The sequence below is a fragment of the Andrographis paniculata genome, unplaced genomic scaffold (genome assembly GCF_009805555.1).
Source record: "Andrographis paniculata isolate CXL003 unplaced genomic scaffold, ASM980555v1 Contig64END, whole genome shotgun sequence".
NCBI lineage: Eukaryota > Viridiplantae > Streptophyta > Magnoliopsida > Lamiales > Acanthaceae > Andrographis > Andrographis paniculata.
Window position 1 is genome coordinate 2,661,610 of NW_026137600.1, and position 72,089 is coordinate 2,733,698.

Genomic DNA, 72,089 nt, shown 5'->3' on the forward strand with positions numbered 1-72,089 from the left:
CACACCATGCGCGGTTACGCGCGATCACGCACGGACCACGCACGGCCAAAGGATAAAAATAACGACTTTTGCAAACATGGGTATAAATACTAAACAAAATTGATAATGAAGTATACGTGTGAGATATATTTTGCAATTTTCCCGATAACATTGCATATACACATTGTTTACATATTATATAATTAGTTTAAAATTTGGTGAGAAATGAGCAATTTTAGTACAGATAATATATGTTAATTTATAGATGAAATAAAAAATGGTGTTTTGGGTAACAACAAATATGATAAGTATATTTATAATTTTTTTAAGGAAATGATTGTTAAACACTAAATTTTGAACTATAGTAATATATATATATATATATAAGGATAAAAAATTGTCATTTTAAAAACAAAAGAATTAAAATTGACATAAATATGACTAAAAGGGATTAAAATCGTCATTTAATAATATAAAGACCGTTAGAAAACAATCTAAAACCGTATTGAATAGAAATCAAATCTTCACCCAACAAATTTACAAATCTAACTAGAATCAACAACAAACAAAACGATTCTGTGAATTTTCACATCACATACCTCAAATAAAATAAATTCTATTACAAATAAGGCTCAAGTCCTTAAAAAACCCAACAAAAACCGGTGACTATGCCAAGAAACAAGAAAGCGAATATAAATCAGGCAGCCTACGACTCACACTTACTATAAATCCAAAACAATCACCATGAGACAGAGAAAGAACACACAAACTGTTTTGTTACGCACAAAAAATAATAATAATAGTAATAATGACAGTAGGATTCTGGATGGGTTTGAATATACGCCAAACGGCCCAGAAAGTCGGGCGAAGAAGGATGACAGACGCGGAGGTCGGTTGAAAGAGGAAGTCTGGAGACGAAGGAAAGAGTATGCACTCAGTTCGGGTTACACTCAGGTCGGGCGCGAAGGATGGCAGACGCGGAGGTCGGTTGAAAGAGGAAGTCTGGAGACGAAGGAAAGAGTATGCACTCAGTTCGGGTTACACTCAGGTCGGGCGCGACAAGGTCGGGCGAAGAAGGAAAAGATATGTATTCAGGTCGGGCGAAACAAAGTCAGAAATATGTACACCCAGGTCGGGTGACGCATAGGTCGGGCGAAAGAATGACGGAGGTCGGTTGATACGGAGTTAGGACTAAGTGAGGTCGGGCGAAGAAGAAGGTCGGCTGATGCAGGAGGTCGGGCGAAGTCAGAAAATTGTGCACCCAGATTGGGTGACTAATAGGTCGGGCGAAGGACGAAGTCGGGCAAAAGAAATATGGCAGTGGACTGCAGGTCGGGGTAAGAGGCAGTTCTGAGTTCTGTAACTGGTGGGAACGGTTGGTGAAACGGTGGAGACGCGTGTCAATTAATGGGCGGTTAAGAGCAGTTGCTGTAACCAACCAGGCGACGGTTTTGAAACGTTTTCTTCAAAGAATATTTAAGGATTCGGATCATCATTTGGCAAGGCATCTTCAATCAACTTCAACAAAGCAAAGTCAGATTTGGGGATCACCACTTTAAATTTCAGTCTTTTATTTTCCAGTTTATTTTCTGTACCCTACAGTGTTTAGAAATTCCTAATCTCAGGCACTAATTAATCAAATTCGGAGATTTTTCTCATTTTCTCATTTTACTTTTTGTTTGTTGAAAAAATACATCAACATGTTTATTAACGATCGTTTGCGTATCAAAATATATAAATTACTGTTAATTAAAATAAATTAGCATCTCATTCTGTTGAATTTAGCATTAACGTGTTCATATGAAGCATTTTATACTATATTATACAACTCGATATAAAACTCTTCACTCTCTAAAATGTGTGATAGTATGTTAATATTCAACATACATCATATTGTTTGATGTTTTTAACATCTAATATAAATATAATACATTGATTGACATACAATAAAATTAACAAAATTTTACAATTTCTATTGTAAGTATGTATATAATAGAAATTTGTTATTAGGATTAAGATGCATAAAAAATTCAGCATTCATGGTTGTATAAAAATACTCAAATTATTAAAATATTTTAGCATTTCGTTCAGTTGAATTTAGCATTTGTGTTTCATGAGAGACCATTTTATATTAGGGTAAACTGTTTGTTAGTCTCGTAACTGGACTTCTTTATCATTTTAGTCCTGTAACTGGAGGTTGTCTTAAAATAGTCCCGTAAGTAAAAATTTTTCTCAATTTAGTCTTCAATGCCTATGTGGCATCTGGGTGGCATGCTGATTGACACATGTCGGCCAGATCAGCGCCACGAGGTTGACACGTGTCTTGCCACGTGTATAATTTTTATTTTTTTAATAAAAACTAATTAAAATTAAAATTAAATATATAAAATATATAAAAAATAAAATATTAAAATATTAAAAAAAATAAATTAAAAAATTAAAATTAAAAATTACAAATTATCCACATGTCCGTCAGATAGCGCCACGTGGCCGCTACGTGAAAAATTTATATTTTTCATATTAAAAATAAAAAAATAAAATATAAAAAATATATTAGAACATATACTAATATTATAAATTATTAAAAGTCACATAGTGCTGATTTGACGGACATAGATAATTTTATTTTTTATTTTATTTTATTTTATTTTTATTTTTAATTTTATTTTTATATTTTTATATTTTATTTTTATTTTTATTTTATAATTGTAATTTTTTATATTGGAAAAAAAATAAAAATAAAAATAATTCACGTGGCGGACACATATCAGCCACGTGGCACTGAGCTGGCTGACACGTGTCTGTTAGTCTTCCACGCAGATGCCACCTAGGCATTGAGAACTAAATTGAGAAAAATTTTCACTTGCGGGACTATTTTAAAACAGCTTCCAGTTACGGGACTAAAATGATAAATGAGCTCAGTTACGGAACTAAAAAATCAGTTTACCCTTTATATCATATATACAACCCCGATACAAAAATCAATATTTTTTAAAATGTGTGACAATATTTTATTATTGAATTGACAACATATTGTTTTACATTTTTGCATCTAATGTAAACATGATCTTTGATTGGTATACAATGAAATTAACAAAACCAAATGATGCTTGCAATTTCTATTGTAAATATGCACATACTAGGAGTTTGTAGTTAAATTTAAGATGAAAAAAAAATAAAAAATTGAGCATTCATTATTATATAAAAACATTCATATTATTATTAATTAAAATAAATCATCATTTTATTTCATTGATTTCACCATTTAGATGTGCATGAGAGATCATTTTATACTCTATTATTCAACACGGCATCAATTGTTGACACAAGCTTTTCCACTACTCTTCCGATCACTATCGCTGCCACCTTCCGCTCAATCCTCCCATACTACTAGAGTGACAAACTGTCATCCACCATCACGTCGCTCAACACCAACGTTCTTTCTTCCATCACCAGTGACTTTCTACCAATCGACCGTGACTCACATACTCTCCCGGAGAATGGAGATCACTACCAAGATAACAACAGCAGCGGTGGGGACAATAGCAATGGTGGGAACAATAACAAAAAAGGCGCTGAAAATAATTGCGCTAAAAAAAAAAAAAAATCTAAATAGGATAAAAATAAATTAAATAAAAAGACAATTAGTTAATAGTTTTTAGTTGTTAACTAATTCAATTAGCTGTTAATTTTTAGTTGATTCAGTTATCTTGTTTGACTAACTGATTCAATCAGCGGTTGGTTTTAAATGTATTGATAAAAACAACTGTTGGATATAATAGTTGTTCATAGGTAAAATGACAATCGATAACATTTTATATTGTATTTTAAAGTATTCAATTGTATTATTTTGAATTTCAAATTTTTGATAATTTTTATTATTGGTTATCAAAAATTATGAAAGTGTAATAAATATATTTATTTTACTATTTTAAGTTATTTTGTGTGAAAGAAAAAAATATTAAAAAATATAATAGTTTTTTTTAGGTAATGAAAATACTATAAATATATCTGTGTATTTTAATTATGTTTAATTATTTAATTATTTATTTATTATTTTATACATTTTAAATCTATTTTTATTTTTTAATATAAAATTTATATTAATATATTAGTATATATAAATAAATTAATACTTCTTAGTCTCACGTAATTTGTATACTCTTTTTATTTTTATATGTCCCAACGTAATGTGTCCAATCTCTAATTTGAAAATTATAAATTATACACTTTTCATACATTTTAAAATTCATTAAATTAGTAATTTTTTTATTTAAATAACTATTTAATCCATTTTATTTTAATATAATTATTGTTATTAAATTATAATTATTTTTACTAATATACTCCTAATTTTTTTACTAATTATATAAACTCTATGTCTAAGCTAAAGGGAACTCGGAGGGAGTAATATTTATATTTTTATTTAATTTAATAAATTAATATATTTTACAAATAAAATAAATACTATATAAAATAATTAGTAATTTTAAGGTAAACGTTTTTTTTTTTTTTAATTCCGTAATTGGAATTCTTTATCATTTTAGTCGTGTAATTGGAGGAGGTCTTAAAATAATTCCGTAAGTGAAAATTTTTTTCAATTTACTTCTGAACGCTTATGTGGTACCTACGTGGCATGTTGACGGACATATGTTGGCAAAGTAAGCGCCATGTGGATAATTTTTTATTTTTTTAAATAAAAAAAATTAAAAATTAAAACTTAAACATATAAAAATTGAATTAAATTAAAATTTTAAATTAAAAAAAAAGATAAAAAATAAAAAATAAAAATTATTCACGTATCCAGGCGGGTCAACGCTACGTGGCCAATACATTGATAATTTTGTTTTTATATTGAAAAATAAAATATAAAAGGGTAGACTGTTTTTTTAGTCCCGTAACTGGACCCCCTTGTCATTTTAGTCCTGTAAGTGGAGCCTGTCGCAAACTAATCCCATAAGTGAAATTTTTTCGCTATTTTAGTCATCCGGCGTCGGAGACGCCTGCGTGGCTCGCCGGAGGCCACGTGTCCGCCAAGTCAGCGACACCTGGCGGACACGTTGATTTTATTTTTAATTTTAATTTTAATTTTTAAATTTATTATTAATTTATTTTTAATTTTATTTGCTTTTTTTTTAAATTTTTTTATTTGGTCCAATCAAAAAAAATTAAAAAAATTAAAAAAAAATAAAATAAAATCCACGTGTCCGCCAGGTGTCACTGACTTGGCGGGACACATGGCGGCTGGCGAGCCACGCGGGCGTCTCCAGCGCCGGAGGACTAAAACAACGAAAATTTTCCACTTATGGGACAAGTTTGCGAGAGGCTCCACTTACAGGACTAAAATGATACGGGAGTCTAGTTACGAGACTAAAAAACAGTTTCCCAATATAAAATATGCATAATATAATTAAAAAATATACCAATATATAAATTACTAAAGACTATGTGGCGCTGACTTCACAGATATATGATTAATTTTTATTTTATTTATTTTAATTTTTAATTTTAATTTAATTTTAATTTTTTAACTTTTATACTTTTATATTTTATTTTTATTTTTTATATATGTATTTGTTTATATTTAAAAAAAAAATCTATGTGGCGGACACATGGCGCTAACTTGATCGACACGTGTCCGCCAACATGTCACGCAAGTGTCACATAGACATTGAGGACTAAATTGTAAAAAAATTTCACTTAAGGGACTATTTAAGACAACCTCCCGTTACGAGATTAAAATGATAAAATGGTCTAATTACGAAATTAAAAAATCAGTTTACCATAATTTTTATTACTTGAAATTTAAAAAATAAAATCATAATTTATTATAAATATAAAAATATTAAAATAATAAATAAAAATATGTGTAAAAATAATTATTTAATATTAAAGGGCAAATATGAAATAAAGATAATTAAAATGAAAACACTGTTATTGAGCATTGTGTAGAATAGTTTTTCAGAAATTAACTTTTAGAGTTCACTAAAAAATATATCAAATTACTCACAGAAATTATTTACAAAATTATTTCAGAATTACTCACGAAAATAATTTTGTAAGTAATTAGAAACGGAATTACTTACCGAATTCCTCACATAAGTAGTTAAGGATGGAATTACAAACCAAGCTCATTCTGTCTGTAATACATACGAAATTGGCCATGGAATTATTCACGATATTAAATTATGTGAGTAATTATAAAATTAAAATCTTACCTAGATTTGTCCAAACGGTTCAAACTGCCGCTTATGGTTTATCAAATTGTCAAACCGAAATTGAACTTTCCGAATGACAATTTTTTTGTTATAATTTGACGATTTCGATTACGGTTTATAAACCGTCGGTTACGATTTGAACCAATTTAAATATATATATTTGTTGATGCAATTTTTCAACAAAAATAAAGTAAAATTCAAAGATATAGAAAATATCCTTAAACTTGATTAATTAGTGCCTGAGATTAGGAATCCCTAAACACTGTATGGTACAGAAAATAAACTGGAAAATAAAAGACTGAAATTTAAAGTGGTGATCCCCAAATCTGACTTTGCTTTGTTGAAGTTGATTGAAGATGCCTTGCCAAATGATGATCCAAATCCTTAAATATTCTTTGAAGAAAACTGTTTGAACCGCCGTCTGGTCGGTTACACCAACCGCTGTCAACCGACCATCAAATTCTCCTCAATTGACACGTGTTACAACTTCCTTCAACCTCCCCAAACCTCTCACGCCTTAAACCGTCCCAGAGATGCCATTCGCCCGACCTCACTTGGTCCGAACTTCGTATCACGTCCTGACCTCAATGCCCGACCTGCTTCTTCGCCCGACATCATTTGGGCCGACCTCCGCATCAGCCGCCCTCCGTCTTTGACCGACTTTAATTGGTCCGACCATGGACCAACCAAATGTGGTCCCGACCACGGACCAACCGACCGGCTCTATTTGCCTTATCCCTTCGCGTTTGCCCGACTTCGTCTTTCACCCGATCTACGGTTTACCCGATTTGGGTACACCTTTTTTCAGACTCCGCCCGACCTTTCTTCCTTCCCGATCCTTGCATCTGTCCGATTGCACCCGACTTCTGGGTCATTTAACTTATATCCAGACCCGTCCAGAATCCCACTGCCATTATTTATTATTATTATTTTTTGTGCTTAACAATAAGCCTCCTCCTCAAGACTCCTAAACATCACTTTCAGTGATGTTTTAGAAGTTTGCAGGTCAGCATCTGAGGCTACGTCAGCCTCAGATCCGACCTCCATCTTCTGAGGCTACGTTGGACCCGACCTCCATTTATCGCGGACTGGTGGTGGTCTGCACATTGATCGATCTTGCACTAACATTGCTTCAGCATCTCCCCCCTGACGGAAGTCATGATTATTTTCTGTAAAAAAGGATTCTAACCTTCTTGCCGTGGATGCTAAACTGGCCAGATCTTGAAAGTCGTGGGCTGTCAGGGCCTCGCGAAGTCTGGTATGCATGTTCCTGACCACCAAATTGGTCATTTCGCTTTCATTGATCATCGTAGGACATCGTCCCTTCATCAATCGCATCCTCTCTATGAATTGGTAGCCGGTCTCTTCCGGCATCTGCGTGATCTCCAGAAGGTCTATCAGTGAGACTGTCGGCAGAGGATTAAAGAACCTTGCATGAAAATCTGCCTCTAAATCTTCCCAAGTTTGCAACTGTCCAGGCGGCAGACTGGCATACCAAGAAAAAGCTGTTCTTGTGAGCGACAACCCAAACAATTGTAACTTGTGAAACGGATTGTTGCCTACTTCTCCCAATTGAGCCGTGAAGCGACCCACATGCTCAATGGTAGAGGCTCCGTCTTCTCCCGAAAAAGAATAGAAGTCTGGTGGCCTATAATTTCTCGGGAGAGGATGATCGTTAATGATCCTTTCTGGAAATGGCCTCTGGTAAACCGGCCTGTTCACCCTTTGCGGATTCATTCCGAAATGCTCCCGCAGAACTTGAGCAATATCCTCCGGATCTACTCTGGGTGGAATATGGTCGAACACTGGAATGTGATCGTGAGTCTGACCTCCCAATCTTTCTTCTCTGGAGAAGGCTGGTTCGGCTAGGATGGGATTATGAGTCTGTTCTCCCAACCTCTCTTCCCTAGAGAAGGCTGGTTCGGTTGGAATAGGATTATGAGTCTGTCCTCCTAATCTCTCATTCGGCTGGGTATTATCAACCCTCGGTCCCAAAGGAACATTATCTGGGAAAGTTAGAGGAATCTTCCCCATATCTGTTCGGTTGAAAGTTGTAACGCTTGGAAACGTACTGTCAACGTACGTTGGCCCTGCAAACGTTGATCCTGGAAAAATCGCCTGAAAACGAGCAGGTGACACGGCTGGAAGCATGTTTGGATACAGGGTGAATCTGGAGAATGCCTGATCCACCATGTTCTGTATTAGATTTTGTTGTTCACGCAACATGTTCTGCATAACCAAAGTTTGCTGGTTGTTCATTTGTTGAACATAAGACAACCAATCGGTAGGTGGTGGGGGAATCTCCCCTGGATTTGGCATGACTGGTGGTGAAACATTCTCTCCCACCGGTGCTGATGATGATTGAGGTTGTGTGCCTGCCATATTGATTTTTCTGATGATTCGGCCAGACCTCAGTTGTATGACATTTTGTCTTGATGTAGGATCAGCAATCTTGCCTTTCTCCCACTGTGGTCGCCAATTTGTTGATGCAATTTTTCAACAAAAATAAAGTAAAATTCAAAGATATAGAAAATATCCTTAAACTTGATTAATTAGTGCCTGAGATTAGGAATCCCTAAACACTGTATGGTACAGAAAATAAACTGGAAAATAAAAGACTGAAATTTAAAGTGGTGATCCCCAAATCTGACTTTGCTTTTTTTAAGTTGATTGAAGATGCCTTGCCAAATGATGATCCAAATCCTTAAATATTCTTTGAAGAAAACGGTTTGAACCGCCGTCTGGTCGGTTACAGCAACCGCTGTCAACCGACCATCAAATTCTCCTCAATTGACACGTGTTACAACTTCCTTCAACCTCCCCAAACCTCTCACGCCTTAAACCGTCCCAGAGATGCCATTCGCCCGACCTCACTTGGTCCGAACTTCGTATCACGTCCTGACCTCAATGCCCGACCTGCTTCTTCGCCCGACATCATTTGGGCCGACCTCCGCATCAGCCGCCCTCCGTCTTTGACCGACTTTAATTGGTCCGACCATGGACCAACCAAATGTGGTCCCGACCACGGACCAACCGACCGGCTCTATTTGCCTTATCCCTTCGCGTCTGCCCGACTTCGTCTTTCACCCGATCTACGGTTTACCCGATTTGGGTACACCTTTTTTCAGACTCCGCCCGACCTTTCTTTCTTCCCGATCCTTGCATCTGTCCGATTGTACCCGACTTCTGGGTCATTTAACTTATATCCAGACCCGTCCAGAATCCCACTGCCATTATTTATTATTATTATTTTTTGTGCTTAACAATATTTATTTTTTCCAAATTTAATATTTTTTTAAAAAATAAGGGTAAAAAGTTTTTTTAGTCTCGTAATTAGACCATTTATCATTTTAGTCCCGTAACTTGAGGCTGTATTAAAATAGTCCCGTAAGTGAAAAATTTCTCATTTAGTCCTCAATGTGTATGTGACATTTGTGTGGTAGGCTGGCGGACACGTGTCGGTCAGATCAGCGCCACGTGGCTGACACGTGTCCGCCACATGGACAATTTTTATTTTTTAAAATTCTATGTTTTTTAATTAAAAATAATGATAAAATTAAATATATAAAAAAAATTAAAAAATATAAAAAATAATATATAAAAATTAAAGTTAAAAAAAATTAAAATTATCCACATATCCGTCAAATCAGCGTCACGTGGCAGCTATGTAGATAATTTATATTTTTATATTAATAATAAAATATAAAATATAAAAAATATACTAATATAATTATTAAGGTTACGTGGCGCTAATTTGAAGGACATATGAATATTTTTATTTTTTATTTTATATATTTTAAATTTTAAAATTTAATTTTATTTCTATATTTTTTATTTTTATATTTGTAATTCTTTTATAATTAAAAAAATAAAAATAAAAATAATCAACGTGGCATATACGTGTTAGCCACATAGCGTTGATTTGACCAACACGTGTCCGTTAGCATGCCACGTAGGTGTGACATAGGCATTGAAGACTAAGTTGTAAAATTTTTCACTTAGGAACTATTTTAAGACAACATACGAACTAAAAAATTTAGTTAATCCTAAAAATAATTAATTTCAATTTAGTTTTTCTAGATATATATTTATTATTTATTTATTGTGTAAAAATTATTAAATAATAGTAGTTAATTAAATTATTACTATATAAAAAATAATTAAAATAAAAAATTTAAGTTACAAATTAATTATAAAAAAAATATTAGTAATAATATAATTCAAATTAAATATATTTATTTAATAAAAATTTAGAAAATGTTATACACATCACGTCGACGTAAACATCATGTGGATGCTTTATATACTATATACGTAGTATGCGCGTCCATAAGTTGTGGTAAATTATCAACCACAAATATCATTTATTACTATGCCATAAATACTCAATTCAATGGAATGAAACAGAGAAGTATTATTCCACCCAAACTCATTTCTCTTCTTTCTCTCTCTCAGTTTATCTATATCCATACATACATATATATATACTCGCACACACACACACGTCATTCACACACACTACTATCACCAATATATATATATATAATCATTACCTCAAGATATATTGTATCTATAATACACACTATATATATACTATAATACTTACCAAATATAATATTTATTATATAACACGTTATCAGCACGAGGCTCTTGTCCATTTTTATTTTTGGTAAGTTTTATTTTTATACTATCTATATTATTTATTTTATAAACTATGGAAAATCTTGCAAAATTTTCTTTTAAACCTCTGTCTCTCACCGGCAATAATTTTCTGACTTGGTCCCTGGATGTAGAAATGCATCTGGTTTCTATGGGCCTTGTTCATACAATTGCCAGTGAAAATACGGCTACAAGCCAAGATCGGGCTAAGGCTATTATTTTCATCCGTCATCATTTGGACATTCCTTTACAGTCTGAATATTTGACGGTGAAAGATCCACTGGATTTGTGGAATGAATTAAGGGAGAGATTTGGGCACTTGAAATATATCACTCTCCCGAAAGCCCGACATGATTGGCTTAACCTGCGGTTGCAGGATTTTAAAACTGTTACAGAGTACAACTCTGCTATCCATCAGATTACATCTCAGTTGAAACTCTGCGGAGAAATTGTTACTGAGAATGATAAATTGGAGAAGACTCTCTCTACCTTTCATGCTTCTAATGTTGTGCTGCAACAGCAGTATCGCGAGAAAATTTTTCAAAAGTACTCACAGCTCATTGCATGTCTTTTATTAACTGAGCAAAATAATGAGTTATTGATGAAAAATCATCAGTCCCGGCCCACTGGTTCCAGTCCGTTCCCTGAAGCGAACGTGACATTTTATGAACGAGGCCGAGGACGTGGTAGAGGCCGTGGACATGGTCGCGGTCGTGAGAGTCAACGCGGTCGATATACCCCTTACAATCGCCGCAGTTTTGACGTTAACAGGATGCAGAGTAAACCCCAATATGGGGATATAGCCGAAAAGGCTAAACAGGGAAAGAGGCAAATCGGCATTTGTAATCGGTGTGGCATTGAAGGCCATTGGGCCAATACCTGCAGAACAGCCAAACACCTAGCCGATCTTTATCAAGCCTCACTGCAGAAAAAGGGGAAGGAGGTCGAGACTAATCACGTTGATAATGATGACGACCCCGATGATGATCTTCTGGATTACGATACAACGCATCTTGATATAGCGGATTTTGTCGTAGATCCAGCAAACCCCCAGTGACAGACATATTATGTCATTTTACATTATGTTTTGTAATATTTAAATTATCGCATATTACCTTTTTGTAATGTATTTTGTAATATTTATATTTGCCTTTATTAATACTGCGTTTATTTATATTTGAAGGTTAAATAGATGTCAAACAAAATGATGCAAATATGTGTTTCATTGACAGTGCAACGACACATACTATATTGAAACACAAAAAATATTTCTCCCATTTGAAAAGGGAAAAGATGAATGTCAATACAATAAGTGGCAGTGCCAAATTAATTGAAGGCTCTGGAGAAGCCATTATATTTCTCCCCGCGGGGACGAAAATTGTGATACAGTATGCACTGTTGGCCACTAAAGCTCGAAGAAATTTACTGAGCTTTCATGACATTCGGAAAAATGGTTATCACATTGAAACTATGAGTGATACCGATGGTAAATTTTTATTGATCACCAATATCATTGATAAAAGAAAATGCATCATTGAGATATTGCCCTCACTCTCTACTGGCTTATATTATGCCAGATTAGGTGTTGTTGAAACACACCTCAAGGTAGATCAAAAGATTACCGATTTTCAAATATGGCATGATCGCCTTGGGCATCCTGGCAGTATAATGATGAGGCGAATAATTGAGAATTCGCATGACCATTCATTAAAAGGTCAAAAAGTGTTAAACTCAAATGAGTTAACCTGTATTGCCTGCACTCAGGGAAAATTGATAAACAGGCCATCGCCAGCTAAAGTAGGTATTGAATCACCTACATTTTTGGAAAGAATACACGGGGATATCTGTGGACCAATAGACCCACCGTGTGGGCCATTTAAATATTTTATGGTGCTTATTGATGCATCTACAAGATGGTCCCATGTCTGTTTATTATCTACTCGCAATATGGCATTTGCGAGATTGCTTGCCCAAATTATTAAATTACGGGCACAATTCCCCGATAATCCAATTAAGACTATACGTCTGGATAATGCTGGTGAATATACATCGAATGCATTTGATGATTATTGCATGTCGATTGGAATTAATGTAGAGCACCCAGTTGCTCATGTTCATACACAAAATGGTCTGGCAGAATCACTTATTAAAAGATTGCAATTGATTTCTAGACCATTACTGATGAGGTCTATGTTGCCCGTTTCAGCTTGGGGGCATGCAATCTTACATGCAGGAACACTCATAAGAATGAGGCCGACAAGTTATCATAGCTACTCCCCGATGCAATTAGTATTTGGTCACGAACCAAATATATCTCATCTACGTATTTTTGGGTGTGCTGTTTATGTTCCTATTCCACCCCCCAAACGTACAAAAATGGGTCATCAACGTAGATTGGACATTTATGTCGGATATGAATCGCCGTCAATTATAAAATATCTTGAACCTATGACGGGTGATTTATTCACTGCAAGATTTGCAGATTGTCATTTTGACGAATCATATTTTCCGACATTAGGGGGAGACATAAATGAACCAAAAAGGGATATTAATTGGAAAATCCCATTGAATTTTTGTGATCCTCATACAAAGCAGTGTGAACTAGAAGTTCAACGCATTATACATTTGCAAAATATTGCAAATCAGTTACCGGATGCTTTCAATGACTCGAGCAAAGTCACTCGATCATATATCCAAGCTGCTAATGCTCCGGCTAAATTAATTGTCCCTGATGGACAAATTGGAAGTGCTAATGAATCAGCGACACGCTTGAAGCGTGGTAGACCACTCGGTTCCAAAGACAAACATCCTCGAAAGAAAAGAGGAATTAATGATGATAATCATGAAAATATCAGGAATGACATTGATAAACCTCAAACTAATGAGGAAGTCAACCCTGAAATAATTGCTCAAGAAGAGCACGATCTTGAAGAACATGATGAGATTATTGAAAACTCAATTAACTATGTTACTTCAAGAAAATATTGGAACCGCAAAGAGGCAATTATTGATAATGCCTTCGCATACAATTTAGCACTTGATATAATGGAAGAAAACGAGGATCCAGAGCCAAAATCGGTTCATGAATGTCGGCAAAGAAACGACTGGCCAAAATGGGAACATGCGATTCAATCAAAGCTTGACTCATTAAACAAAAGGGAGGTCTTCGGACCAATTGTTCAAACACCGGATGGTATAAAACCAGTTGGATACAAATGGGTGTTTGTACGAAAAAGAAATGAGCATAATGAAATTGTGAGATATAAAGCCCGTCTTGTAGCTCAGGGATTCTCACAAAGATCTGGAGTAGATTTTGATGAAACATACTCTCCGGTTGTTGATGGAATAACATTTAGATACCTTGTGAGCCTAGCAGTGCGAGAAAAGCTCGACATGCGTCTTTTAGACGTAGTTACTGCATATCTTTATGGCTCATTGGATACTGATATTTATATGAAAGTTCCTGAGGGATTCAATATGCCTGAAGCATACAAATTAAACCCAAGGGAATCATATTCCATCAAATTGAAAAAGTCATTGTATGGACTTAAACAATCAGGGCGAATGTGGTATAACCGTCTTAGTGAATGTTTAACAAAAGAAGGTTATACTAATGATCCAATATGCCCATGCGTCTTTATAAAGAAAAATGGATCAAATTTTGTCATAATTGCTATATATATTGATGATCTCAATTTAATTGGAACTCCTGAAGAGATCCAAACTGCAGTTGAATATCTAAAGAAAGAATTTGAGATCAAAGATTTTGGAAAGACAAAATATTGTCTGGGATTACAAGTGGATCATGTTAATAATGAGATATTTATTCATCAATACACATATACCCAAAAGGTATTAAAACAATTTTACATGGATAAATCTCACTCTCTGAGTACACCAATGGTGGTCAGATCCCTTGATCCCAGTAAAGATCCATTTAGGCCAAGAGAAGAAAATGAAGAAATACTTGGCCCCGATGTACCATATCTCAGCGCTATTGGCGCATTAATGTACCTCGCAAATTGCACCAGGCCAGATATATTTTTTTCAGTAAATCTACCGGCCAGGTTTAGCGCATCCCCCACAAAGCGCCATTGGAATGGTATCAAGCACATTTTTCGTTATCTTCAGGGGACTCATGACCTCGGTCTATTTTATTCGAGTGAATCTCGAAATGAATTGATTGGTTATGCTGATGCTAGTTATCTGTCTGATCCACACAAAGCAAAATCTCAAACTGGCTATTTATTTACTTGTGGTGGAACCGCAATCTCTTGGAGATCTACTAAACAGACAATAACAACAACTTCTTCAAACCATGCTGAGGTTTTAACAATTCACGAAGCCAGTCGTGAATGTGTTTGGTTGAGGTCTATGACTCACCATATTCAGAAAAATTGTGGCTTGATTACCGATAATATATTACCTCCTACAATATTATTTGAAGATAATGCAGCTTGTATAGCTCAATTAAAGGGAGGGTATATTAAAGGCGATCGGACAAAGCACCTATCTCCGAAATTCTTTTTCACTCACGATCTTCAGAAAAGTGGTGAAATTAATGTGCAACAAATTCGATCGTCTGAAAATTTTGCAGATTTGTTTACGAAGGCGCTACCAACTGCAACATTCAACAAACTTGTGCAAGGAATTGGAATGCGTCGAATGAAAGACATCAAATAAAGTCCAAAACAGGGGGAGCGCATTAATACAAGAATGATGTACTCTTTTTCCTTCACTATGATTTTTTTCCACAGGATTTTTTCATAGTAAGGTTTTAACGAGGCACATTCTTTGTATAAAAGCATCCAAAGGGAAGCGTTATACACATCACGTCGACGTAAACATCATGTGGATGCTTTATATACTATATACGTAGTATGCGCGTCCATAAGTTGTGGTAAATTATCAACCACAAATATCATTTATTACTATGCCATAAATACTCAATTCAATGGAATGAAACAGAGAAGTATTATTCCACCCAAACTCATTTCTCTTCTTTCTCTCTCTCAGTTTATCTATATCCATACATACATATATATATACTCGCACACACACACACGTCATTCACACACACTACTATCACCAATATATATATATATAATCATTACCTCAAGATATATTGTATCTATAATACACACTATATATATACTATAATACTTACCAAATATAATATTTATTATATAACAGAAAATATTTTCTAAAAAATTAATACAATGAACGTTTTTGCCTAATCAATTATTTAATAATTAGACATTCACAGGCGCGGCCCGCACTGTCTTCTTCCTCGATTTCGAGCTTTTTAAAAAAATGGCCTAAGTCAAAGTACGATTTAAAAATCTAGCCCTCAAAAGAGTTTTCAAAACTATTATATTTATAAATTATAGGAGTTTTCAAAACTACTATATGCAAAATAATAGAAGTTTTGAAAACACTTGAAATACTAAATATAGAGATTTTCGAAAGTTTTATTTTTTCTTCCCACTACCTCGTACCGTCACATTGAATGTCATCAATATAGGAGAATTATAAGATTTCTCAAAACTCCTGTAATTGGTAATTTAGAAGTTTTAAAAACCTTTTCATATAAAATACTGATAAGAATCCTTATATATTTTGATTATAGAAGTTTTGATAACTTTTATACTTTTTAGTTTTAACTTTTAAACTACCATATTCCAAATTTTGTGTATGGTGTATTCGTTTTTAAAGCAAATTTTCTCTTCAAATATCCAATTTCCAAGTATTATTTTTTTTGGCTAAATTATTTTATAATTTTTATACAATATTTTGTTTTATATTGTATATAAAATAAACAATTAATACCAAAATAAACAATATATAAAATTAATATTATAAAAATTCACATAAATGCATTATACATTTAAATAATACAATAAATATAAACTTAGAAATTATACCAAAATAAACAATAAGATATTACAAAATACAATGTACAAATACTAAACAACTAACTTATTAAAACTAACGCCAAAATAAATATCATATAAAAATAATATTGTAATCAAACAAAAAATATACATTATATAAGAAAAATAGCTTACTAACAATATAAAACAAAATATTGTATAAAGATTATATAATAATTTAGTCAAAAAAATAATACCCTCATGTATGATTTTTTGAAAAGAAAATCCATTTAAGAAATGAAAGACATGCCACGTATAAATATTTGAAATACAACAAAATTATTTAAGAAAGTTTAAAGGGTAAATTATACTACATAAAACCCCATTGTGTTTTAGTTAAAATGCATAAAACACGCCGGAGGTGTTTTATTTATTGCGTGAAACTTCCTTGTGTTAATGTAAAATTTGCACGAAACATCATTTTCGTCCAAAATTGATATTTGATTGTAAATATGAACCCAATAATGCAAGTTTTATACAAATAAAAACGATAAAATATCTTAAATATTTTTTTGAATAAAATAAATATATAAATAATTTATTAATCCTCCATTTTATAGTTTTTTGGAGACATTGTTATCTGATCTTTAAAAGATTATAAAAATAAATAATTGATCAATTATTTATTTATTTATTTTATTCAAAAAAATTTATTTAAGATATTTTAGGTATTTTATTTGTATAAAACTAATTTAGGTCTTTATTTTATTTAGAACTAAACATCAGCTTTGGGTAAGGAGGGTGTTTTGTACAAATTTTAAATTAATCCAAGGAGATATCACGCAATAAATAAAATACAAGTGTGCATTTTTACTAAAAACATAATAGAGTGTAATATAATTTACCTAAGGCGAAATTGAAATTAAAAGTGTAGGAGTTCTCAAAACTCGTATAATTAAAAATATAAGTGTTTTTAAAACTACTTTAAATAAAAAAATTTCTATTACCATATGATATATTTTAAAAACTCATATATTTAATATTTTAAGTGTTTTCAAAACTCTTATATTTTTATATTTAAGAATGTTGAAAACTCTTACATTTTATAAATATAGGAGTTTTCAAAACTCTTTTTCTAGATTTTTAAAACAATGTTTGATTTGGATTATTTTTTAAAAAAACCCCTCGATTTCCTTCTTCCCCAATTTTCCCACCCTGCTGCTCCATTGCCGTTCCCACTCTCCATCCATCAGGATTCAGGTTAGCATATGTTTTTTCAAAATAAAAAAAAAGTGAAAATACAAAACCGCCGGTTCGGTACCTTCGGAAGAAAGAGAAACAGAAATCGAACCGTGAGAAACCGGTTTCAATTTTGGTTCCACCGCCGGTTCGAAACCGATAGAGCAAGTCTGCCGTTCTCATTCTTACTTCGAACTATACCGCTCTCACGCGAGACTGCCGCGCTTGATTTTGGGCATTTGATAGCGACGGTGAAGACAACGACGGCAGCAGTCTTCGGTGGCGGTGGCGCCTAGATTCTGTCTCGAAGCACCAGCTGTGACTGATGAGTGAAACATATGTACATAATATTTTTTCAACCTGGTGATTGTGAGCATCCACTTTTTTGTTTAATTTCGATTACCAGAGAATTCTGCATCGCAGTTTCGGATTTTTCAATTTTGGGGAGAAAGCAATGCGATATGCTTGTCTTATTGCAATCTAATTGATATAGTTTCTAGGATTTATGCAGGTTTCTGTCTCTGTTTTATTTGTTGAGGATGCATTTGATCTTTGTTTATGTTCGAATGTTTTGTTGTGAGTTCATTTTGTCAATGAAAATATGTTTCTACTACAAATAGATCTTACATGTTTCTTCAATCTGATTCTATTGAGTCATTACAACGCTTGCAAGAAATTATGGACATTTGGGTTATTTTGTGTAGTGAATTAGAATTAGATTAGTTGTTCTTAGTAATTTGCTCACCTTCACTGTGAAAGCTTAATAAACTGCTATGGTGTGCATTGTTTGATTACTTATGTGAGTTATGTTAATTTCATTTTTACTGTGCAATGAATTTTGTGACCAATTTAGACACTAATTCATTGGTTCATTGACCGTGTAGCTCAACTTGTGAAGCTTTTGTTCGAACTGCTTTCTTATATTTGGCAATAAAGTTGTGTGTAAGCTTCAAAATGTCAGGTTTGTAGCCTCTTGATCTTTCAATGAAATATCATAAGTTGCATAACCAAATATTTAAAAACAGAGCATAATAAATTTTCAAAGGTTTTACATTGCTTGTTGTCCAGCATTCCCATCTATAAACTGAGTCATCTTCATTGAGCCCTCTTTTTAACTTATAAGGTAGAGTAGGTTGTCATTTGCTTTAATATCACTCTTATAAAAGAGATAATAACATAGCTTGGTTGAGTTTCTTGAAATTTTATTACATAAGCAAAAGAGAGAAGACAATTGAGTTGAATAGAAAAGATAATGATGATTCATTTGTATGTGCTTCTATTTGAGAAATGTTGTAGGAATCACGTGGATGTTTGTGTGTGCGCGTGTCTGTGAAGCATTGCACTTTACTATTATTTTAAATTTTTTAGCTAAAATGATAGTTCAATAGAGCATGTTTCAAGTTCAAATCCTCACCATCATTGGCATCGGCCATCTATAGAAAAAGCATAAATAACTTTGTTTGCTCATAATGGCTGCATTGGAATATTATACAAGTATATATGTTAGCTCATAAATAACTTTCATTCATAATCTACATACACACCCATATATATATATATGTATATTAATTTAACTGTTTAGGTGGGATCTATGTTTGAACATGAAATCAGAGCAGTAGACCTAATGCTCAAGTTCCATCATTGCATGTATAAACATAAGTATTTCATCAGTTATGAAAATAACGACTGTGGGGTGCGTGCTGAATGATTTCATATGCAAATACCTATGTAATGCCATGCAGATCTACTTTCCTATAAAAGAATGATACATTCTATTTGTAGTTTTTAGTCACGTGGAAGATACATTGTATTGAAGAAAACTATGGATTCATGATTGTGCTTGATAAAGAATAGTTTAAAAATTAACTTTAGTATTCTGTTAGCATATATATGATTGATAAACTGTGAGGAAAAACAAAATGGAAACTAATTTGAAATTTTTTATATTAAGGAAGAATGACAACATATTTTACCAGTGAATATTGTAGAAGCATTTAAACCTTGATACTACATAATGCATTTCTTGAATCAGTTTACACCTATATGAAATGTACTCCATCTGCTTGCTTATGTTTTTATGAAATAAGTATGTTGGGTCGATCCCTGCCATTCAAGTGCCACCATCATGTTGACTGAGAAATGTATGTAATTCCTTGCGATAATCTTATGAAAGATGAGTTTGTGAGCCAAAGGACTATGTCATTGACTTACCCTCAAATTTAATGTGAAAGTCTACTAGTATGTTTGTGGATTAATCATGACATAGTTCACTTTTACATGATTTACAAGGCAATCTAAGTTTTGGGTATTCTATGGAGGATCTGAATTGTTTCTTTGTCTTATTTATATTTATTGCATATTCTTATGAGCCATTTCATCTTTAATGTATTGCTTATCTATTACAGCAACCAATGAAGATTACTCATATTTTACTTTAAAATTATTGATGTTGTATTGGAATGCTTTTTTGTGTGAATATTAGCTTTACCTTCTTTTATGTAGGTTGAGACTGCAGCAGGTTCTGCACCCTACTAGTGGCATCTCCCCTAAATTTTCTGGGGAAAAAAAATCATTTTGGAGAGTTCCCTCCACTGCCTCATCGGTGGAATTTGCTATTTTCCTTGGTGACACTTCTGATGTTTCAGGTGTTGCCCTGCTGGTTAGTCCACGTGGGTATTCAGCCTCTGATGCCTCCTATTGTAAGTGTGCTCCCAACTACCTCTTAACTATTTATTGATTAGATTTGCAATTGATTTTATTTTATTTTATTTTATTATTATTATTATTATTATTATTATTATTATTATTATTATTATTATTATTTTCTTAATGTCAACATTGGTACATCATGGAAACAAATTGTCTCTCCTCCAAACCAAATGGGGTTCCTTCCTTCCTTGCTTGCTTCCTTTCCAAAAATGGTAAATAAATAAAGACTGTTTGTTTATTTGGTAGCAGCAGATAGACTCTTGAGTTAGTTAGGAGTGGCAGAAACTCAAACACTTTGTCCTATGTTACCAAACTGTCTGGCAACACCAAATACGAGTTACTTAGACAAGAGTCCTCTGTCCAGACCCTGATCTGGTAACCTTATGCAATCTTCTAGTCTTAATGATGTGATTAGCTAGAGTATCTATTTCTATGTGGCACTGGCAGACAATTATAGAAGACGCTAGATCTTATATTTTTGTTCACCCAAACGTAACAAAACATACCATTAGAGAACAAAATCATAAGTTGCAGAACCATATATTTAAAAACCAAGCATAATAAACAACATCATGTGGTTTTCAAAGGTTTTCCATTGCTTGTTGTCCTGCATTCCCATCTATAAACTCCTAGTCATCTTCATTGTGCCCTCTTTTTAGCTAATTAGGTAAATTAGGTTGCCATCTCTTATTGTTTTAATGGTTCATAAGTTATATACTAATTTGATGGTTGGAAGTTGCATATTCTTATAAGCCATTTCATCTTTTATGTATTGTTCATCTATTACATCTGTTATATATATATATATATATATGTACAGTGGTTCATTTAACTAACCCTATTTTTTAAACTAGATGTCTAGATATCCTTTCCTTAAGAATTCCATCTTTTATATTGGGATGAATGCCTTGCCTTATCTATAGATTTGATATTTCTTATTAAAACTTCCAAAAGTATGCTTTGGTGATTTCCTGTGTTTTATGTATTCAAGGCTCTTCCAAAAGTACTAGCTGAATTTTCCAACTTTTTGATGCACAATTGGTTTTGTTATGGTGCATCTTTGGACAACTAAATCTTCTTCTTCAGAAATTTCACCTTTTAAGATTCCCATTGCAACCTCATTCTCCTCCACCATCTGTTGTATCACCCGCTTTACGGGTCTGGCTCCAAAGTTAGGGTCGAAGCCCAATGTGGCCAGCAGTTCAATGGATTCCTCCGTGTAGTGAAAGTTTATGTTCTTCTGTTTCAGTCTGTCTTTTACTCAATGTAGCTGTATATATAATAAAATGATGGAAAAAAAATATCAGTGTAAAAGCATATTAACCAAATCACAAACAAACAATAAAGAAAAACAAAGGAGCATCAGAGTGTGACAGCTCTGGTTCCCCACATATAATGCCAAAACTCATACACATAACGACGTTCAAGTAGCTAGTCGTCACCTTGATTAATTACATTAAACGACTAACTAAGTAACGATCAAATGAGTTTTAATTAACCATGGCATATCCTAGTCCAAAAAATTCACATCTTCTGTAAAACTGAAAAACATACACGTAAAATAGTCATCCAAAAACCACCCACCCCAATTATACTATTGAATTAGCTTTTCCTAGGAAGTTTGTGAATACCTCTCCTTCTGTCCTTGACAAGAATGATATGCAACTTATCAAAAAAGTAATTGAATAGTAGGAATTAAGATTAAATGAAGTTTTATTTTTCTTACCTGAATTTCAACAATTTTCTTGATTTGTTTGGAGTCCAGAGGCTGGAAAACAATAGCAGTTTTCCTTCCCAATTATAACAGGGTTGTTCTTTGTCCTACGGGATAAAATTTGAATGCATCGCCTTATTTCAACATCACGTCCTATAACAGGGTCCAATTTTCCACGTCTGGCAAGTTCAGTTAAGTCACTCCTCATATTTTCCTTCAGGATCTATTCAGCCAATGCAAATCAATAACATAACATGCAAGCACCGCATAAACTAACCAAATTTATTAGCCATGTAACAGCACTGTATAACATCAATCACTTAATCTATCTAAGGTTGGAATGTTTTGTCTTGGTTGTGTTTTCAACAGAGACATACAAGTAGATGTGAGTGACTATGGCAAAACTTCGAATAACAAACACAAGTAACTGGAACGACTCACTTTACTAATCAGTTCAGCATTTCAGCCTAACAACCCCAATGTGTAACACCCCGGAGTGTCACTGTCACGGCACACCGGAAGGCTCGTTCATCAATCAATGAGTCTTACGTTGTGGCGCTAAGGCTAAAATCAATTAATACAAACAACTAAATAGGAATTTAAAATTAAAGCGCACCAGTTTATCAATTAAATAAGTAAAGTTCGAGTAAAAAACATAAATTGAAAGTAGTTCAAAAGACATTAGTCTTTAAACAAGTCTAAAAAGTTTTTAAAACAAAAATCTACGTTTATTTACAATTCTTTGACACCGAAAGAGAAGCTAGTCGTTGTTGCTGGCGGGAGGAGTGACAGTAGGCAGGGAGGGGCCGGAAGAAGGCAGCAGATGCTGCACCAGCCTCTCCACCGTCTGCCTCATACTCTCCATCGTCTGCCTCATACTCTCCAACCCCCTCTCCATCGTCTGCCTCATACTCTCCAACCCCCTCTCCATCACCAGCTCCATACTCTCCAACCCCCTCTCCATCACCAGCTCCAGACTCAGCGCATTGTTGTTGCCCGACAGCGGATCAGCGGGCGGCGGCGGAGCATTGCCCAGCTGCGGATCACCGGGCGGCGGCGGAGCATTGCCCAGCTGCGGATCACCGGGCGGCGGCGGAGCATTGCCCAGCTGTGGATCACCGAGCGGCTGCAGATCATTGCGTGGCGGTGGCGGCGGCGGCAGCGCATGACACTTGCTGTAGGTCCAGAGAATTCCCAGGACAGCCCAATAAAAAAGAATGTATATTGGCAAAAGCCATATACATCCTGCAATAACATATAGCAAAATCTGATACCAAGTGGATCTTAATATAGTTAAACTAAACAAGCAAATATAACTGCTCCAAATAGTACTTACACCTAAAAATTCTATCGTATCCGCCAAACTGTTTAATATTTCTATTTCTTGTCTTAGTATTTCTCTAAGACAAAAAGTAATAAATAACAAAGTATTACCTAGAAACAAACTAATCAACACAACGTCCTCTATCCAATCTAAATTCGTCGGTTGAGCCAATAAATATGAAAATATAGCTAGACTAAAAGAAATGGAAGAATTGAACGTTGATTGCCCAACGTTATATCTAACAAACACCGCAGCCACCTCGCGGGGCTTTGGCGGACAAGAAAGTCTATCGTCTTGGTTTTGATTCTCATTCATATTCATATTGCCGCCTGTGTAGAAAAGATACAAATAAAATTAAAAAAATCATAAAAATAATATAATGGAGCTGCCAAAGAAATATATATATATATTATTATTGAACTTACCTTTCAAAAATAAAAACAACTACCACTGGCCGAAGGATTGGGTTGAAGAAGAAGTAGATGGGGGAAGAATTTCGGCTGCTAGAATGTGGCTGCGAACCAACCTGGTGCCTTTTTTTTTCTTTTTCTTTAAACTCCGGCGGGCAGGGAGGGTGCGGTGGCGCGGTGGCGGTGGCGGGGAAGGTAGAAGAAGAAGACAGGGTGGCGCGGTGGCGGTGGCGGGGAAGGTAGAAGAAGAAGACAGGGTGCGGCGCGCGGCTGTGTGGGTGTAGTAGGGTAAACACCTAAAATATTCTATAATAGTAGTATTAATTTTTATTTTATATTTTAAATTTTGTAATTTTTTTTTGTTATATGCTTATGTTTAATTTAAATTATTTTATTATCTATTACACCAATAATTAAAATTATTATTTTTATTTATTTTTTAATTTAATTATTTACTGAATTTATTATTTAATTATTTTTAATTGTAACAATCTAATTAATTATTTATATATATGATTTTTATATAATAAATAAAAAATAAATATATCTAAATAAAATTAAAATCGAATTTAATTATTATTAAATAAAATTCAAATTTAAAAAATAGAAAATAAAAAAGAAAAAATACTAAAAATGAATATATATAAACCGACGTTTCAAACCATAACCGATCGACGGTTTATAAATAGTAATTGAAATCCCGTAATCGAAATCGTCATTGAGAACGTTGGTTTCGGTTTATATTTTGACAAATCGTAATCAGCAGTTTAAACAGTTTGGACAAGTTAGCTATGGGTTTATTATTTTGATTTTATTTTTTATTTAAAATATAGGGAATCGTATCGACAATATAAAAAATAATATATTATGTTGAATGTTAACTTTTGAAAGAGAATACTATATATATTATAAATCGTGTCAAAAAAAATAGTGGGTAAACAAATTTTATATATGTTGATGTAATTTTTCAACAAAAATAAAGTAAAATTCAAAGATATAGAAAATATCCTTAAACTTGATTAATTAGTGCCTGAGATTAGGAATCTCTAAACACGGTATGGTACAGAAAATAAACTGGAAAATAAAAGACTGAAATTTAAAGTGGTGATCCCCAAATCTGACTTTGCTTTGTTGAAGTTGATTGAAGATGCCTTTTCAGAATAAATCTGAATCCTTAAATAACCTTTGAAGAAAACGGTTTGAACCGCCGTCTGGTCGGTTACAGCAACCGCTGTCAACCGACCATCAAATTCTCCTCAATTGACACGTGTTACAACTTCCTTCAACCTCCCCAAACCTCTCACACCTTAAACCGTCCCAGAAATGCCATTCGCCCGACCTAAGTGCTACCCGACCAATCCAGAGACTAACTGGTCGCCGGACCGAACGATTTATTGGTCGCCCCATCAAGCGACCAACATCTGATTTCCCCATACGATTCAATGGTCGCCCCAACCAGGCGACCGCCATCGGGTCTCTTGCCCGACCACGTATCGTCCGTCTCATTCTTCTTCGCCCGACTTCACTTGGTCCGAACTTCGTATCACGTCCTGACCTCAATGCCCGACCTGCTTCTTCGCCCGACATCATTTGGGCCGACCTCCGCATCAGCCGCCCTCCGTCTTTGACCGACTTTAATTGGTCCGACCATGGACCAACCAAATGTGGTCCCGACCACGGACCAACCGACCGGCTCTATTTGCCTTATCTCTTTAGAAGGACAGACTGTCCTCTGGACAGACCTCCGCATCTGTCCGTACCTCTTCCTTGCCCGACCTTTCTCTTGACCAACCTTCGCGTCTGCCCGACTTCGTCTTTCACCCGATCTACGGTTTACCCGACTTGGGTACACCTTTTTTCAGACTCCGCCCGACCTTTCTTCCTTCCTGATCCTTGCATCTGTCCGATTGCACCCGACTTCTGGGTCATTTAACTTATATCCAGACCCGTCCAGAATCCCACTGCCATTATTTATTATTATTATTATTTTTGTGCGTAACAATATACTTTCAACTTATTTGTTTGTATTTTAAATATACATTATTTTATTTTATAAAATGTCACGTCCAAATAATAGTATTTAAATTAAAATTTAAATAAAAAAATTAATTTCAAATAAAAAATCAAACAAACACTTTATTTTTAAATGTTGATAGAATTACTTTATCTCAAAGTTTAATTATATGTCCTAAAAAAAGTAACTTTTATTGAAAATGTAGAATTTATACTCACCTAGGCTCATAATGTTTGAAATTTAATGTAATACCGATACTTAATGATGTGTATGTTTTATGAAAAAAGAAAAAATTAATAATAGTCATAATATAACTAAAATGTATTAATTTTGGTCCAAACATAAAAAAAAAAAAAAAAAAAAAGCAATAAAAGTCAACAATTTTAGTTTAATGAAAACAATTTCAATTAATTTTGGTTTCACAGTTTAAAAATTAATAAAAATCGCTGAAGTGAACGTAATAGGATTGACGGAACAGCTGACCTGAAAATAATAAAGTCGTATACAATTATACAAGAGTCATGTTGTCACATAGTTGTGTATAATTATACATTCATATTATCACACATCCGTGTTTAATTATACATGGTCTTGTTTATTTATTTTTAATTATTTAATAATTTTCATTTTTTTGGTTATATTGTTTTTGAAAAAAAAAATATTTTTGGTTCCCAATATTAAGAAAATCCATCTGGTGTATTCTTTTGAAAGACTTTACCTATTATTTTATTATTCATCAAATTTTTTCTCTGCGAACATCTAATTAAACATTTTTTTATATACTATATTAAAAGTTAATTGTATATTTAGGGTGTGTTTGTTTGGAGGTATGGATTTTGAGTTGAGATTTAAATAATAAAAATTTTGAATTAAAATAGTGACATGATGTGATGTAAATAGATATTGATGTGATGTTTTAAATATAAAATTGATTTTTAGTATAATATAAAAAATAAATATTTAATTTATTATTTTTAGGTGAAAAAAATTGGTAAATAGTAGAAATTCGGGGAAATCCATCAAACAATCACACCCTTAAAATATCACATCAACACCTCTTTATATTACATCATACAAATATTCAAATTTAAAACTTTTACTATTAAAATATCAAATTATCAAACAAACATACGCATCAATTGTAGTCTTATTATAAATAATTTTAATTATTTTTTGTCTCACTTGTTAAAAAACTAATAATAATAAAAATTGTTGACTACAGGCCACTGACTTGACATGGACACAAAACAGTGAAACTGGATTTAACATTTTCAAATTTGTACACTTTAATTTTTAACTATTATATCAATTATTCTAAATTTAATATATCTATTTTTTTTTTCAAAAAAAGATAACAAAAATTTAGATCAAAATAGAAAGAAACATGGTTATGTACAATCAGGGCGGACCTAGGGTAGGGCAAGGGGTGCTGCAGCCCCCTCACCCCACCCCATTTTTTAAAAATTAAATATATATATATATAATATAATAAAAAATTCTCAAAATTAAAATTGATTAAATTTTAATTTTAAATCAAAATTATTATTTAATTTGTATAATTTTTAATAAATATATTTTTTAAATATCACAATAATATATAATATTTAAATTCAAATTCAAATCAAACAAATTTTTAATTGTGGGAATGAAATAATTTTAATGATTTTTTTATTAAAAGTAATTTTTTAAAAAAATAATAAATGTATTTTTTTGGCAATTTTAAATAATATAAAAAATATCTACAATATTTAATTATTATTTGTCAATATTTTTAAAATTTTTTAACAAAGATATATTGTGCATATCATATTACAATTTAGTAAGTAATGATTATCTCTAACCAACATCATATCTAGCATAATTTTTAAAATATAAGAATTCGAAAATAAATCAATATATATTTTTATATGTATAAATTAAATATAATTGTATTTGTTGATGTAATTTTTCAACAAAAATAAAGTAAAATTCAAAGATATAGAAAATATCCTTAAACTTGATTAATTAGTGCCTGAGATTAGGAATCTCTAAACACTGTATGGTACAGAAAATAAACTGGAAAATAAAAGACTGAAATTTAAGGTGGTGATCCCCAAATCTGACTTTGTTTTGTTGAAGTTGATTGAAGATGCCTTGCCAAATGATGATCCAAATCCTTAAATATTCTTTGAAGAAAACGTTCAGAACCGTCGCACTGTTTCACCAACCGTTCCCACCAGTTACAGAACTCAGAACTGCCTCTTTCATTGACACATGTCTTTAACCGCCTCGCCAACCGCATAACCCAACGACCGACCAACCGACCAATCTAGATACATAATTGGTCGCCAGATCAAAAGACTCACTGGTCGCCCCATCAAACGACCACTATTTGGTCTCTTCAATCGTCTGACCTATCAACAGACCTTTCTTCGCCCGACTTTCTTTTTCGACCGACCCCCATAGCAGCCAACCTTTGTATCAACCGACCCATTTATCCGACTGCGGATAATCCGACCTGCTTGCCCGACCGCGGACCATCTGACTTGCTTATCTGATTGAGAACCAACCGACTGAGAACCCACCGACTGACTCTGGATACCTTATTATTATTATTATTATTATTATTATTATTATTATTATTATTATTATTATTATTATTATTATTATTATTATTTTGTGCGTAACAGTATTATTTTCGATTTTAAAAAATTAGCCCCCCCTCCGACTAAGTTCTGGTTCCGCCCCTGTGTACAATTAAACCCGGCCGTGTGACAACTAACTAAAGCTAGCAAAAATAAGCACGGTTTGAAAATTCGATCCAAACCGAACATAAAAAAACTGTATTTGAACCTTCAAAAATAGGTTTGAAAGTTTTTAGGTCATGTCCGAGCATATGAAGTTACTATTTAATATATTTATATATAAATATAAACTAATAAATTAATAATAAAAAATAATGTAAACCTTAAAGTTTTTGTCATATGTATATAGTAATTTTAGTTATATTGAACTACATTTTTTCTCCCTATATTTTAACTTTTATCTTTATTATTTACTTGGTGGAATTTGCATGCACGTAGGTTGACGATTTTAGCATCTAGAATAATCTCCACGGAGTCGTTTCATATAAATTGTTTTCATTCCAAACATGGTTGGGTACATGCCAAAATATACTTCTTTTATTTCAGAAGAGTTTTCTTTATTTTCAACCATCCTAAAATAATTGTTTAATTTTTTTATTTAGTCAGTCGACGCAGTTTTTACTGTACAACAAACCTATATCTATTTTTCAAAAACTTTCCATAATTATCACTTTAATATAATTTTTTTAATTTATTATAAATTAAGGACAATTTGATTATTAATATTCTACGTTATAGTCCTTTTAATTTAATATTATTATTTTTTAATTTCGTACTAGTTCCAAGTTAGACATTAACCTCAAAGCTATGCATCAGGCCTGACGTATTGCTATCTGCTTCCTCACATCGCTGATGTATGTTTCAGGAAAGGATATTATGGCAAAGGCAAAAACTGAGCATGGAAAAACTGCAGCCTTTTTTATAATGGTTCAATTTTTTATATTTTATACTAAATATAAATATTATTCTTATTATAAATATTACTCTTTAGTTCATATAAAATACTTTCTCCGTCCCATAAGTAAATATCAATTTATTTTTTTCATGTAGTTTTAGAAATATTAGTATTATATTTGGATGTAGTAGCAATAAAGTAGAAATAACTAAAATAATCTTATTAGTATGTGTGATATAAATGTAATGTCATTTGTGTAATATATTGTAAGTTGCAAGGGTATTTGTAATATTAGGTAGATAGTACAGTTACTAAAAAAGAAAATAGATATTTTGTTATAGGACGGACTAAAATGGAAAAATAGATACTTTGTTATGGGACGGAGGGAGTAGTATCTTTTTAATTTATATTTTATCTCACATAATTTTGTTTTAAATAATTATACACTTTAATCACATTCTAAATTTTATATTTTTTTCGTCCCAGCTAAATTGTCTTATTTTGCTTAGGCACAAAGTTTTAGGTATTGTGTAATTAATAAATAATTAAGAAATTTATTAGTAAAAATAATTATAAATTAAGATTAAGATGACTAAATAGTTTAATTAAAATAAAAGAATTATAAATTAGAAATTTTAAAATGTGATTAAAGTGTATAATTATATTTTCAAAAAAATGAAACGACAAATTATGTGAGACGGACGAAAATAGAAATAGTGGATAAATTAAATGGGACGGAGGAAGTGGTAATTTATAATTTTTTTTAATTTTAATTAAATTATTTAGTTATCTTAATTTCAATCTATAATTATTTTTAGTAATACATTTTTTAATTAGTTACTAATTATATTTTTTCTAAATTTTCATTGTTACAGTAAAGTGAACATTTTTTCTGAGATTGAGAGAGTATATAACATAAATACAATTTTAAGGGTTTGTTCTTTTAGAATTTCGCACATATTTCAATAAAAATACACTAGTTTTCTCACAAAATATCGTATTAAAATAGTATTTGTTACATACAAATAATAATAATAATAATAATGATAATGGTAGCAGGGTCTTAAAGGAGGTCGGACAAGATAAGGTCGGGCGAAAAAGGATGAGACGGACGACACGGAGGTCGGACAAAAGGAAGACGGGCGAAGAAAGATGAGATGGCAGACACGGAGGTCGGTCAAAAGAGGTCGGGCGAAGAAGGATGAGATGGCTGATACGGAGGTCGGACCAAATGAGGTCGGGCGAAGAAGGATAAGACAGCCGACCCGGAGGTCAGACAAGTGAAAGGGCGGTCAGTTGGTCGCTTGATTGGGCGACCATTGAATCGTCTGGACGATTCATTGTTCAGCCAATTGAAGAGACCAGATGGTGGTCGCTTGATGGGGCGGCCAATGAGTCGTTTGGTCTAGCGACCAGTTAGTCTCTGGATTGGTCGGTTGGTCAATCGTTGGGTTATGCGGTTGGAGAGACGGTTAATGACACGTGTCAATGGAGGAGGATTTAGTGGGCGGTTGATAGCGGTTACTGTAATCAAACAGACGACGGTTCCAAAACGTTTCTTTAGGGAATATTTAAAGATGGGGTTCGCAACTGGCAAAAACATCTTCAATCATCTTCGATCGACATCAAAGTCAGTAAATTTCTTTTGGGGATCACCATTTACTTTTTCAGTCTGTAGTATTTATTTTCCTAGTTTACTTATGTATCGTACGGTGTATAGAGATTCCTAATCTCAGGCATTTATTTTATCAAATTCGAAGATAATTCATATTTTTCGGATTTTACTTTTTTATTGTTGAAAAAATCAATCAACAGTATTTAAATAAAAATTCAAATCAATACTTTATTTTCATTTAATTTCAAACCATAACAAAACAGTTTGTTTGTGGGTTTGAATTTTTGAATTTAGATTTTTGAATATTAAAAAGTTGAAATTGAATAGTTGTTTGATGTGAAATAAATATATATATTTATGTGATATTTTGAATGTAAAATAGATTATTAATATAATATAAAAAAGAAAAGTAATGTTTGATTTGATCTTTTTTAAGAAGAAAAAAAATCAACATGTACCACTTGTAACGGGTTAGATGATTCCTCCTCGAACACCTTCCCGTCGGCCTAGCAATTCCTCGACACTCTCGAGAACTTCGTTATTACAGCCACGCACACGACTCCAATATAGCCTAAAAAGCAAGAACACTACAAAATGCACCCGGTAAAGTATAGTGTATATTAGCTCTCTGAAACTAAATTGAAGTAGAACAGAGGGGGTCTTCTCTATGTATATAGGCACTCTAACGGATCGGGCCTAACACAGACCAAAACATATCCAGACTCAATAGATTTTATCTAAACAACCCATAAAAGAACACATTGTAACAATTTTTTTAACATATTAGCAGAATTTCAAAGAAATATCTATCAAAAGACTAGAGTATATACTAAATTTATTTATATTAAAAAAATAATAATAAATTATATAACATCTTTTTTTTGTTTTAAGAAAAATGCATAAAATACTTCGTCGTTTACTATTTGATTTTTTACAAAAAAAAAAAAAAAAAAAAAACTCTAAAGATAAAGATTGATATATTATTTATTTATTTTAATTTATTCAAACAAAAATTATTTAAAATATTTTATTTTTTTATTGGTATAAAACTGCATAATTAAGTTTGTATTTACACTCAAATATCCTTTATCCAAACTTTAAATTAACACAATGAGATTTTACGTAATAAATAAAGCACGAGGTGTTTTATGTATTATATAATTTATCCTAAAACATTACTCTAAAAAAATCAAGTGGAAGATTATGTACATACATCTTAAATGAAAATATCGATATAATTTTAATGAATTATACTATATTACTGATAATACTAGATCGGATCTTCTATTCCATTAACACTGCCTATCCCCCTATCCTCACGTACATAATGTGTATACATACACACGTATATATTTTTTTTTTTTGTGTAGGAATATAGAGATATGGTTTATTTTTATGATAGAGGATCCCATGAGCTATAATACATATCAAAGTTACATTAGAAAACATAACGCCGCAAACGGGCACTAGTGTTTATATATATATATGGCGGCTGGTATGGTGCTGAACATATATTAAGTTCATAACCATGCTGAATTAATCTCCTCCGTTAGATCATTGTATTTTATAATCTTGTGGCTCATAATGATCGGGGACATTTTAGGTATTGTATTAAAATTATTATTATGACTTTTTAATTAAAAAAATCAATAATATTAATTGTGTACGTTATATTTGGAAATAAGAATCATCATAAATTATGAAAATCTGATATATTAAATTTTAACCGAAATATATACATTTAAAGTAATATGATATTAACAACACGAACATATGCTCCCTACAAGGTATTAAGATATGTATGATTTAAAATTTAACATGAACGGTATGATGTGAGAAATATTTAAAAATAATGTAAGTAGTGTGACAAAATGATATATTTTTCTAAATTATTTATCGTTTATTATTTTCTAAAATAATAAGATTGATTAGAAAAAAATCAGCATGAATTTAAGGATTTATTTTTAGAAAAATAAATCACAATTATTTATAAAAATATTTGTTATATAAAACACCTACGGTGTGTTTCTTTTAGGCAGTTTGGGCCGAATTTACTGTGCACGGTAAATTCGGCGCCAAACCGAACCCCCTCCCCCCCCCCACCCCGCGGACAGGACAGGAAATGGCAGCAAAAAGCTGCCATTGATGTCATATTTTTTTTTTTTTTCAAAATATTATATTTATTTAATATTTATAATAATTATATGGTAAAAAAATATATACAATATATATGTCATTTTGTAGAGAATAAAATTTTCTATAATACAAATAAATAAAAATTTATATATATATATGTTGGGTATAATATAAATTCATAATCAAATCATACAATATAAATTTTATCAATTAAATTTAATACACACTTTATATTATTTTATTCATTATCCATCAAATCAATACACATCAAAACTCCCCAAACCCCAACCAAACACAAACACAAAAGAAACAACAAAATTCAAAATTCAAATAAAAACCAAACCGAAACCCAATTTTTTCCAAACACCCCTAAAGAAACACACCCCTAATATAATATTTCTTCCCATATTTTACTACAATATTCTATATTATATTTTATTCTTTCCATATAACACAATTAATTTATAAAGTTTGAGTATCTTCAATAATTAAAAAAATAAAACAAAAAAAAAAAGAAAAATCATACAATAATTAACCTTATTTAATTCTCTCTTCTTCCCCCACCGTCTCATAGTCCCAAGATCCTCTTGCTTGTCTCGCGCCCCAAAAACCCTCCCGTTGTCTTGTCGTCAAAAAGTCGCCAAAGGTCAACCACCCCCACCCTCATATCCTTCTACACCGCGAATCGAGATCCCTCACCTCCTGATTCCGACGCCATCGGTGTCATCCGTGAAATTGTCCATTGATGTCGTGTTTTCTCACTGTCTAAATTCGATTTTCCACTCCGTGCAAATTCAATTTTCAATTTCATTGTCTCCATCGATCTCTTAGACCATTTCAATGGCTGGAATATAGAGAGATATTGAGAAGACGACAAAGTCCATCACGAAAATCACATTCACAAAATTTTCATATGTGTCGAAGAAGGTGATCGACATAAAAAAACCAGAAGCTTTTTCATCTAAATGGCGATTCCTTGAGGTAATACATTATGAAAACTGTTTTAAAGGGTTATTATTTGTGGATCCAATGACTATGAGTGTAGAACACATTTTTAAAATATTGAGTTATTAAGATGTCAATCGAGATGGTTTCATATTTTCTAATAGAGAAGATTAATGTGTACTGACCAATAAGAAATTTGCTATGGTGTATATATTGTCACGTGTGTATAAAAATTATGTTAAAAATTTATCTAAATTTAACGAGATGATGTTTTTTTTGTGCAAAATTATGTATATAGCATTCAAATATGATATTGTATTATTATGTTAATTTCACTAATTTTTTCTCTTCTTATTGCACCAATATTAGATGTATTGCAACGCTCGGGATTATTTTTCGACATTTTCTACATTTGAATTCGAACAGAAAACTCCTGATATGAGCATACTCACAATAAATTTTGTATGGAATGTCAGGGCTTGAAAAAGTTGCAGTCGTCTAGTCATAATAGTCTACATGAGTAGATGATATTGTTATATAATACGATGTATTCAACAATGTAATATACTTTTGAAAATATCGAGATATACTATATTACCAGTATGAAAATGATGCCATTGCTAAGACTATGCTACATGTTACAAGTTATCAATTTTATTTACAGAAAATATTTCATAATAATAAGTTTATTCGATTTTTTGGGCTAAATATTTTTTGAAAAATATAAATATTTGTATATAATCATGAGTGAATTTTATAGTATGTTAATTAATAAATTAAATTTTTATAAATTACAATGATAAATTGATGTTTTAATTTATTTATGGATATAATAAGTATGGTTAAATTTCATATTTCCAAAGCTATGACTATAGATTTTCAAAAAAAATTTGTGAAACTTGATTTAGAGGTCAAATTTTATGAAAATTTTGAAAATAAAAAATATAAAACAAAGTTTAAAAATTCTAATAAATGATTATTTTTAATATCTTTTAATATGACAGTCGTAAAGTTTGTAAGAATGAGAAGTAAGAATAAGTATAGAATCTGACAATTTTTTTTTTTTTTTTTATGTGTTTTGAAAATGATTATGAATGAAAATTGAATATATTTGCCACCTTCTAAAATACAAGAGATGAAATGTTGGACATTTATTATCGAAATGCTCTCTTATGTTGTCTAAGATAATATTTTTAGAATACGTATATGATATGGTAAAATAAAATATCTAAAAATTTACTTTCGAAACGAAATTTATCGGAATTCAATATTCTCTGAATGAAATCCTCATTTCTATCATTTTGAAAGATGTCATTTTTTTTTTTCAATTCAATCCATAGCGTTGAACAATGCTAATTTGTTTTTGATGATTTTATACTTCGATTGAATGAGATGGAGAGGAAAAAAATTCTATTATTTAAAATGATTTACCCTACAAAATAAAAAGTAATCTATATATTGATGACAAAATAATAATTTTACCCCTTAAATTAATATGAATCATTAATATATTTTATGATTAAATAATAGTAATTAATTCAGCTTGTGGTGCCCGAACCGAGATATATATATATACTAGAACCCGCTTTTGCGCGGTATACCGCGCGACTATTCTGTAATGCAATCTGTTACGCACAAAAAATAATAATAAAAATAAGGGTAGCAGGATCTTAGAGGAAGTTATGCACGAAGTCAGGTGGAAAAGAAGTAAATTTTGCGTTCAGGTCGGTTGGTCCGCTGTGGGATAGTCAAGTCGGTTGGTCTTCGGTAGGTTCGGCAAGTGGGAAGGTCTGCGGTCGGATAGTCAGGTCGGTTGGTTAGGGGGTCGGATGGTCCATAGGTCGGAAAGTTTGTAGGTCGGACGGTTTGCGGTTGTATAGTGAGGTCGGTCGGTTGGCGGGTCGGATGGTCTATATATCGGAAAGTCTGAAAGTCGGTTGGTAAGCATGTTGGACAGGCAGGTCGGTTAGTTAGCAATCGGGTAAGCGGGTCGGATGGGATGGGATCTGATAAGCAAGTCGGTTGGTACGTAGTCAGAACAAGATAAGTCGGGTGCCCACTAAGTGAACAGTAGTTTGGTCTCTTGGTGGGGGCGGCGAAGGAGTCTTTTTTTTGTCTTTTGGTCCTATTTTCGGATTTTACCTTTTGTTTGTTGAAAAAATACATTAACACTTATATGTACCTTACAGTGTTTAGAGATTCCTAATATAATTAATCAAATTTAAGGATATTTCCATATCTTTGAATTTTATTTTTTGTTTGTTGAAAAAATACATCAACACAATCGAATTATGAATTTATAGTAATAAGAAATTTGATAAATATATGTAGCCGATAGATATTCAAAATGTTGTATGTACACATCGGATAGTAATATTACAAAAAGGTAGGTAGTTTAGTAGTTGGATGTAGTACAAAACAAAAGATGTTGTAGAAAAGCTTGACAACTATTTTTTGGATTCTTTCGGTGGAGCGACAGAATTCTTGACCGTTGATGCTTGATCCTTTGATTTCTGATCATTGATAGATTCCAACTCATTGAACAGTGGAAGCAAGTTCTTTGCATAGTTACCTAAATAATGTTTTTTGTATAAGTATAGTTGAAACTATGAAATTGGAGTTATGTTTATTATTTTATATTGTTAGGATGATATATTGTTGTTCTTACCAGGAACAGATGATTCTAAGGTAGCAGTTGTGCAGGTTGCCTTCTCCTGCATTTCAGGTGTTATCCCAGTGTGTTTGGGTACAATAGGGTGGTTCTTTGACAATGTTTCTTCGGCAGCAATTTCCTTATCTGTACATGAATTTTATTTGTTATATAAAATGAGTGGTATATGATTACACCCTATGATAGTCATAGTTGTTTTCATGATAATGTAATGTACCTTTGTTTTCTTTGGAAGCAGACATAAGTGTGTAAGTATGTGTTTCTGTTTGGGATGGTGCGGCGGCCTTTTTCTTTATGTGAAAGAGGTATGATTGGTTTTCAAGTTCTTGATTGCGCAGATTGCATAGTGAAATGATTTCCTGTGTAATATATATATATAATGAGACAGTATAGTACTTTGATGAAATATTTAAAGTTTTACCTGTTGTCCTAGTTCATTTGACTCTGGTATGTCAAAGTTCAGAATTTGTTGCGCTATATTGTCATAAGCAACGCAGGTAATTGATCCTGTCTGAGCAACAATCTGTAAGCGCAGAATTGACCTGTTTGTATATGTGTACTGTTACGTGTATATAAATATATATCAAATTTTAAATGTGTAAAAAGTAGAATGAGTAGTCTTTCTTACTTTTGCTCTGACGATTGGACAGATTTGCACCTTAAACAAAAAAACTGCCGTGCTGTTGGTGCTGGAGTTGATGTGTAACACTTATCGCAGGCGTTGTAGTGGAGTTGCACTTTCTTATCCACTTTGATTGACAAACATCCATTGATTTTGTACTCACCTTGCTATATCAGGCAAGTTTTTGATTACTTTATTATGTTTTATTTGTATATATACAAATATACATTATAAATAACTCACGCGAGTAGATTGTGACATGGTTGCAATTGTTGAGAGAGTTACTACAGCTAGCGGGCTTCCTTCGGCTGTGTTGAAGTATGGTTTTTTGATTACGAGTTCGTCAATGCATACCTTATTATTGAGTTTCCTGTGATGTAAAGTGTTTTGAATTAAAATGAAATTTGTAATTGATTTTCAATGGGAGTGTAGTGTTGTGATATGAAAAATATAAAATATTGATTTGATATAGAAAAGAATACCAGCTCAATAGATTGTCAGCTTCAGGATATGGAGGATCAACAATAAAATTTGCCATGGAAATTGCAGACAACGAAATTCCTTCACATACGAATATAGAATCAAATGAAGTGAAATGGTCATTAGGTGGACTACGATACAAGTATTGACAATAATTTATATGTGTTCAGTCAAATACGGTTGATGCATAAACTACCTGCATATAGTGTTGCTTTCAGGTGGAGGGCCGCAATGATAGGTCTTTCCTTCACAATGGATGTGAAGTATTTTCCTTCAGCGTCCACCAATTCATTCCATAAGGTCAGTCTTGTCGGTAGCAATCTATTATGATGAAAATTAATGGAGAAAACTGTGTGAAGAACATATGCTACTTTAATTTGGTAAATTTAGTGTACTATTAAAAGATGTCGAATAGAAATGGAAGCTGATAAAAATTTAGTATATTTATTTAAAAATATAGTTGACAGGCATAATTATTGACATAACTTCTTTTAGAAGAAATAAATTGTGATTAAAGATGAATACATACACTGATGTGAAAAAGGTGATAAAAATATAATGATACCAAAATAACTGTACTTGAATCTATGCTTACTCCTCAGTTACGATTACAATCTCTTGAACACGATCTCCTATAATGTTGGAAGAGGTCGGTTGTTGACGTTTGTTTCTTTGCTTTTGTTCTGCAACATCTATCAGTACACCGACCACATCTGTTTGATATGTATCATATATTAGGTATAAATGCAAAAATATGGACAAGCAAATGAATTAAAGCATAAACATAATAGGAGTTATACCGATGTACTCATTTGTTGCTAGGCAATCAACAATGCATGAGAGCTTTTTGAAAGATGGCTTTCCAGTTAGAGAAGATATGGGATCAGATTCAACAGGGACGATGCTGCAGTGTTTGTTGAGATAGAGCTGGATTTCAGAGTTGAAGTTTGGTAGATCCGTCTTGTACTCTTTGCCTTGTTTAGCAAATATCTCGTAGGTCTTAAAGAGTTTTAAACAATGATCATATGCTTCCATGTCCGCAGAAAAGGCACACGTCATGAGTTTGGTGCCCTACAAAATAAGTAAATAAGATAGTTAACCCCGAAAAAACTAATTAGTAATGTAGAAAATTAATGTATCAATTTTCTTCTACTATAAAATAACTAATAGTAAATTATAAGCATAGTAAATATGATTAATTTTAAATTTTATTCCATATTAAATAAAGTATATTAAATGTAAAATTTAGATAGTAGTACATAAATTCAATCAATTATTTTTATAAGCAGGATTGTTTGAATACCTGTGTGTCAACAAAGACGTATCGTCTGTAGGGCTTTCCACTGGTCTTGGCTGTTCTGATAGCGGACATCTCTACGAGTAACGCACGGACTGTCCAGTTTCTATTTTCCATGGTTAAATCAGTTATGGGTGTTATGTGGTTGGCCATTGGCTTGTAGTGATTAGCAGTAAGGAGAATTGATGGAAGAGTGATGAAATGTGTGAAAAAGAAAAGCTAAGGAAGAATGTAGCACGTATTGAAAGTGAATCTTGTCTTTATAATTAAATGGATGTTGTTGGCGTGTTGCTTTGTTAGAGTGGTTGCTGTGTTAGAGTGGTAACTTTTATGTAAGAAGTGATAGAAGTTAGTGAGTGACACGTTTTTTCATGTAAGAAGTGATAGAGGTTAGTGAGTGGCAGACTCTATGTGTTTATTTTTGTCGGGTAGATTGGCTCTGGTAGATATAGTTACGTATGTAGATTAACTTTGTAGCTGAATTCAAGGTAAGGGATGTGATTGCAGTTAGTATTTTTGTAAATTGTGTGTTTATTTAAATGGTTGGTTGTATGAGAGTCTGTTTTTTTGGGTATTCATTATCATAAATGCATTACTTTTTTTCTATTTGAACCATTATTATTATTATTATTATTCTTGTTGGGCGGAAAAAATAATAATAATAATAATTAATAACCGTAGTACGGTTTTGGATGGGTCTGAATATAAGCTAAACGGCTCAGAGGTCTGTTGAAAGAGGAAGTCTGGCGAAGATGGAGATGGAATGTTACGCAGTCGGATAGGCAAGTCAGTTGGTTTGGAGTCTGACAAAAGGAAGTTGGTCCGTTGGTCTGTAGTTTGACGAACACAAATGGACTATTTTTAGTTGAAGAGGAAGTATTAATTAAAGATGTAATATAAGGCTAACTCTACAGTTCCAAATTAATGCATGCTGAATTTCTACTCTTTCTTTTTATTTTTAAAAATATATATATATATATTTTATCAATTATTATTTTATTCATCCAAATTCCAAGGGACATGTCACCTAATAACTCATTAAACTCCATTGGGACAAAATTTAATCATCTTCTATTTTATTTATTTTTTAAAGAAAAATAAAAGTAAATCAATTAAAAGTTTCTTTCTCCCCTTTAAACAAACATCATGGCTATGTAAAATAAAATACTAATATTATTAATTAATCCCATCAATCAACAATCACCAAATTAACATTCTTCAACTATAGTTAATTATGTACTTCTAGAATATATTAATTAGGGCATAACTTAGGCATGCATTGGGCCCACATATTCAAATATATTAAATTCAAGTACCATACAATTAATAAATATATATAAATATGTATACTATGAACATTGATTGTAAACTTGTGACCGTAAAGTAATCAGTTCAAATGTCGATACTTTCAGACTGGGAATTCCTACATTATATATATATATTAATATGAGGGGAAATATTAAGGAAAGATAAATATAATATTCGTTTAAATAAGTATTCTAGTTTTTAAGTTAGGTGAATATATTTGTATTACAAGGAGAGAAGCGCCCGTAAAGCAGTTTTTAGATCGGCCCATTTGAGTTCTGACTTGATGGCACGACGACGTTGGTATGCTTCTTGGTGTCTCTGGACGAGTCTCATTTGAATCGCTGCCTGAAGTTGGTCGCAAAGACTGGCTTGGTTAAGGCAATGTGTTTCAACCAGACGACTTCCCTCTTGTATGCTATCATCTATGGCTTCCAATCGTTCTTGAAGTCGTCGTAGTTCTTCAGTCTTTTGAGCGATTTCAGTAGCTAATGTTTGTCTCTCCTGCGTGAGCTCGTCTAGTCGGGCCCTAGTCTCGCTAAGATCTTGGTTAGCCTTCTTCAAATCTGCTTCGATATTATTAGGATCTGCTGCCGGACGAGAGGAGGTCGCTTCGGATAATGGGGGTCGGATCAGAGGAAGTTCAGCTTGAAGTTCAGTGATCCTGGCCATCATCCGATCGAGAACTGGTGAAGCTCCCGACTCCAGGGCAGGTTGAACCAATAGGGATATTGCGACTTGGACTAACGCCGAAAGGTCAGCCAGTTCTAAGTCGGCAAAGTCCGAATTGGCGCATCGTTCCACAATGGTTCTGACGTGTGTCGGGAGATTTATTCGGGTCAAAATGTTCATCTCCTGAGCAGCCTGAACCAGAATGAGATTAGCAAGCTAAAAGACATGGCAAAATTGTTTAAGGAATAACGGCGGAAGGTTACTTGATCCAGGGCAGTTGTAGCCTCGGAAGGGGCCATAAGTTGGAAATTTGAGGGGTTGACTGGTCGGGTAATCGGACCAGCAACTGATTCATCCCCTGGTGGAAGTTGTTGGGCGGCTGCTAAATCCATACCCTGAACAGAAGATAAAAGTTTTCGTCACCGTTGGATGGGCAAAAATAAAATCCGAAAATGGATGAGAAAGGGTACCAACCGGATTCAGCGGGGCAAAATTAACAGAAGCTTCACCCGATCTTGAGGAGGAAATTTCCTCTACTTCATCGGGTGGTTGGACTGGTTCGGGTTGGACTGGTTCGGGACCAACAATAGGAACCTCATCAACTTGCTGAACAAGCGGGTCGGGTAAAGCCACGACCTGGTCGGGGTCGGGCACTACCACATCTTCAATAGGAGCCTGGACCAAATATGTTTTAGGTATCATAAGTTTTATCAGGAGGATGTTGTTGAAGGAAGGTTTAGCGCTTACTTGTTGAGGTTCCGCAACTTGGTCGGGGAGGACAACAAGTTGGTCGGGCATCACCGCAACGATATCCGACGTTGGGGGAGGAGGTACCCTGCCCATCGATTCGCCTGGTCGGTGTGCCTACAATAAAAGGTTCGAAGTTGTTGTTTAAAATTAATATATTTTGTTGGTCTCTAAGGAATGTCAGAAACTATCTTTTACCTCTGATTGTCTGTGGGTCGGTTGTGTGGTAATCGGGACTATGGCTAGTCGATCGGTGGTCCGGACCATAGATGATTGTTCTATGATCGGGACGGCTGTCGATCGGGATGAAGATAAATTGATGGGAACTTGTGGTTCGGGCGATTGTTGGTGGGTCGGTTGAGACGTGGTAGGGCCAGTGGTCGGGAGCATTGAAGGATCTTCTGAAGTAGACATATTAGAGTTACAAACGGGCAGCATGAAAATAACATAAGGAAAGGAACAAAAACTTACCAAATTGTTGCCTTAGATACTTTGGCATCCCGCTAGTATCTATTGGCAGAGAAGCCAGATATTTGTCGATGGCCTGCCTATCGATAGCAGGAGTGGCCTTTGCTTTTTGTCTTTTTGCTCCCGACCCAACTGCCGTAGGGTCTGGCCTTTTCCTTCCTCTGACTGCCAGTCGGGCGGAGCCAAGAGCCAGAGCTGGGGGTGGAGCAAGTCTCCCGACCAATTGGTCAGTCGAAGGGGCAAGTAAAGACCAGGTGGTCGACCACCAGGAAGGGAAATCTTCGGTTGTCGAAGGTTTTGGGCAGAACGGGAGATATGAATTTGAGGTGATGTAGGTGGTGAGTTGAGAAATATAGGTCGGGATGAGTTCGGGAATCACCAGACCCTCGGGGCTTTGAAATATGAGGTGAGGACTGGCTAATGGCCCTGGTATGCCCTGGCAGCAACCAAATTGCCTCGACAAAAATTGAGGTTGGTAATTGTAAGTGAAAAATGTTCTACGATTCTTCTTGTCCGACCTTCTGCTAGAAAACAAAGATCGGGGTTTTATTGCGGCGTCCCAGGAAAAAATAAAGGTCGGGTGAGGGAGAGGATCTGGGCGAGTTAAAGGATAGGTAGGGTCGGGATAAAGGAAGAAAAGATCGGTCGAATATTGTATTAAGGTTGTATATACAAAAAACCGGGAATTGTTCCGATCTTCGGTCAAAATTTGGGTTATTATAGAGTCGGAGGATTTTAGACAGGAAGAGTTCGGGGTTAATCTGGCTAAGGCATAGCCAATAGACCTATAAGGGTTAGGAGAAATTGGGAGGCGACCAAAAAATGCAGAGGGGAAGTATAGACGGAACCACAGTTCCAGGAACCAAAATGGTCCTGAGGCTGCAGTATCCGCCTTTTTGATATCTGTAAGACGGGAACTTACTCGGAATAAACCTTCAAAGAGGTTGGCTAGAAATAAGGTCCCTAAAGAACAGAAATGACCACATGCTAGATAAATGGCTAGGTCAATATGAGTTGAAAGGACAAGTTTAGAAGGGGAGAGAATGATATATCTGTGAAAGATAAGAAGAAAGAAATGTAAGCTCAACATTCAAACTTTGTGTATATCAAAGAGGTTTAAAAATGGGGAAGAAAATATACCTGCAGAGCCAGAAGAGGAGGAAAGCAGTATGTTCCAACTCGGAAACAGGGGTATCCTCCTTACCCTGATATTTATTGACAAAGTATGTCCACCCTCTTTCTCTTTCAGGCAGTTTGGCCAGAGCCCAACCTTGATGGTTGGGGGGAAGTTCTTGATTCCCGAGAGAAACCAGAACGGGGTCCTCTCCAGTGATCGGCAAATGTGCGATCACTGCTACATCCATTAGGGTTGGACCCATTGGACCTGAAGGGAGGAAAAAGGCACCTGTTTGCGAATGCCAAAAAGCCGCCATGGCCATCAAAACCTTGTCATGGAGGTAGAGGGGTTGCGTCGAAAGGAGAATAGCTTTATCGATCCCTTGGGCTTTCCATTGATTTTCAAAATGTGGAAGGAGCCTCGCGTACCATTTCCGGTAAGCATCTTTTGGGTCGGTCAAGTGAGTCTTGATGCTATCTAGAAGGCGTTCCGGTTTGAACGCTTCATTGTTCACGGTAATGGGAGAAACTTGAACAATGACTGAAGTCATACGCTCAGCATCGGGAGTGGTAGTGCAGTAAGGGCGGATTGTAGGGGTAAGAACTTTGGAAGATACAAGGGGTATTGAGGGTTCGGTTCCGTCAAAAGGGAGTGCAGGAACGTATTGGTTAGCCATTTACGCGAGGGTAAGAAAAGGTTGAAGGAGAAAACGAAGGAGGGAAACGAAGGAGGGAGTTATACGAGTGCAGAAAGGGTTTCAGAATTGTGAATGTGTAAGTTTGAGAAGTTGAAGTGGGGTTTAACATAAACCCTTTGATTTGACGCAGCGCAGTGCAATGATCATATTGTAACCCTAAAACGTCACGTCTTCCGTAGTTCGAGGAGTGACGTTTCGGCGGGAGGAGGCAATTTGTTGAGCAGAAAATAATGGATAGGTTTTAGGAAATGGGCCTGGCAAGATTAGGTCATCCGAAATGTCCAATGGGCTTTTGAAAGTCCGAATATAATTTGCAGTAACCAGGTTGGATGAGTTTTGAATTTGTCCAAAACCGGTCGTGTGAATCCCCTAGGTCCGGCGAATGAGGAGATTGGACTCGCTCGGGACCAAATAGTTCGCACGTCTAAATCGGACGTAATCAGGTCGGAATCCGAGGGTCAGATTGAAGAAAGTAGGACGGTTGATAAGATTGGACCTGGTCAGGACCAAATAGATTGGATATAGAAGTCGGACTTAGTCGGGACAAATTCCAAATGGTCGGTCATAGGAAGGTTAGGTATTCAAAAATAGTTATCCTATAGGTCGGGTAAAATGCAATTTCTGGCAGTGGGGGGTAGTTTCGACTGGTGAGCGGTTTTTAAAATCGGACGTGACGTGATGGTTCTCGTATGTGTCGATAGAAGAGGATTTTTTGGGGAGTTAATAGCGGTTATGGTAACCGACCGGATAGCGGTTCGAACCGTATCTTCAAGGGGTTATTTAAATATTCTGTACGGTAAGGAGAGGGCATCTTCAAACGACATCAAATTCAAGAGAATTGCTTTTGGGGATCACCACTTTATTTTCCAGTCTATAGTTTTAATTTTTCTTATTTTATTTATGTATCCTACAGTGTTTAGAGATTCCTAATCTCAGGCAGTAATTATATCAAATTCGAAGATAACTTCCTATTTTCGGATTTTATTTTTTATTGTTAAAAAAAAAGCATCAACAGGTATATTAAATAATATAACTGTTGACGCAGTTTTTCAACAACAAAAAGTAAAATTGGAAAATAGAGAAATATCTCCCTGAGATTAGGGCTTTCTAAGTAATGTAGAATACTAAAATTGTTACATATGAAAATTTTATTTATGTTAAAAAGCTTAGGATAAAAAGAAAAATGTGTGTACGAATACACTTGATGAAACTGGCGGAGGGGCCCTGTTGGAAACTCAGGAATAGTAGAGATATATTTCTAATGGAATTGCGGGTCGGACAGGTCCTCAGGTCGAGAGGTTCACAAGGCGGAAGGTCCTCACGTCGGGAGGTCCGGAAGTCGGGAAGTTCGGAGGTCGGAAAATCCCCACGTCGGGACGTTTGGAGGTCGGAATGTCTTCCGGTCGGGAGGTCATCCGGTCTGGAGATACGCAGGCCTGAGCTCTGCAACTCCGTAAGTGCTCAGGTCGGAAGATCCCACGTCTTGAGGTCCCCAGGTCGGGAAATCCTGCGGTCCGACGGTCGTCGGGACGGTAAGTCCGTAGGTGGGAAGGTCATCAGGTCGGGAATTACTGAGGTCGGGGAGTTTGTAAGTCAGTTGGCTTGCAGTTGGATCAATAAAGCGGAAAGTCTGCGGTCGGTCCAGAGAGTTAGATATTGAAGAAAGTGAGAATGACAATGTGGTCGGATGAGGACACGTGTGAACACGAGAAGTGTTGGCTGACCAAGGAACTGTGGGCCCCTACACAGGGCAACCGATTGCGGTCCCGGCTACTGAGCAACCGACCAGCTTTATTTGTCCTATCTCCTTAGATGGGCAGACTGTCCTCTACACAAACCTCTGCGTCTGTCTATACTTCTTCCTTGCCCGACCTTCCTCTTCATAGACATCTGCGGCTGTTCGACATTTTTTTTCCGGACTTTTGGGCCATTCGGTTTATATCCTGACCGATCCAGCATCCTACTGCCATTATTTATTACTATTATTATTTTTTTTTTATGCTCAATAATAATTATATTTTATATTTCTTCTCTATAATTTTTATTTTACTTTTTATTTATATTATCTTATATAAAGATATTGGATAATATAATATTGTTCATTATATATTGTTTGAAATTAAATTTATATATTTATTAATTGAGTACAAATTTCAATGATAGATTCAATTAAAATTAATTTTGTATTTTATATTTTTATTTTTATTTTATTTCAATAGTTGAATAATAAATATAGTTAATTATTTTAATTATTGTCAAATAAAAATTAACATTTAAATCTACATGTATGATATAATACTATTTTAGAAATAGTTATGATTAATAGTTGATTAATTCATTTCTAAATATTTTAATTATGTATGCACTCGTGCATAGCACGACTTGAAATGGTAGTTATTTTAATTATTATCACGTTATTATTTTGTTATGGTTAATTATTATCTCTAAGTTGGTCAATTGATTTTGGTTTTGGATTGTAAATGTTTTCTGTTATTAGTATTTGTTAGGGTATTGAGTGGTAAATGCTTGCTTATTGAATAGGAAAGTGGTGATTATCTACTTTAAGACTTATTCAGGGCAACATACCTTGCATTAGGGAATAGGCACACGAGCGAAACTTTCTATGTTGAAAAACATAACAGGTTATAATCTTTTCTTCAGTCGGATTCTACTTGTTCAAAAATGACGAAATTGTTGCATAAAAATCGTTAAAAAACTTTGACACACTGAGCGGGGATAAAAAACACATAGACGCAGAGGTGATAACACAGTATATAAAAACAAAGATATCAGTTGTAATCATTCAATATTAATCTTAACAAGGATGAAGCTGATGAGATAATGCATGTTTCATCATTATGAAAGTGATGTTGCACTAAAAATCTTGCCCCCAGAATTTTTGGAGTTGCAGCTGTAGAATCGATTTTATTCTATCATACAAAAATCATGTTGAGATGAAATGGTTCTAGGCATTAAGACCACATTAGACTTTGTTGTATACCAAATAAGTCTGGACTAAATTAATGTAAGGCTGTAATGGAACAGCATATGCATCATATATGTAAATAAAAGTTTTCTGTCGTTAAGTATATGTATTCCAGTTTAGCAAAGAGTATGTTGTTGGCAGCAAGAATCTTCTGCCTGAAATCCGGTACTGTAGGCAGTTATCTCCCATTAATCTAGAGATTAGTGCTGGCAAACAACAATGGTAATATATCCACATACTTGATCTCTAAACCATTAATGGACTTTGAAACATCTATGGCTGTGTATATGGATTGATTCATTCCCAGCATTTCCTGTACAACATTGTCCAATAGCAGGTGATAAGCAGGACATTTACAAAGAAGATTAGCTTAGGAAGATTGAAATATAATTTCCATATTGCTAAATAAATCAATACATAACACAATATAAAAAAAAATGTTTACTGTATAGTCATTTGAAAGCAAACATAGTGCATAAATTATTGATTGTTAACATTAAGGGGAACAATCTCGTTACGAAGGGAAATTGGAATCACGATAAAAAATGTCATGTAATGACAAGTTTGATCACCACTACAATACGAATTTAGATTGAAACTATTGTTGATTTCTTTGATAAATTACCGGTTGATACTTTATCTTAGCAGGATCTTCGATGCTCAATTCTGATCTTAGATGTTCGAAAATGTTTGGATCAAAGCTGAAGAATTAAATAGAAGATCATTACCTAATTTGAAACGCAATAATATAATATAAACTGCAATGAATGTCCAACGTAGTTATGAACACTGGATTCTTTAGTTTCAAATAGCTTCTGAAAGCGCATGCCATCTCCTACTTTGGTGTGGTATATAGCCTTCACATATTTTGTCAGAGGTATAACAAACTCAAAGTGTTGACATCTGACAACAAATAGGAGAGCAATCTATAAGAGATAATATACGTACATAAGGTGCAGATGATAGAAAGTCAGTTTACATATATGCTACATGAAAAAACCATAGATGCATAACAATATAAATAGCTAAAAATCAGCTTGCATCAAACAGTAGGAAAATGCAGGACTGAAAATTCTGACAGAAATAGAAGATTCATGAATAAATAAATGCAGCATAACTGTAACTCACACTAACAAAATTAAGTGTATCATAAAAATATTAGAGAACTTACCATGTTTGATTTAAGCCTCCATAAAAATATAATCCATGAAAAATCACCCGAAACAAACTAAAGATGGCATGAGATGTGACCAAAAAAGGTAAAAACTGAATAAAAAAGAAATAGATTGTTGACAATAATGTGGGAGTAAGGGTAGCAGGTGGGCTCTTATGGATGCGGACTATGTGGGATTTGGAAGTGGAGGTATATTAATGCCAGCCAATTGTAAAAGCTTCTTGTAAACTATGTTTCTCGTCCAAGAACAATGCATTCCAGTGTTGATGTCTGAAGGAATGAGGACATGCAAAGAGTCAAAAGATTTTGCTCATGATAGTGCAACATATAGTTGGCCATGCATAAATACCGGTTGTTTCATGTACACTCCAACAACGTCTAATGTCTGCCCTTGTGATTTGTTAATGGTCATTGAGAAGCACAACTTCACTGGAAATTGAGTACGTATGAACTCAACAGAGCATTCATGTATATTGTTAGGCTTTAAAGGTATTCGTGGTATGAAGCATAAAGTTCCTTTTTGCGGGCCAGTTGCAATCTCTGCTTGTAAGAGATTGCGTGTAATTTGCTTGCAAACAAGCCGTGTACCATTTGAAAGGCCATTTGTGGGGTCTAAGTTACGCAATAGCATTATTGGTGCACCTGTCTTCAAAACTAATCTATGAGGTGGCATACCATTAGGTGTCAAAGTATTTAGGTAATCTTCATAATGTGCTTGTTGTGATGGATCTTTAGTTACATCTCTTGCAATTAGTACGATTGGTTCTCCAAACATGCTTTCAATTATTTGATTGTTAATAGTATCAACTGTCTCGTTGGTTGGTGTCAATATAGATCTACCAATTAATGCAGCAGAGGAACTTGGATGGAGTAAATTGTGTGGGTAGATCTTGTCAATTAGTTGCAACAAGTCATTATTTTCAGAGGTAATCAATGAAGTTGTTGGGATCTGAATCTCTCCTTTGTTGTTATTTACACAAGAGTTGTTCCCTACTTCCTCAATAAATGCTGCAAATGATTTATCGTTTTGTGCTCGCATGTTGACAGTTAAGTGAAACTTATCTGCATGTGTAAATAGAGGAGACGATACACAACTTGCTTCGATGTACTGGTCCTTTGTTCCGTCTCTTATGACAGGAGTAATTTGACGGAAATCCCCCCCGAAGATTATAACTTTACCACCAAAACTGATGTTGTTATCCATAATATCTCTCATAGTAATGTCAAAAGCCTCAATTAGTTCACGTCTTGCCATTGAAATTTCATCCCAAATAATTAGGTCGGTATGTCGTAACTCATTTGCTAAGGTAGACTGTTTGCTTATCTGACAAGTCTTATGCTCATTAATATCCAATGGCAATTTGAATTTTGAGTGGGCAGTTTGACCATTAGGAAGGAGCGATGCAGCAACTCCAGATGTTGCTACAGCAATAGATTTAATGGTATGATCAGATGTGTATGACAAAATAGCAGTGTATAAGAAAGTTTTCCCAGTACCAGCTGGTCATCAACAAAACAGACATAAGGTTTCTTGTTATGCAGTTTCTCAATAATAGTGTTAAAGACGAACTGTTGTTGTAAATTAAGTTTGTCAATAATTCCTGGGAGTGTGACCAGGTTAAATTCTGCAGGCGATGGCTGTTGTAAAGTTATTTCAATTAGGCCATTTTCGGACTGTTCGGGCATGCATATTCCAAAGTCATGAATATGCATACCAAATGGTTCAAGGAATTTTTCTACAATTATGGCAGCAGCACGATCAATAGGAAAAAGTGGAAATGAAGACGAGATTGTGGTAATTGGGACACAATATTGTTTGAACATCTCCCATAGTTGTATAGGTTCAGATGGTGTACAAAAAACAAGTATGGTAGCAAATAATTGTGCAAAAGCATGGGGCATTTGAAAAAGTGCAGCTTCTCGCAAACAATCCACCAATGGAATATCACTCTCTAATAATCCTAACGCGACGCATGCATTTCTAAATGAATCATGTATAACACCATCAACTGTTCTTAAGTCCTCGTATGATACAGGAGCACGACGGTACTGCAAAAGAAGGCGAAGAAAATATCTTTCTTGGTCAGTTGGCCTTGCTGTAACAATCCTCCCTACTATTGAACCTTGTTTGCGAAAATTCCAATTATTATGTGCCTGATCCCATACGAAATGTTTTGGGAACTCTTTGTAAAGTAGATTAAGTGCCTTGGCATATGCGTTGGTTGCATTCATGACAAAGAATTCAGTAAGCATAGTTTTGTGGGCACGTGCATTTGTTACAACATCTTGTAAAGAGTCTGTTACTTTGAATGAAGTGTACTGAAAATTAGGTAAATGCAATTGCAGAGCAAGTACAGGAGGGTGCATATCTGTCAAGGGGAATGCAAAAATACGCCAACAAGCTTCAGGTGGAGCAACCCAACGGCCAGTTTGGAAATCAATAATCTCATCACGAGGTGTGTCGGGTGTTACCCGATCATGACCTTTATACACATATTTGTAGAGATATTTTACAAGTTTGACACTCGAGCATACTTCCAAGTTTATATGACAATCAAACTTAGCAAGTAAATATGGATTATATGGTACCACCCAACGGTTGTCCAAAGTACGTCCACGCACAATAACAAAAATGCCATTATTTTGTCTTTTATACTTAGGATATCCATTTGGAGTATGAATTGTTTCATCCACAAATTCCTTTGGGTAATGATTCTTACATTGTCCATCAACCATGCACACATTAGTTGGGTTTTGAGAGCCACAAGGACCATGCATCATATGTTTCAAGACGAGTTGCAATAAGTAGGGGTTTAAGTTACTATTAGGAAGTTCTGCAGATATAAATTTGTCGTAGCTTGTGGGGTTGTGTAATTTAAATTTTGGATACATGATAAGTAACATATGGGCATGTGGCAATCCTCTTTTTTGAAACTCAATGACATATGAATACGCCTGCACTTTACCTAGCAAGTGTTGTTTGAAAAGTTCGTTTTTTAGTTCTTCTAGTTTCATTCTAAACACACGAGCAACAATGTCAGGTCTATCAGTTGATAATTCAAATGGTTCTAAGAGTTCTTGAATCTCTGGCCATTGTGGATTACAAGTGATTGTAAGGAAAAAATCAGGCTTACCAAATTCTTGTACAAGAGCCATAGCATTCATATATCTTTGTTGCATGTCACGGGGACCACCAATGAAAGAAGATGGAAGGACAACTGGTTGTCCAATCATAGATAACGGTTCATGTTGGGATTGGTTAAAAGCGTCTAGAATACCCTGCATGGTGTCGTGACGGTGTTGTTTTTGCACTTGTTCAGACCTGAAAAAATCTAGCCTTTGAGTTTCTATTTTTATGTACTGGTCAGTTATATATTGTTGTAACAAACGACCAGTATGTAATAGTAAAGTAGGACTTGTAGGCCGTATTTGGAGGCGATATGCATAGTATTCTCTAATAGAGACATGACTCTTGTCCATCCGGCGTTTATTACGTCCTAATTGCATACTGTAATCTGAGGAGCTATTTATTGATAGGTCAACTTGTTCAGTATGAAACGACTCTGCTGATAAATTAGGTGTGGACTGTGTAGAGGAAGACGAAGATGTAGCAGAATTTTTTAGAATGCCGGGATACCAACCTGGCTGGCCAAAAGGATGGATCAATGGATATTGAACAGGATCATAGGCATAAGAATAATAATCAACCTTTTTCACAGAACCATCAACCGGATATACTTGTATGTCTCTAGATAATTGGGGACAATCTGAAGACCCATCTTGCCATATAATTGATATATCATCAACCCGTGGAAGATTATACACTCTTCGATCTAATCGATTGGAGGTTTTTAGAAATATTTTATAGTTATCAAGACAAGGCATTGTATACAATTGACGGAATAAACTTGCATAAGGGTTCAGATGAGACAACTCAATCAAGATTGTAACAATAGATGGATGTAAAGTAGGGTAATTACTCAAACGTGTGGCAAGCTCTTGTGTAGGATCATAGTAATAAAGTTGCAGGTTTCTCGGTACATTTGTTGAGGGAAGTAATGAGTTAATGAAATGGTGAATTGTATTGTTAACACGAAATATATATAAGTTGTGATCATTATTACATAAAGATACGTCATAGTGAACTCCTAATGTAGAGAAAGCAAAAGAGTTATTATAAGTTCTAACATAAGTACGAAAATGAGATGATAGTTCATGGCGATTAAGGAAAAGGTCTTGCAAAGGAGGTGGCATGTCCAATAGCAGTAAGGAAAACTTCCCACCAGCACAACATAGGGTTTTATGCTCACGGTGGAATAATAATGCACCACAGTAACGACATTTTGTCGGTTGGGGTGCTACCCAAGGCGACACATAAATGGCAGACAATCGTAGTAGTGGAGAGCATGCTGGCAAGATGAGTAAAGTTTCAATAGATACGAAGATACATAATAAATTAAGTAAAGTAACAACATTTAAAAATTTAATAAACTAAAAACCGAAAGTAGAAGACAGAATGTGCATACATGTTTGGTTAACCGGCTGACTATTAGTTGTTTGGTTAGCTGATCGGCGATCACATGTTTGTTGCCGACGTCTAATGCATTGCAATGACTGAGATTGTGTCATGGGCTGTAAAAAGTAGTTGTAGGTAGAAAACAAATAAATAATAAGAATTTGAGAAAAGTAAAAGACACAAAACGAAAAAAAAAAGTAAATAAGAAGGTTACTTATGCCCGACAAAGTAAATATAAATTGATAACAACATACAAGTTTTAATACCCAAATCAACTAATACATTAGCTTTACTTTTAAAGTCAACTATAGAAAATTAGTAAACATGTTTAATCCATTTTTTTCGTGGTAAAAACAAAACTTTCTCAAATAATTCAATAACAATGAGATATAAAGATAATTTCTTTTCACTATAAAATTTAACTGGGGAAAAACAAGCATGTTTAAACAGAAAATATACCTTTTTTTTGCACAAGATTACTCTATGTTTTGACCATTTCTTCCACAATCAAGAGCCCTGAATATGAAAATCAGAAATAACAAAGAGCAAATTTATCAACGCTATTGCCGAAGAAGTCGTAAAAATAAATATGCTACTCTAAGTCAAATAGTTTACATAGAATGCAATTTATAAGGTCAGAGAGCAATTCTTAGGGCCATTTGCATCATAACATATTGAAATATGACATCATAGTCCAGAAAAAATAGAACCAATTCTACCGTAAGCCTCGTATTCCAGCTGCCCGAAAGATCATGCAATAAGTTGTGGCTCTTTTTCTTCCCAAATTCAGTGGGTAAGAATTAAAACGTTGACAAAACAGAATAAAAATAGCCCTTCTTTTAAAAGACGCCAACAATAGCAGTAAGTAAATTCTACGGAAGCAAAAACGAGTCAAAACTTACACTAAAAGTGGTTGAGGCAGAGATCTGTACTTTCGATGGCGAATCAAAATTGCGCTTCCGGTTCACAACAACACAGATTACACACGGGAAAGCCCAACTGTTTAGGAAAACTACATTGTGATGAAGATGATGATACAGAAAGGCGTGGCTGGACGCCAAGAACGGCGGCCTGACCTGCGATTTCAGGAGGTAAGCGGAAGAGCAGAGCAAGTGGGTGTGTGAATAGACAGTTGTGAAGGGGTTGTCGATAAGCAAATCAGTACAGAGGTAGGTTGAAGGGCTAAATTGTTATTTTCGAAATAAGGGGCAAGATAGACATTTCAAGTGACACATCCGTACAAGCTCGTCTTTTGAAGCTAGTACAAACGGACGGGAAATTGTTATTTTGGAAACGAAGGACAGGATAGACTTTTCAGACGCTAAAAAATCAAATTTAAGGTGTTACGTACAAAAATAATAATAATAATAAAAATAATGGTAGCAGGGTCTTGAACGAAGGTAGGACCTGAAGTCGGGCAGAAAAGTAGAAAAATTTGCGCTCAGGTCGGGAAGTCCTCAGGTCGGGAGGTCCTCAAGACGGAGAGTGGTCAGGTCGGGACGTCCTCAAGACGGAAAGTGGTCAGGTCGGGAAGTCCTCAAGACAGAAAGTGGTCAGGTCGGAAAGTCCTCAGGTCGGGATTTCCTCAAGACGGAAAGTGGTCAGGTCGGGACATCCTCAAGACGGAAAGTGGTCAGGACGGGAAGTCCTTAGGTCGGGAAGTCCTCAGGTCGGGATTTCCTCAAGACGGAAAGTGGTCAGGTCGGGACGTCCTCAAGACGGAAAGTGGTCAGGAGGGGAAGTCCTTAGGTCGGGAAGTCCTCAAGACGGAAAGTGGTCAGGACGGGAAGTCCTTAGGTCGGGAAGTCCTCAAGACGGAAAGTGGTCAGGTCGGGACGTCCTCAAGACGGAAAGTGGTCAGGACGGGAAGTCCTTAGGTCGGGAAGTCCTCAAGACGGAAAGTGGTCAGGTCCGGAAGTCCTCAGGTCGGGACGGCCTCAGGTCGGGGGATGAGGGGCAGGATAGACTTTTCAAGTGGCAGACCCGTACAATCTCGTCTTTTCAAGCCAGTACAAGGGTAGGTTAAGGACTAAATTGTCATTTTTGAAATGAGGGGCAAGATAGACTTTTCAAGTGGCAGGTCCGTACAAAACTCGTATTAAACGTCTTTTCAAGCCAGTACAAGGGTAGGTGAAGGGCTAAATTGTCATTTTTGAAATGAGGGGCAAGATAGACTTTTCAAGTGGCAGATCCGTACAAAACTCGTATTTATATGATATAATATATTATAACCTATTAAATGGAAGTTTTGTACGTTTGCCACTTGAATTGACAATGTTACCCTTCAACCTATAAAAAATAAAAATATTTAGACGTTCGTCCTTCCCTCCACGAGATCGATGTCTAATCTTTTGCAAGCGACAGTCACCATACTACATCCTCTTCCAACAAAATCTGGCCTCTAGAATCAGCTGAAACTCTGCTGCCGATCTCTTCCCAACGAAATCCAGCCGTCAGATCTGAGCACATATGTCGGAAGAACTGCTGAAAACGGAGGCCGAATCGAAAACTTCTTTTAGCTTCAGCCCTCGCGATTGAACCCTATCCAATTGCCGAGGTCTTATCTCTCTGTTTGGCCCTCTCTTTCAATTTAGTGAAATACCAAGCATATTCTTAATTAGAAATATGTTGCAAGAGATTTGATAATTTGGAGACACTTGTGTTCTTAGCTAATTAAAATGTACTTTTCCTGTCTGCTTCTAATGGTGTTGGTTTCAATCAGTTAGTGATGAGTACGACCAAAATATTTATTGTTCTGGAACACATGACCGGGTGAGAGCTCTTCGACAAAATTGTAAGATTTAAATTTATTCCTTCACAAACCTAAATGTTGGACTTTCTTATCAAAGTTAATAGTTGTGAAATGTATCCAATTGTTTTAATTAAAAGCCTATGTGGATATTCTTTGGATTCTGTTTACATGTTAGTCGAAACTAATTTGTAATAATATATTTTTTTATAAGTAATGAAAAAGCCGTAGAATGAAGCGAGAAGATGACACGAGAAAGTATTTTCAGTAGCTTATTAATGTTGTTGATTGCCAATACTTACTTCTGACTGTCACAAGGCCTATGCTAATAGCGTTTGATCTGTATTTTTGTTATCATACATCAGATCTTTATATTTTTTGTGCAGTAAGTACAATAATTAATTATTAACATGGAAATTTAATGGCCGATTTTTTTTAGAAATTTTAGGAGATAAATATTTTTGTGTGATAAGTACAATATTTTATTATTAACAAAGAAATTCAAGTGGCCGGTTTCTAGGGAAATCCTTAGATGCCGATTCCAAATTTGGGATATTGAAAATTATATGCAGTGTGTGACTGGTAAAGGAAGATCGGCTGGCTGACATTTCACATACGAACAGCCATCGCCGATCAATCGTTATATCAAGTGAATGATTGTTAATCGAACTGATTTCATGGCTATTTTAAGGCCTTGGGCTGCAAAGAATTGACAATCCAAACAACAATTCATGATTCGTGTCTTGAATTGAACATATCTAATATGGTTGCAGGTTCTGGGCAGACCGAGTTACCTGTCTTCTCGGTGGAAAATTGCAAGCCAACTTTAACGTTGAGGTTGTTTTAGTTTAATTTTGTTGCATCAAACTTGTTTTACTTATGTATGTGTACAATTTTATACATTTTTTTATAGCACACAATACCGGCGCGGCATCACGTGGGCCGGGTTCGGGTTCTAGTATATATATAAGTATATAACCTATGTCCGGTGGTATGTATGCTTTCTTTTTAACAAATTCAAAGTGTGATAGTATTTAATTTATAAAAATAGTTGCCTTGAGTGAAAAAAATAAATAAAAATAAAATAAAACAAAAATACCCTTATGATTTATATTTATTTTTAAAATTTTATTAAGTGGCACTGTTTACTAAATTATTAATAGATTATTATATTATTTTAGGTATTTTTAATAATAGACACGTGTTCTCCGGCGTGCCATGCGAGTGCCACACAAACATCTCTAGCGCCGAAGAAACTAAATGTGCAAAAAATTTTCACTTACAAAACTATTTTAAGACATATTCTAGTTGCGAGATTAAAATAATAAAAGAATCTAATTACCGGACTAAAAAAAATACCCATAAGCAGGGGCGGAACAGAATCAGACAAAAAGGGAGGCTAATTTTTAAAATTTTCAAAAAAAATAAATTATTGAGGATTGTTTTTTTGCTTTATTGGATTATATATATATATTTTTACTTAAAAAAATTAGTTTTACATTGAAAATATTATGTAACACTTATTGTATCCTTAAAAAAAATATTTAAATTTAATTTTTTATTATTCAAAACTTAAATTCAAATTTTCAAAATTCAAACAAATACATTATATTTAAAATTTTAATATATCTTTATCTTATTCTAATTATTTTTTTAATACTATATATAAATATTATATGTATATATGTTAATATATAAATATATATAAATAAATGAATTAGGAAAAGAGGATTGCATGCTACTATATTTATACAAATATATGATAATATATATATAAAGTAAAAGGGTGGGATAGGGGCAAAGGGGGCTGCACGTCCGCCCCTGCCCATAAGAATATGATGATGTAATCGATTTTCAAACTTAATAATAATACTCCATCGCATAATTTATTTTTACTTTTTTTTTTCCCTTAAATTTATCTTATTATTAAGTTTAGAAAAATCAACAAATTAATATTTAAATATTATCTTAAATTGAACATTTATTTATAACAAATACTACAATACCTTTACTATATTATCTCTTCTCATTTACTTTAATTTCTAACTAAATACTTTCAACTATGTTTTTATTTTTATTAATTTTTAATAAAATATTTATTTTTTTAATCTTTGTGCTGGACCCAAATAAATTAATTTTGTTGGACGGAGGAAATAATAATTAAAAATCGAATCAAATCCCTTGTGTTGAAAGTTCCAATTCTAGTAATTAGCATTTGGGAAGTTTAGAGCTTTGAACAATTTTAACAATAGTAATTAATGGCTGCATAGGCTTGGGATCGGGATTACAGATAAAGTAGGTACAATCGTCGTATTAGAGTAAAAAATAGTACTCTTAGCAAAATTAGAGTTGAAAATATGAGGAATGATGAGCAACAACGTTGATATCGTAGGAAGAAATCAAAGGTATAAACATAATAAAAAGCAAAAGCAAAAATGCTAGTAATTACAAGATATCAAAATTGGGACTGTTGGTACTTTACAAATTCAAAATATCCGAAGAATTATAGATTAATAAATTGTATTTACTCCAAATAACAAATATAATAGACTTTGATACATAATAAAATATTTTACAGAAATTCCACGATAACATATTATTCCTAATAAAAATCGGAATTTATAAATAGATATTAAACAGGCTTACACAAATCAAAATAATAATATTTAATGAATATAATCAAATATAATATAAGTCAATCAAAATTAATTTAAAGATCAACAATATTTCAACATCTCTTATAACATATTTAAAACAACATTACAGTTTTGGAGCTTATCAGAATTGCACCCAAAAGTCCAAGATCTACCGTGTTAACATAATTGAGATAAAAATAAAGTAAGTTAGATCTAATCTTATTCTTCAACATAGTCGGATTCGGATCTGCAAATTGATAGAGGGTTTTGTGTTCTTCAAGCCTATGGCGCAACCTCTCCTGAGAAAACCGCTAGGTTTCTGCCGTTACTCCCACGATGAGATATAGAACGTAATGGTTGTTGCGTCTAAACCTGAGATCACTACCTATTTATATCTTTAATTATTAATTGGCCTCATCATCCAATTAATAAGTTGATTAATATAAACTTAATATGACTGATAGCCAAATAGTTACCTTTAATCCACTATTGAATTTTTAATCCAATATACAGTGCCCCCAACCCCGCCCCCCTCCCCCACCTTTTTATAATGATTAAAATAACATTCTCATTAATTCTAAACAATAGAAAAACACACAATTATATAATTTGCTAGTCAATGCTCCTGTTACGGATGAATTGTAGATCTCTTTATTTGATGAACTGTTTCTTGTTCTTAGTCTAAGGATCATAGCGATCTCAAAATGTTAGCAAAATTGGGTCTTCCCGAAAAAACTCTTTAAAAAATCTTAAATTTAGAAGAAGAAAAAAAAAACACAAACACACAAACAAGAAGACAAAGTGATGAACAATAGATAAAGTTAAGAAAAACAAATAGACATTAAGAAGGTAAGATGTATCACTCAAAATTATTTAATTTTTTTATTATAATAAAATTATTCATATATAAATATCAAAATATTCATATTTTTTTTATTAAATTATCATTTTTCTTTATACTTACAAATGTAAAAATATCATAATCATTTTATATAGTTTTAATAACCAATAAAATATTGTTCTATCTGTCCAAACTCTTTAAAAAACTTATATTTTCATCTTATCCATTTAAATTGATAAATTGTAATATAATCTTAAAATTATTAGGCCTAAAAATCCATTTTGGTCTAAAAAGTCTTGATCCAGAGGATCAAATAAGGAAAAAAGTGGAACTAAAAATCACAAAAAGAATTTTGCTTTTTTTTTTTTTTGGGGGGAATAAAGATAAGATTGATTGGAGAGGACCCGTTATCTCGGTGGTTGCTTCTATTTTTTTTGTCAAACTCCAAATTTCATTATACATCAATTTATTTTTGCCTGTTTTCATCGACTAAAATTTTGTGCAGCAACAGAATGGATAAAAAAATAAATTTCTTAGTGTATCAAAACTTATACTCCCTCCGTCCCGGAACTAAATATTCATTTGCTTTTTGCACGTAGTTTTAGAAATATTAGTATTATATTGAGATATAGTAGGAATAAAGTAAAAATGACTAAAATAACCTTATTAGTACGTGTGATATAAAGGTAATGAAATTTGTGTAATATATTGTAAGTTGCAAGGGTATTTGTAATGTTAGGTAGATAGTACAGTTACAAAAAAAAAGAAATGAATATTTTGTTATGAGACGGACTAAAATGGAAAAATGGATACTTTGTTACGAAACGGAGGGAGTAATAAAAGTACTTAAAAATTTTATCCAATGACATATGTGCAATTTTTTAATTATTTAATAATTTAATTTTACGAGTTCACCTTCCTCGCTACTAGAAGAGACTATCTGTTATCGAGCATGATGAATCTATAACATCTGATATATTTTAATGTAATGGTAGTTTGGTCGGCCCTCGGGAGCCACAAAAGACTTTTTCAGATAACCCTTCTCCAGTCCAAGATTCTCGCACAGCAGGTCCAGGAGCTCCTCGGCCAGCTTCTCCAGCTGGGCCGCGAACTCCCTCATCACCTTCCTGTACTCATCGTCGAGGTCCGGGACCTCGAAGATGTTGGATTGGGGGAGATGGCGGAGGAAGAAGGTGCTCTCCCAGTCCAGGTCGTCGATCTCCGACTGGCCCTTGCTGGCCACCATTTCCTTGAACCTTTGCTCCATGGACCTCTTGTTTGTGTGTGTTCTTGAGAGAGAGAGAGAATGATTGGATTTTGAAGTAGTTGTTGCTTTTGGTCTTGGTGAATTGTAAAATTCTTGCAGGGCAATTTATAGAGTAGAGGAACATGGCAGCTCTTCTTGAGCTCCCGGACTGCGGAACCGGGGCCGGACTTGAACCACCCTATTTAGGTGTAATGAATGAATTATTTGAGTTTATATGTGATTATGAAATTCTGTATTTAGAAATCTTTTAACATGGTTAATCTCTTTTTGAGTTATTACTATAAATTAATATTGTTTAGGACGGTTAAAACGAGGGTTTTGTTTCTTTAATCTCAAACCACAGAGTTTTTATTATTTTGATTTTATAATTTTTGAAATTTCACAAAACATTCTATCTACACTATGTTAATATTAAATTCAAACCAAATTTTTTCAAACTACATCAAAAGAAACATACCCTTAATAAACTCATCGTCCCATATAAAATATTTATATTTTTTATTTTGATTCGTCGATGTAATTTATTATTTCAAAAAAAATATGATTATATATTTTAATCATATTTTATAATTTATAAATTATTTTTACTAATATAATATTTTTTAGTTATTTACTAATTATATTTTATTTTAATTTTTGTATCTTTAATAATGTAGATAATTTAATTGAGACAAAAAAAAGTACAATATATATAGTAATTTTTATTTTTCAAAAATTAATATAATTTTTTTATTTACAAAACTAATATTAACAGGAGTTATAAATCATAACCCTTTACCAGTGGAAAAAAAAAAAAAAACCCTTTACCAGTGGGGCCCACCGAAGTCCTCTGAAGTGGAAAGCCAGCCTTTGGACAGTGCATACGGACCATTTTACATGGACCCACTCAAGTCGCAAGATCCGACAAATTATTGAAGTTATTAACTCAAAGAATTAAAAGTTAAATTAAATTTAAAAATAAGTATGTTTGGATGTTTTACACTTCAATTAATACTCCCTCGTTCGAAATGTGTTTAACTACTTACTTTTATATATAAATTTTTAAAAATATTAATATTTCATTAATTTAGGGATTATATTTATTAAATTAAATAATAACTTTTTTTGCTCCAAAAAAAATAAAAATTAATTATATATAAGTTAAAAGTATTTACTATAAATATATCCTTTTTTTTATTGTCATAAATAATTTAATATGTTTTTATTTTGCTTTTCTATAAAAAAAAATTATAGTATTACTTTCTATATTTTATTCGTTATAAAAAATAAAAAATATATATTCACATTAAAAACTTTTGTAAAAATTTTTATTACATATTTAGATGATAGAGTATTACCAAACAATCACCCATATTTTCTTACAACATACTCTTGAGTCTCATGTGAACATATAGACATGCTTAATTTTACGGCGACCACATCATCAAATATACTTTAATAGTAAGGATACTAGTTTTTACTATAAAAAATTATTATAGTATGGTTTATTAAATATAGCAATTAAATTAAAATATATTGATAATGATTTTTTTTGGTTAAAAAAAAAAACCATAATAGTTGATCTAAAAATAAACAATAAAATTAACATTTCAAAACTTTTTAAATTAATTGGACAAAATTTCTTATTGGAGAAGTGGGGCCCACGCTCCAGTGATGGCTTCTGTGCAGTCTTCTTATTTGTATGCGTGTGAGAGATAATCCTAACAAGTAGTATCAGAGCGATGTTGTTCACACGAGTCACACTTGTTCAAGAACAGCAGAACAAACCGCAATCAGAGCAGAACTGTGTCAGAGCAGAACAGCAGGACACGTCAGATCCATCAGTCCCGTCAGCGCGTCAAATCCCGGAGCAGCGTCGCCCAGTCTACTCTGCAGCCCTGATCGCCGACAGCGCGCTGCAGATCCGATCCGACGCATCCCGCAAATTGCAGAATTTGTATTTGCATGATTAAATCATGTCTTGAGGACGGAAAGACAAGGATTGATAAGTTCGACGGAAAAGATTTCGGTTGGTGGAAAGTGCAAGTCGAGGATTTGCCTTTGACCGGAAGACAACCTGAGAAGATGAGCGATGATGAATGGACAATCCTTAACAAGAAAGTCCTCTCAGTTATCAGATCTACGCTAGCCAAAATGTTGGACTCACCATTCTGAAGGAGACTACCGCACATGGGTTGATGAAGACGTTGACAAACATGTACGAGAAGCCATCTGCTTCAAACAAGGTATTTCTAATAAGACAATTGGTGAACACGAGAATGAAAGAAGGTGCATCTGTTACATCGCATATAAACGAATTCAATACTATAATATCCCGGTTGTTGTCGGTGAATATTAAGTTTGACGATGAAGTTCAGGCGCTCTTGTTATCCTCATTACCTGAAAGTTGGTCAGGAATAGTCACAGCCATTAGTAGTTCAACAGGAAATTCTAAACTCACTTTTGACGGCATTCGTGGCTTGATCATTGGAGAGGATATACGAAGGCGAAACTCGGGTGAAACTTCAAGCGCCCTGTTGAGCACGGAAAGAAGAGGCAGAAAGAAAGAAAAGGGGAATGACAGAGGACGATCAAATTTCAGAATGAGGGGTCAGTCAAAGCCAATGAAGGACATTCAATGCTGGAATTGCAAAAAGTATGGGCACTTTAGAAATCAGTGCTCAAAACCGCCATAGCAAAAGGAGGTGAATGCCACTACAGACAGCTCAGACGATGCACTCATTTGTTGTGTTGAGAATTCAACTGAGTAGTGGATAATGGATTTTGGTGCATTATTCCATGCTACTTTTAGCACGAAAATGATGAAGAATCTACGGACATGTAACTTTGGTAAAATTCGTTTGGCTAATAACGACTCTCTTGACATCACAGCGATGGGTGACATAGATCTAAAGACTCATCCGGACATGATCCGGACGTTGAAGGACGTTAGGGTAATCCCTAATCTTAAGAAAATGCTCATCTCCATTGGGCAGCTGGATGATCAGGGATATAACGTCACGTTTGGAGGAGGGCAATGGAGAGTCGTCAAAGGAAATCTCGTAATTGCCAGAGGCAAGAAGAGAGGTACTCTATATATGGTCGATGTCTCTGAAAATGAAGCGAATGCAGTAACCAACAAGCAAAGTCCGTTTGTTTTGTGGCACCAACGACTTGGCCACATGAGCATAAAAGGAAAGAAGATGCTTGTCGCAAGAGGAAAGCTTCCAGATCTAAAGAGGGTGGATTCCGAGTTTTGTGAGCCCTGTGTGCTTGGCAAGAAAAAGAAAGTTTCTTTTGCAAAGACGGGGCAGATACTGAAAGCTTAGAAGTTGGAATTGGTTCACTCTGATGTCTATGGACCAACATCAGTCTATTCCTTTGGCGGATGTAACTACTATGTAACGTTCATCGATATGGAAGTCTGAAGTTTTCAATAATTTTAAGAAATGGAAGACTGCCGTTGAATTAGAAACTAACCTGAAGGTGAAGTGCTTGACATCGGATAATGGAGGTGAATACATCAGCACAGGGTTCACCGAGTATTGTGCTGAACACGGGATCCGGATGATCAAGACTGTCCCAGGCATTCTTCAGCAGAACGGAGTGGCAGAAAGGATGAACAAAACACTGAATGTGAGGGCCAGAAGTATGAGACTAAATGCTGGACTTCCAAAGGCGTTTTGGGCCGATGCAGTTAACACTGTTGCTTGTCTTATCAACCAAGGACAATAAGTGCCATTGGGTTTCAAGATACCCAAAGAAGAGTGGAAAGGGGAAGTAGTAAAGTATGAACAATGATAACCAATGATAACCAAATTTGTCCAAATAAGAAACAGAAATCAAATTTCGTCTAACTGACGGTACAATAAAAGTGTCTCGCAATTCAAAAAAATGTCCAGTACTCAATAACAACTTGAAAATGCCAACGGCTTCCACCTCTCTGAATCCCTATTTCCAAAGTAAATGCGTCTTTCAGCATCAGTTGGGTTTCGGTAGCTCAGACAACTCTGCATTGAAACATTGATGTTAGTAGTTGATCCAGAGTCTAACCACAACGTGTTTTGAGGTACTGAAGCTAAACTAACCTTAGAACAAACCAAAGTAAGAAACGTATGCGCCATTCGTGAAACTTAGTACAATTCTTCTTCTCATGTCCAGTTTTCTTTCAAAAGAAGCAAGTCTTCTCAGGACGAGCCCGATGAGCTAGAGCTGGAACATGAGCCTTAGCAGTCTCAACCTCAACGGCCTTATATTTTCTCTTATTTCTGTCTGCATCCTTTGAGGTACCAACTACATGTACCTTCTCAGTCTTATTACGCTTCATCATTTCTTCCTCCTCAACGCAGTGAGAGATGAGCTCATTAAGAGTCCACTTTTCCTTTTGGCTGTTATAAGTGACTGTAAACTGATCGTATTGAGTAGGAAGTGAGAGCAAAACCAATAGGACTAACATGTCCTGCGAAAGGTCTAACTTAAGTGCTCTCAACTTAGAAGAAGTATTAAACATATTCAGGATGTATTCCCTTATGTTTCATTTGTCGTTATACCTCATGGTGATGAGACTCTTGAGAAGAGTACTCATTTCCGCCTTATAGCTTTTAGTAAATCGTTTCTTAATTTCGACAAGGAACTCATTTACAATGGTGATATTGATATTTAGAATCGCATGCGTTTTATATTCATATCATATGCGATAATTGGGTGATTTTGATTGGATTCTACCTAATTTATATGCAAATTGTTTATTTGCTGTGTGCAGAGGGCAAATATTAAATTTGGCATAATTGGCAAAAAAATAAAATAAAATAAAATTAATTAAAGACCCAAAAGCCCATCTACAAAATAATTAGGGCAAACATCAAATAAAAGGAGGGATTACACGTTTCAAAAGTGGAGAGGACGGCTAGGGCAGAAACGCACAGGAGCAGGAGACTGACAGATTCATAGATCGCGCAGGAGCAAATCGACAGAGAAGATTTCCTCCTCCCACTATGACTTCATCTTTCTCTTTTGTTCTTTGTTATTTAATTATGGAGTAGATACTTTTCTGGTTTGAGGGGTGATAATGTTTTGGTTCTTTTGTTTTGGAGATTCTTGATTTTCTTTATAAAAGTTCTTTTTGATTATCAATATTTGTCTAATTCTGATAATAGCGTTTATGATTGTTAGATTGATTGAATATTTTAGTACCAATATTTAAATTAGTCTGATAATCTAAAGTCAATTCAAGTATGATATCCGTAATTGTATTCGCACTTGAATAGGTGACAACCGAGTTGAATAGTTCCTTCCCGGGGGTTAGACAATCAAATCTAATTGCTTCTCTTATATAGTAATTGTTTTGAATTGGGTTTTTCTATATTGGAATGCGGTTAGGCAATATTCTTATGGGCACACCTAGGTTTATTTGCTTAATTAAGAGTAGTTAACGGTCGTACCTTAATTACCTACACAGTAAGGAAAAATTGGTTGTCAGAGCTTGTTGATAACTATAACCAATTTATTGATACTTTAATAAGAATTAATTTAATTGAATTAATGATAGAACACAAGTGCCATAACTGCATCATCTCTTGAGCCAGACATCCCCTTGATAGTCAGTTCCCCTTTAATTTAATTGCTTTTGTTATTTTATTTCAATTAGATAATAAAAGAAAAATCCCCCTTTATTTACTGCATTAGAACACGAAAGAGTGAATCACACAATCCCTGTGGAGACGATCCCTTCCCCTATATTACATTAAATTGTGATCACGGAGTAGGTGAAATATTTGATTGACCGCGCGACAGGTCAATATCATCAGATATCGTACCTCTAAAGATTTCTGGAATGCTTTTCTTTATGATCATTAGACTAAAGCGATTAGACCTATCCCACTTCTCAAATAACTATTTTTCATCTGCAGTGCTTTCTGTCATAGTAGAATAGGGTTGGTGTATCCTTAATGCCAAGTCTAGATCAATACAGCCCAAATAAATCAATATTGATTCTTTCCAGTGCTGAAAGTTGTCCTCAGATAGTATTAGGACCGAATAGATACAATAAAATTTCATCATGAAGATAACAATGAATAAATATATATATATATTGCCATGATTGCACATATGAATTTATTCTGAAGATGAAAATTTGAGTCGGGTAAAACAAAATTAAATTAATCAAAAGAGGATCAAATCACATACATAATTAAATTTTGAAATAGGAAGAATTGCAACATCGAAATTTTCCCAAGAACATGAAAACATAATATGATCTCGATTAAACGCCGATTAATCCAAGAAAACATCCAAATAATTCAACATGCTCTCATACCAATTGTTTAATTTAAATGTCCGATTCTTAAAGCGAAAGCGTACCTGAATATGAAGCCATATGCTAATCTTGGGTGATTAAGGGTTTGGTCTTCCAAGATAAGAGCGACGACTTCTTTTCTATCATCACCCGTGATTAAGGGTTTGGTTTTCCAAGATCAGAGCGTCAGGTCCAAACATCTAAATTGGATTGATCAATGGTGAATTATGATTAGCAACGACCCAAAAGAATGCAAGCCCGATGAAAAATCCGACCCGATTGATGATTTACGATGTTTAGCGTTCGGAATGGAAAAGGGGAATGAGTTAATTAAAATGTTAGTTGGGTTGATGGCCATTAACAAGACATTTAAATATGTAACATGATCTCAAGCAATAATGAGAAAGCAATGAAGGTAAATGAAATTTCAAAAACCTTTGACATGGATCAACTATGGAAGACAATTATGGGGATGTTAATGCAACTTAATGAGAATATTTTGCATAAAACAAGAACAACAATCGTGTGGAAAAAGACCACATCTCAATCCAAGAAATTATCTTTCTTTTCTTTACATTTTTCTTGCATTTGTTTTCTTTTGTTTTTGTATAATAATGTTGAAACGCTGGGTAGAATTGTAATACCCGACTCGAAACGGAATCATCTCATTAGGTGTTTAACGAATTTGATTGTTAACCCCTTGTCGATATGTTCATTTTGATCGGATATAAATTTTTGAGTTTTTATTTGTTGTGGGTGAATTTTATTTCATTGGATAGATTTTAAAGTTATCTTTTCAATACCACTGACAGAGAGTCAATTTTAAATGTTGAACAAAAGAGATATATTCAATTTAGTAAAAAGTTGTATGTCAAGAGTTTATGTCACAACTGTTAATTTTAAAAATTCACCATAAATCTTGTATAGATCCAATTGATCTAAACTTTTACAGATAAATAGTAATTTAACTTAGCTATCCGTTGTTTCAAATGAGGGGTCAATCAAATATTGGATGGGTGAGTTACAACTCAAATAGTGTCTTAATATCCAGGTTGTACGGTCACTGTATGGCCAAACGATTTTAAAAAATGAATTTTGCATATTTTGCCAAATTAAAAACCCTTGCAAATCTCATTTCTCCCCCATTTCATTCTTCAACAGTGGATAAGGTTCATGGAAGGTTATAAAATCACTCAATTCTATTCCAAGTCGAATTTTATAGTAAACATTTCAACTAATTTATCTTATTGGATCCCCTTTCCATTCTAAAGTATTATCCAAGTTTTGTTCCTCTTTCAATGGTGTAATTTCAGTTTGGGAATGAATGTTTTGGGTTCATGTTAAATTGGCTTGGTTTTGGTTAGTAAATGATGTATTTGAACCTGTTTTTCCGTTTACCGATTGAATTTGATGTCAATTTTGAGAAATTGAGTGTAATGCAATCTTCGCCAAATTGATTTCTAAATTAGGATTTTCAACTCAATTTGACATGTGAAAATTTTAATTGATGGGGATTTTCACATATTACTGCAATTGGACCTTAATTATACGGTTTGATATTTCGAAATTGTAAAATCGACGTCGTTTGACCCGTACCCTGATCTTTCAGCCTTGTTTGAATGACTATTGACTTGAAAATGATATAAAGATACTTTCTAAAGCCTTGTGAATGATTTCGGTAGTTGTTGGATTGAGTTGGGATCATTTGGGAGCCGTGTGTGTGATTTTTTTGTCCGAGTTACCGATTTTGTGCATTGTTGTTGTTTGATGTTCGTATCTTAATTGTGGTTTAAGATTGTCCGGAAGTCCCGGCCGGCTTCAGGTTGTGCTATGTTTCCATTAGGCGAGATAAATCTACAGTTAAGGTAAGTGGTTAAATTATGCACGCTTGAAATGAATGGACCGTTATGATTATATCTTCGTGATATGTTAATACTAATTGCTAAATATATTTATGTGATATATAGTGTATATGATAAATTTTTTGTTGGGTTATTGATGTTTTTGGTGCTGATCGAAGATTTTGGAGATTTAAAAATATATTTTAAGATACAAAAAAAAGATATATGTATAAAATGAACATAGTGTCGTGCGTGTTCGTGTAGTAACTCCAATATTTTGTCAAAAATAACATATCTCTTTAACCGGTGAGTGTCCGGGTCGAACTCAGGGAATATGCGAATATCCTATATTTAATTAGAAAAAAATGCAATGAGTTAATGCAATCGAAGAAACTGAAAAGATAAATTGCAGAAATTAAATCTAACTAAAAAGCGATAAAATATACGTATCTCGAAAAGGATAAAGCGAGGCGTTTGTGTCTGACTTTTGCGTTCCTTAATGGCTAGATTTCCATGGATGAAATGAGTGGGATGACAATGGCGTGATAGCGAAAAATATATGTATAATTGCAGGGCGGCTTGGAGGAATGAACGTGATCGCATTTGCTCACTGAAGCCGATTCTCGACTCGGTTGGTACTTCACCTTAGGGGATGTACAACAAGGCTTCAGCGACACCCGGCGAAGAATATTATATGCAATAAACTCTACTGTCACCAAAAATTTCTGTGACCCAATAGACCACCGCCTATACCCCATGAATTATTCTTCCAACCGTTCCGCTAGTAGCTCTACCCCTCTTATACATGTCTTTAATCGGAATCGAATTCAGAACAGCAACTAAGCAGGTCGACAAGGCTTCCGCATACTTAGCTACATTGAACTACCCAAAATTTGTTTGTGACGCGAAACAAGGCTGAAATAGTCGATTCTTCTATCGCCATTTCCGCAGCCTTGTCGAAAATCTAACTTGAACAATTCAAATCGAACATGAAATTTTTGGGTGTAGGTGATGTGGAGAAATATGATAGGAATTTTACTAGCTAAAATAATATGCTCGAATTAAAAGAAAATGAGGAGAAAATCAGTTTGCTTGCGACACAAAACTAAAAATCTCGTATTATTTAACTAGATAAATATATCAAGGAAAAGAAATGGAGAAAAATGGAGTGTATGGAATCTATATTATAGCTTATATGGTGTATTTAATATACAATTAGAAGAGATATTTATAGGGGAAAAAACTTCTACAAGCTCCGCGGTTACAAACGCCCCCAAATAACTACATCTAAAAATAACTACTAACTACCTCTAAAAATAGCTAATAATTACCTTTAAAAATAGCTATTAATAATTAATTATTAACTTACTAATAACTACCTATTTTAGAAAGATCTAGAATGAAAAAATACACAAAATAGCCAAAAATTGGCTAAAAAGTAATGCAGGATTTTAGTTAAGGGAGCTGGGAGATAGCCTGGGCAATAAATATGCAGCCGCCGCTCATGGATTCTGCGCAGCCACCGCTCATGGATTCTGCGCAGCCGTCACTCGCTTTTCGCGCGGCCGCCGCTCACTTTTTGCGCCAACCGTCGCTTCGCTCACTTCTATACATGGCATTCTGCACTCTTAAATGCAGTCGTCGCTCGCTTTCCGCTTAGTCGCCATCACTTCCCGGGTAGCCTCCGTCGCTTTCCGCGCAGCCTCCGTCGCTTTCCGTGCAGCTGCCATTGCTTTCCGCTCGCTCACTTCTGTGCTGCCGCCGCTCAGATTCCGTGCCTGCTCAAATATCCGCGTCAGCCGTCGCTCAAATTCCGCGCCAGCCGCCGCTCACCGAGGCCGCGCCAGCCGCCATCGCTTTTCGCGCGGAATTAATGCTGCTGCTACTGCATATATTTTTGCACTGCATTAAGGTAATTTCAATATTTAATAGAGTTTGAGATTTATTAAAATTTACACAATAAATATTTAATTAAATAAAATAAATTATCTATATAAAAAGATTAATTACTTAATCAGCCAAAATTAAATCTTTAAATTATAGTGTTTTCTTAAATATTTAATTTAATTAAAATTAAATATTTAAATAACAAATAATTAATGCCAAAAAAATATAATTCAAGTAACACATTAATTAATTTAATTTATACACCAAAATAATTATAAAATATATTTAAAAATTAATAAATTAATATTTTACACACAAAATACAATAAATACAATTATTAGAATAAATTTATATAAATTATACATCAACTCGACATACATAAATAATTAATTAAATAAAAATAAGCTATAAAATATGTCAAAATCAAGAGTTATCAGCGGTCAAATAATTATTGGTAAATTTTATTAGTCTTGGATTTGGCTAGACTTAGCAGTAGAAATATGTATTTTTTACCAAATCTCCTTTTGTTGATGACTTTAAATATTTAATTTTCTGTCAGTTTCACATTTTTCTTGTGTATTTATATATTGTAGAAATATATTTTAAATAGATATTTTAATTGATATTATTTAAATTTATTAATTATTATTTAATACTTCTTCCGTCTCAAACACCGTGCAACATATGAGTTCGGCACGGGAATTTAGGTACCTCGTATTAAGTAGAGTAATTTGAGATAATTTGAAAATTATGTGATGTGATCGGAAAGAAAATATATATTATTTTTATTTGAGTGATGTGATAGGATAAAATGAAATGTATATATATAAATATAATTAATTATTACTAAATTTAAAAATATTGCAGTGAGTTTGGGACAAATTGGGACTGGGAGTAGTATCTAATAGATTAAGTTTTATTATTTAAAATTATTATGTCATTATTATTTGACTTTATCATTATTTATAAAGTCTATAAATAAATTTTAAGTTCATTCATTATTAATAAATATCTCATAAATCTTCTTTACTCACACCCACTCCTCTACTTAGATGAAGATGGTTCGAATAATGTAGGGTGTGTTTTCTCCGGCCAAAGTTTGAAGGTTTCTACTGTGGAGCTATTGTGCGGTGGCCTTTTGGCGGGAATCTCACCCTACCATGACAATTGATAGGTAACATTGCAGTGTTCAAAACACGTGTTAGGAAGACCATGGTATTCGAATAAGACCGTGAATAGAGGCATGAACACAGTTATGTTCATAACAGGATAATGAATACAGCCGTCTTAACTATCCGGATAGCTTAATCTTCTTTCTGACTCATCCATACAGTTGTGTTCAATATCTGATATAAAATTGATTAATTATAATTTAAATAAGACCAAAATTGATAAAAAAAAAAAAAAAAAAAAAAAAAAACAATAAGAATTGATAATTGTGATATACAATGAGATCAAAAATAATTTTTACTCTATTTTTGTTATGTT

The 72,089-nt window shown here is 33.9% G+C and overlaps 3 protein-coding genes and 3 long non-coding RNA genes across 10 annotated transcripts; 2 read left to right on the forward strand and 4 right to left on the reverse strand.

Annotated features, from left to right (window-relative positions):
• The first annotated feature begins 11,457 nt into the window (after positions 1–11,457).
• On the forward strand, positions 11,458–11,913 carry LOC127261692 (uncharacterized). The gene has a single exon (XM_051289988.1). The coding sequence runs from the start codon at positions 11,458–11,460 to the stop codon at positions 11,911–11,913; it is 456 nt and encodes a 151-aa protein (XP_051145945.1).
• A 6,174-nt stretch (positions 11,914–18,087) lies between these two features.
• LOC127261643 (uncharacterized) lies at positions 18,088–21,508 on the forward strand. Its single transcript, XR_007840950.1, has 3 exons — positions 18,088–18,337; positions 18,853–18,929; positions 20,471–21,508. It is a non-coding gene; the product is annotated as an uncharacterized LOC127261643 (long non-coding RNA).
• A 15,483-nt stretch (positions 21,509–36,991) lies between these two features.
• LOC127261892 (uncharacterized) lies at positions 36,992–37,510 on the reverse strand. Its single transcript, XR_007841008.1, has 3 exons — positions 37,447–37,510; positions 37,243–37,384; positions 36,992–37,151 (listed from the first exon to the last, which is right to left on the reverse strand). It is a non-coding gene; the product is annotated as an uncharacterized LOC127261892 (long non-coding RNA).
• Positions 37,511–37,995: 485 nt separating this feature from the next.
• LOC127261858 (uncharacterized) lies at positions 37,996–38,993 on the reverse strand. 3 transcript variants are annotated; one of them, XR_007841001.1, is made up of 4 exons: positions 38,928–38,993; positions 38,723–38,840; positions 38,130–38,448; positions 37,996–38,017 (listed from the first exon to the last, which is right to left on the reverse strand). It is a non-coding gene; the product is annotated as an uncharacterized LOC127261858 (long non-coding RNA). The 3 variants fall into 3 exon arrangements; XR_007841002.1 differs by lacking the exon at positions 38,928–38,993 and having other exon boundaries at positions 38,130–38,208; positions 38,324–38,448; positions 38,723–38,910; XR_007841000.1 differs by lacking the exons at positions 37,996–38,017; positions 38,928–38,993 and having other exon boundaries at positions 38,076–38,208; positions 38,324–38,448; positions 38,723–38,910.
• Positions 38,994–41,711: 2,718 nt separating this feature from the next.
• LOC127261877 (uncharacterized) lies at positions 41,712–42,532 on the reverse strand. 3 transcript variants are annotated; one of them, XM_051290304.1, is made up of 3 exons: positions 42,347–42,532; positions 42,167–42,265; positions 41,712–42,076 (listed from the first exon to the last, which is right to left on the reverse strand). In XM_051290304.1, exons 1-3 carry the CDS (start codon positions 42,413–42,415, stop codon positions 41,753–41,755), a joined length of 492 nt encoding a protein of 163 aa, XP_051146261.1. In that variant the 5' UTR covers positions 42,416–42,532; the 3' UTR covers positions 41,712–41,752. The 3 variants fall into 3 exon arrangements, with proteins under 3 accessions (XP_051146261.1, XP_051146260.1, XP_051146259.1); XM_051290303.1 differs by having other exon boundaries at positions 42,149–42,265; XM_051290302.1 differs by having other exon boundaries at positions 41,712–42,265.
• Positions 42,533–48,900: 6,368 nt separating this feature from the next.
• On the reverse strand, positions 48,901–51,875 carry LOC127261693 (uncharacterized). The gene is made up of 2 exons (XM_051289989.1): positions 50,108–51,875; positions 48,901–50,012 (listed from the first exon to the last, which is right to left on the reverse strand). Exons 1-2 carry the CDS (start codon positions 51,873–51,875, stop codon positions 48,901–48,903), a joined length of 2,880 nt encoding a protein of 959 aa, XP_051145946.1.
• Between the last annotated feature and the right edge of the window lie 20,214 nt (positions 51,876–72,089).

What these genes read in the sequence shown, in the direction of transcription:
- LOC127261692 (XM_051289988.1), top strand. Translation starts at nt 11,458, where the DNA reads ATGAAAAATCATCAGTCCCGGCCCACTGGTTCCAGTCCGTTCCCTGAA.
- LOC127261877 (XM_051290302.1), bottom strand. Translation starts at nt 42,415, where the DNA reads ATGGTCCGGACCACCGATCGACTAGCCATAGTCCCGATTACCACACAA. An exon ending in CGACCCACAGACAATCAGAG is followed by an intron (nt 42,266 to 42,346) that starts GTAAAAGATAGT and finishes CTTTTATTGTAG; the next exon opens with GCACACCGACCAGGCGAATC.
- LOC127261693 (XM_051289989.1), bottom strand. Translation starts at nt 51,875, where the DNA reads ATGCAGGGTATTCTAGACGCTTTTAACCAATCCCAACATGAACCGTTA. An exon ending in TAACAAGAAACCTTATGTCT is followed by an intron (nt 50,013 to 50,107) that starts GTTTTGTTGATG and finishes CTATTGCTGTAG; the next exon opens with CAACATCTGGAGTTGCTGCA.